Source organism: Cinclus cinclus, chromosome 7 (genome assembly GCF_963662255.1).
Source record: "Cinclus cinclus chromosome 7, bCinCin1.1, whole genome shotgun sequence".
NCBI classification, from domain to species: Eukaryota; Metazoa; Chordata; class Aves; order Passeriformes; family Cinclidae; genus Cinclus; species Cinclus cinclus.
In genome coordinates, this window is record NC_085052.1 from 7,633,167 (window position 1) to 7,705,255 (window position 72,089).

The 72,089-nt window shown below is 41.0% G+C and overlaps 1 protein-coding gene across 2 annotated transcripts; it reads right to left on the minus strand.

Annotated features, from left to right (window-relative positions):
* Window positions 1-947: 947 nt before the first annotated feature.
* FHIP2A (FHF complex subunit HOOK interacting protein 2A) lies at window positions 948-34,608 on the minus strand. Of its 2 annotated transcripts, none has more exons than XM_062496386.1 (17): window positions 34,564-34,608; window positions 26,644-26,722; window positions 24,598-24,767; window positions 22,368-22,472; window positions 21,897-22,019; window positions 17,291-17,575; window positions 16,237-16,433; window positions 14,937-15,051; window positions 14,756-14,832; window positions 14,461-14,653; window positions 13,096-13,265; window positions 12,124-12,267; window positions 10,339-10,429; window positions 8,486-8,629; window positions 5,816-5,956; window positions 4,969-5,072; window positions 948-4,876 (listed from the first exon to the last, which is right to left on the minus strand). In XM_062496386.1, the coding sequence occupies exons 1-17, from the start codon at window positions 34,606-34,608 to the stop codon at window positions 4,771-4,773; spliced, it is 2,289 nt and encodes a 762-aa protein (XP_062352370.1). In that variant the 3' UTR covers window positions 948-4,770. The 2 variants fall into 2 exon arrangements, with proteins under 2 accessions (XP_062352370.1, XP_062352371.1); XM_062496387.1 differs by lacking the exon at window positions 34,564-34,608 and adding an exon at window positions 27,077-27,117.
* Between the last annotated feature and the right edge of the window lie 37,481 nt (window positions 34,609-72,089).

The following is a 72,089-nucleotide window of genomic DNA, read 5'->3' on the forward strand; positions in this document are numbered from 1 at the left end:
GATAAATGATCTGGGGTGGGAGATGACAATCTCTGAGACCCAGGAGGATGGGAGAAAGATGCAGAGAGCTATAATGAAAGTTGTCAAGTGCATCATCTTGCTGTAGCACTATTCTTATTAAAGATGTAAGAGCACTTGCAATGTTAAATACCGAGGAGGAACAGCTTAACATCCAAGTGCAACCCTCAGAAGGGATCCTACAGAGCAAAAAGATTTTTAAAAGGCTGATGAAAAAAGTATATAAAAAAATCTATAAACCCCTGTGTATAAAAGCTTTCCTCAAAAGCCTGAAGGAAGAAATGATGCTCACTCACCCCCGTGACATTTGTCTCCAACAAACCAATGTTGTGACTGACACACTCTGCACTCAAATGCCATAGAAAACTGAGGCCTTGACCAGCTGCAGTCTTCCTGGAAGGATATCAGGGCTCCCAGGAAAGAGAAGATGGTAATCTGTGCCCAGAATGGCTCCATCCTGCCCACTTCCCTAGGCTTCCCATTTTCCTGGGCAGAACATGCAGATTCAGTCTGAGCCCTGCACAGCACAGCACAGGAAGCATGTCTATCCCAGAAACAGGGATGCTATAGTGACACTCAAATGAGGACTTCAGGATCCAAGGCATGATGCAAAAATGTTAAAACATATTCTGTCTCAAGGTCACCCATACAAAAATTATAACGGGTTCTGTAATAATAGAAGCAGTCGCTTCACTGAAATTAATTTATTTTGAGAATATCCCTTTTAATCCTCCATGCATTTTTTAGCACAAAAAGTTGAGTTTTATTACAACCTCCTTCATAAAACTTAATATTGTATGTCTGGTAATGTGGCTGTTTCAACAATTCCTCATTGGAAATTCCCACATCTGTGAAACCTTGGCAACACTGTTAGTAAGTGACCTACACAAAGTTTAATAGAAAATTTTTACTGAATATCCTCTGTTTAATGTAAACAAGGCAGGAGGCAAGTCAAGGAGTATATATTTTATATAATTACACTATTTTACAGGGCACAGAAAGCATTGAGGACATGGTTTGAAAACCCTGTATGATATGCAATATCAAATATAGATTTTCCATGTAGCCCCAGGTCTACTCCAGGACCCTTTAATCTTACCAAGTACTTCAGGTTAGTATTTCTTCTAGCAAGACAAAGAGCACTAATAAAATGTCATCTGTGAGATTGCACAGCAGGTTATGGTAGAAATTACCATGCATTTACAAAGCCATTCCATGATTACTTGTGCCCTGTAAAATGAAGTGTGGCAATCTTTACACTAATCATAGTGTAAGCAAGCTCGGGACTCTGGTCCGTTTTTATATATATATATATGTATATATATACACAGGTGATGTACAACCAGACTCAAGCTGTGCATCAAGTCACAGCTTTTATATTGCACAGACAAATATAGAGTAAGAACATTACACAGAATCTGAATACCAGGAATATTACAGTCATAGGAGAAACTAAGGACAAACTTGTTCTACCAGAGATAGCACATGGCTTATTACAAAATTTTCTAAATCAGAGTCTTAATCAAATACATACTATAAATGAAAAAAACTGAAAACAATTCTTCTATTTACACACGTGTGCATCAGGATTAGAATGTGGTTTGGATCTGCTTTTTGAAATAAAAAAAATTATTCTAGTATCCCATCTCAAGTATTTCAATCTAACACCAGTGGCTCCATTCTCTAAGGTGATGAGCACTTGTCTTTGCCACTGACATCTGGAGGATCTGCACAAGCCATGTACTCTTCAGGCCAAGTATTTTCTTGGGTGGCCCTCTCTGGGTAATAAATAACCACATACAAACATACGCACACAGAAACAGAATGGGCTCCTCAATGACATGCATAGATCAAAAAGGTGAAAACATGGACCTGAACTAACTTCTAATAATTAAAAAAAAGTGCATGAAAAATATCACCACAAAAATAATGAGTTCCATCTCTTAAGAAAGATTAAATCACTTTTACAAAAATAAAGGTAACTGTCATCAGGTATGCTAATTAAGGGTTTGTAGGCAGCACTCACAAAAGCAGTTTAGGTTAAAGCAACTTTAAGGATTGCTTCACTTGTGTGAGGATGGATCCATGTCTTACAAACGTATCAACTAAATAACATCTGGTTTGCAAAAAAACATCACCAATGTCACTGGAGAATGAACAGTCATAGCCTGAATTTAAGACTGATCATAGTTTCATCTACTTCTTTTTCTCAAGGACAAGCTTCAGGGGCTGTTTGCAGCTCTGCAGTGTTTTGCATTAGAACACCAGAGGCCGCAGCCTTTCAGTGCAGTGAGTTTGGGTACCAGTGAAAACAAAAACAAAGGAAGTGATGTTAATGCTTTCATTTGAGATCAGGCAACTCTTGAATGGCTTTATCAATTCTTATATTACTTGGAATGCTCTTACAAGTTTTGTTTAACATTTTGCTCACTTTTATAGTAGTATTATACTTGCAGTTTCCATTGAAACTGGGACATTAGAAGTATTCTGGAGCATATGCTTCAAAAAAATAAATACATGATTTGAGGAAAAAATAATTAAGCTCAAGCAAAACCAACAAAAACCCAAATTCAGTAAAGAATCAGCACTTCTGCTGAACTGCTTAACTTTGTTCATGTAAAAGACTGTGATTTAAGGAAAAATACTTGAAATTAAGCTAAACTGTTTTGCTGAATTGCGACTCATAAATAACAAATGCATGTATTAAACATCACTCTGCATAGACAACAACATTTCTAAACCATGTGTCAGGTATTAAGAAAGCTTCTAATGTGGACTGTCTGCAATGCAGCTCACTAAAAATTACTTGCTACATTCAAGGTATGTTTCTAAAGAAGAAAAATGAAGTAAGTGTAATTTTTTCAAACTCTGTCCTACTATGCTATTTGGATCTGAAAACACTGGAGCTAAATGCAGAAAACAAAGCAAAACAAAACAAAACAAAAAACAAAACAAAACAAAAAAAAACCAAAACCCAAAAAAAAAAAAAAAAAACCAAAACAACAACAACAACAAAAACTGTGAAGAAGTAAAACATGCTTTTGTTTGCCAGAGAAATTCAAGAGTTTTTGCAAATGTGTCCCAGTACAGGAAGCCACTGAACATAGGTTTTACCTGCCAAAATGTTTCCCCAGTTCCAGAACTGCTTTCTCCAGCTGAACCTGTACTGGAAGTTTTTACAGCAGGATGCTCTTCACTGGTGACAAGAATAAATTTAGCCCATTAACTGTGACACTGCTCTAATTAACCTGCTAACTTAAAGGCCCCTTAACATCCAGCTTCCATAAATATAAAAAGCAAGACCTCAAAGGCATGGATAGAGAGCAGAATCTGATTCTAGGTACAGTCATGTAAATCCAGAAGAATTCTAGTGACTGAATAAATTAGTCCATGTTTGTATATGAGCAATGACATCTGAAATGGGCATTAGCTGTGCAAACAGGAGGGCAGGAAAGACAAATGAGGAAAGACAATGTAAACAGAAGGAGTTGAGCTCTACCTGGCCTTGTTCAAAGGAAAGAAGTCCTATCCACGAGTGTGGAGAGCAGGACAAGTCACTGGGTGTGACTGCAAGGTCCAGCACAGCCACCTGTCAGTGCACATGGTGCTGGCACTGAGGACCCTCTGGAGGGCAGAAGCAAAGCAGAGCAGTGGCCCCTGCCTGCAGTGCCAGCACCTGCCCTGGCTGATGGCAGTCACATGGAAAAGGAGTCACTGAAAGGCAGTCCTGCAATCCAGCGCTGTGAAAAGCAGGTACAAATTTTGGTCCTAAATAAGGTATCAATGCTTTAACTGAGTTGGCATCACTGTGATAGTTAGATAAGCAATAAAAATGTCTCTCAAAATAACAGAATGTTTATGCTGCCGATTCTCAAGGCACAAAAGACTCTTAAATGGATTCAGACTAACACCAATTAAAAAGAAATTAAAAATGCTGTTTCAGCAACAACTACTGATGACCTATAATTAAGCTATAATGTAAAGGTGACATGAGTCAAACTAGAGTTCCTACGTAAAAAGCTAAAGCAAATCTAGCTACATGGATGACCTGGAGATCAATCACTTGGAATGACACAGACAAACATGCTACAAACATGTACACTTCAGATATATTTGCTATGGATGTGATGCCGAATCAGGATTAATTTCTTTAGTACTGATTTCAGACTGACAGATTTCTTGGTGTCAACCACTGAGGAATCAAGCTTAGAGTTGTACTTAAGATCTACTAAAAGCAAAATGATCCCTCATTATCCTATCCTATTGTATATGGATTGGTGGATTTTTTAACTTCATTTTTAGCAACATACATTGCAACTACAGGTGCGTTTTTCTTTCATCTATCCAACTGAAAAGGAAAAGAAGACATAAAATGTTATAAAATTAATTTGCTTTCTTAAAAGTAATATGGTCACAAAGAGCAAATTGGTGCATGTGAGCCCCAGGACATACAAGAGCCCAAACTCTTTAAACATTGTCATCAGAATAACCAAAGTCTGATGTCTGTGGTTCTTCACGCAACTTTTGCAGCTCTTCACACTGTGGCTAGAAATGCCCCGTATTGGTTTCTCCCCAAATATCTTCGCTCATATTCCAAGTCCATTTGCACTCTCAACATCTGGCGAAAGGAACTCGTCTCCCAAACACGCCGTGCACTTTGCCGGAGGCAGCACCGCGTCCCCGGGCGCTGTCGGTGCGGTGTCCCTGCGGCTGAGCCCAGCCCGGAGCGGGGGTGGCTCGGCCCGGGGCAGCTCAGGGCGTGGCTGAGGTGTGGTACTTCACGAAGGCGATCGCCGCCAGCTCCTTGCAGAACTCTTCCAGCACAATCACGCCCTCTAGTAACGTCATGTGGTCAATGCTGGGACGGGAAGAAAACAGCAGGGAATCAGGACTGGCACACACAAAGCCAGCCACGCGTCTCGGAGAACGTGCAGTGTGTTTTTTACTCACATGGGCCCCTCCGGCTCCAAGCCCAGCAGGCGTTTTCTGACCAGCAGAAGTTTGGGAGTGAAATCTGGGATGCGCTGGATTCTAACCATGAGGTCCCCGACGACCTGTAAAGCCCAGGCCATCAATACACAAAGCTACCACCTCTGCAGTGCCTGGCAGGTTCAATGGCAGCTTCAGTACCCACTTCAGCACCCTCACAGGCTCACAGAACCTGCAGAGAGGCTGCTCTGCCCAAAAAGAGGGTGAGTGAATGCAGAAAGCACAAAAATACAAGAGCCTTACTTGTTGGTGCCACAAATGGCATTACTTATTTTAATTACATCAATGATTAATTTGTCTTTTTAAATGTTGACACAGACAATCAACCAGTGAATTCCTGGGTCTAGGGAAAGCACAAGGGGAGGGAGCGAAGGCTGTATTTTGTTACAGGGAGGGCTGCTGGGACAAAGGGAGCCAAGCCCTCTGTTACTATTGGACAAGCATCATTAACAGGTTCCTGCCCAGCTTAGTAACAGCTGATGTGTGGGTAAGAGAGGGATTCTGACTGAGGACACTGCAGTGTGACAGGCACCCAGGCAGCACTTCTAGGATGCAAGTCTGCAAGGAAGAGACGGAACTGGAGAAGAAGGGGACTTCTGATAAATCCAGGACTTAATTGTCAAGAACAGCCTTCATCAGAAAAAAAAGACTATAAGCAGAGAAACCCTCCTAGGCCCAATCTTGATGCGAAATCAGCTTTCAGTGACAAATATTTACCAACTACCCATCAACTACTATCACTAACGACAAAGTTATTAAATATATTACTGCTGCACAGTCATGTGTAATTATTGCTGTGTTTACTCACCCTGACAATCACAGAGAAGAGAGACTTGCAGCCAGAGGCGAGGTTGACGTAAGGATCCAAAAGGTATTCATGTATATGAGGATGGGGAAACAGGGACAGTTTGGACAACACTGATGTAACTTGTAAATTTACATCATAGGGCTGCAAAAAGAGGGAAACGCAGTGCTTAGTTATTTTCATGCTGGCTTCTTTTCATCCAGCTCATGTTTATGTAATCACTAGAACTTTATACACAGGTTTATGAATAAATAAAGATAAAAAGTTAGATTAGGAGACAGGCCCAACCTCTGCTTTTCGCAACAGCGGTGCTGTGAATATGTCAGTTGGGCATTAGATGTTATTATCTGTATTGCTGCTACAAGCACTTGAAGCGTTTGCACACTTGTTTATTGCAGGGCAAGTCCTCTTCCCATAAAACATTTCTTCAGCTAAAGAAATAGCATGGAATCAGCCTAGAATAAAGCATCTGCTTGCTTCTCCTGGGAAACTGTAAAGTATATGAGCTCAGGAAATTGCCAGAGAAAAATCCATGTTTACAGCTAATACGGTATTTCTCCCCTATTTTATTTTTTTTCTGGGAAAGAATCACTGCAGAAGGCCTGGCCATCTTGTGGCAGCAACCATGGGAGATGGGAACAGTCCTGGACTGGGAAAGCAGCAGGGAATTCTGAGTTTCTTGCCTACTTCCCCAAATCAACCAAATGAATGAGGCAACACTGTCAGATGCTGGAAAATGCTTAACAGTCATAAGGATGAAATAGTACCTAATTTTCCAGGAAAAAGAAAAGCACCTAGTTTAAAGGATTTGACCATTCTAGTAAGAAACTTCTTTCCATAAAAGCAAACATTTTCATAATGGCTTCTTTGTGATTCAAAATTTTTTTTTCATCTTTGATTTTGACACTCCAGTGAAAACAAGCTGACATTTTAATTCAGCCCAGAATTTACAAACTAGTAGAACCTCCTTCCATTTCTTCAACAGCAGAACAGAAGAGAGGGACAGACATTCCTTTGGTACACCTCTGTGTCAATCAACCTTGTTGATCTAAGTGGATTACAGGGCCCTCATTTAATCTCTGACTGCATATTGGCAGGAATACCTCACTGGCATTATCACACCTAGAAGAGGAGGATTTAATGACCTCAAATTCTCATCTTTATGCTCTCAAGTTAGCATCCTACTAAAGAATAAGAGAACAGCTTCTTCCCCTTTTCAGAGTTGGATGAATTCAGACTCAGATTAAGACAGATACATTTAGCCATGTCTAAGATCTCATTAGCTGACTCAACATGACACTTCATACACCTGCCCACACACAAACATCTCCTGCCATCTCAGACACTCCCAAGTATCTGCTGGTCGCTTGACGGTTCTACAGATGGGGGATCCTGCAAGATCTGTGCTGTAACCACAAATTTCTGGGAGTATCCTGGACACCACTAAAATGGTAACAGATACCTGAGCTCAGGCACCTGAGTGGAGTTTTCAGTCCACAGAGTCGAGGAAGCTGAGCTGGTGATTCACTTTGCACTGAAAGACACACCTACTCGCCTTTCAGTCTAAGAGCCCCAGGGACTACTGGGGCTGCTCTGACAAAATTTCCACTGACTCCATGTGTCCACAATAAGTAATATTTAGGTATCTTGTTCTTGAATTTGTTACCACATACTGTTGCATTACAAAGTTGTCTCATAAATCTTTTGAAATGAAAGCACTTATTTCTTCCAGTCAGTGGCAGTTATTTCTGTACTTGGCACTCCAGCAATAGATTCATCCCAATCTCCTAACAAATGAAACTTTCAGCCCATGGACCACAGATGTTACAGGCAAAAGAGATCACTACATTTTGAGTTATTATAGTAGAGTTACTCTGCAGAGAGAGACAAAAATTCCTTCCACAAATCCATTCACTGCCTACCTAGCTGAACTGTAGGAGAAGGTCTTTAGAGCTGTTTGAGTCAGCCAATTCATTAGGAAGCTTTGAAGGTATGAGCATTATCTGGTGCTCACAAGAGGAGAAGGAAACAAGGAAGTAACACGTGCTGCATTGTTCTGACAGATTGCTGTTGTGATTTCAATTAATTGAGAGCATTAAAGAAAGCTGCTTCTTCACACAGAGCTTTTATTTCTGTCCATATGTCAGCAGACTCAGTAAAATGGCCCCATATCAGATAAATCCTAAAAAAATTCCCTGTAGCTAGAAAGATTAAACCCAGCAAATTTTGAAGTTCAGAAAATAAAAAAAAATAAAAAATTCTTAGGGTACAGTCAGTTCTACAGAAATTTGTAGTGCCAGCAGGAGGAAGGAGGTACTGTCTAGTACATGAAGCATTTGAAACCAGTTACTTTACTTGTTTGCATGAGCTATCTTCTGTCAGAAACGAGGTTAGTGAGAGCTACCACCTCTGCAAAGCTTTCTGGTATCACAGATTCGTATCAGAGTGTTCCCATGAACATTCACAGTGCTGACCTAGAGGCTACTCCTGGCTTCCTGCATGTTCCCTGTGCATTTATATGTGCAAATGGCTCTTGTCAGGCTTATGACCAGGAAATGGCACATTCCACAATAATATGACACTATAACAGAGAGTGATGGGAATCCACGGGACCTGATAGAGATCAGCTCTTTAAAAGTGATGAAAGTATCAGAAATTCTTGGTTTTTCTTACCTGATCAAGAATCCTGCCCATTCTTTCAAACAGGACTTTCAAGAAGTGTCCTTCAAAAAATGACGCTTCTAAATTGCACTTTTCCAAAGATCTGGGAGATCCAGGCCACTCCCACCGTAAGCAAATGACACAATAATCCCGGAACTAAAAAAAAGTAGTGAGGAAAACAGACTTACATCTCCTTGCAAACCACTTCATTTCCTTTGATAGTCCATACCCTTAAAACCATAATCTGTACCTAAATGATACATCTAAGCTCAAAAAGATCAATCATTCTAAAGTAAACACAATCAGTAAACCACTATCAGCAGGCTCCTCGTTTTCCTGGGGATATTCCTGCTACTAGGTAATTTGAGAAGCAGTGAGTGAAGAACAGAGCTCCCAAAAAACAGTTGGGGCCAAAACACAAAGCAACACCAACAATACACGAGCTAATCAGGGTTCTTCTGAAGCAGGAATTGCATTCTTAACCATCTTGTTGAGAGTACATTGCCACACTTCCACTGCATTATGTGTAGCTGATCTTGGTATCCAATCCATTCTGCTCCCTAATTCCCAGGACAGGAAAGGCACGTGTACATGCAGAACATACAAACTAAAAGTATTTCAGGGCTTCCTCTTCCCTCTTTTTGTTTCCTAACACCCCAGGAAATTGTTCTCTACCTTATCCTGTATTTGCTGTGTGCTGCCTAATTACTCACTTGCAAGGAATTATACCTTGAAGTTGAAGCAGAGAAAATAAGGAACACAGGAAGAAACAGAATCAAAAGAGTCAGAAAACCAACTCAAAAATTCTGCATCGATTGTAGCTTACCTACCTGTGTAGGCTTCCAGGAATAGCAATAAGGAAGCAGAACACCTATTTGGATGTAATGACAGGAACAGGCAGGGCTACTCTTAGGGGGGAAATATTTTAACAGTAGCCATATCATCGTCAGGAAGTGACAGAAACCAATTCTGCTCTCTAATATTAAACTCCCAGTACACTCTTTTTCCCAAGGCATGAAAGAAAGACGATGACGATAAGTGGTTTCTGGCATCCAAGAACAGAACATAGGGGGAATTTTACATCAACCTTTGTTTCCTTATTCTCTACTTTCTATTCCCTTTCTTTTCAGGAGAGACTACAGATGAAGCAATATAAATACAGAAGTCCAAACTTTTCATCTTTAGCAGCTGATAACATAATTCCAAGGTTATGGAATTTTTGAATTACCTGCTAAATATAGCTCTCAGTTACTCTGTTCCTTTGCATAATTTTTTCTATTCTATAAGATTCATAGGGTTTTAATAAGAAAGCTGCAAACAAACAGTGACTGTCCTTTGACCAAGGAACGTTTTGTTTGTAAAAGCAAAACTTGCATTTATTTCTAAATAGTAAATCATAAAGCTTTCCCTGCCTACCCAACCTCCCAACTTCAAACCTGAATGCCTTAGGCTGTGCATTCCCTGTGATGAGCATTTATTTGCAAAGTCCCAGATTGCATAACTCCTATGCAGCATTTTAATTTCTCTTTAGTACTTTCAAACAGCTTGGCAGGCAATTCTCCAAGAGAATGCAGATAAATGCAAAAGCAAATTAAGAATCTATCTGCGGTTCAGGTTTTCTCTCACTGTATTTGTTATATGAATATTAATGCATTTAATGTCATCCATTATTCCCACTTGTGCAATACAAGGTGAATTCATCATCTAAAGATCTCCAAAGGTAAGTTTTCATTAAAAATGAAAATTGAATTTTCCCATCTTCCATTACCAAAAGATGCATTTAATAGGACTATTTACAGAACCATTTGTATATTCTCACCAGCATTTCAAATTCTCAAGGACTAAGGAAGAGTTCACTGACTTACTTGTCTGTGGGCATCTCTGAGGTAAGTATCATAACCTGTACCCTCCACATGGTATGATGACTTTGCTTCATCAGGTACAAGACAGAGAAAACTGAAGAGAAAAAAAGTACATTAATGACTATATTCCACACAGCACCAGATCAGTATTTTCTCATCATCTGTAGCAGTGTACACACAATTGGCTAGCCAATTAATCCACAGACTCTACCATAACTTTATATGAAGAACAGAGAACACAAAAATCTATTTAAGCCTATCTATTCCAACTGTTTGTAGTAACAAGATATATACTTGAGCACTTTTGTATCTGGCACTAGAGGTAAAGTCATCAGTGGAAGCGTTTTCTGAGAATCAGCAGACAGAGTGGAGATTAAAGGGAATATTCATAAATAGGTCAAGTATTTGCTAAAGATCACACTCCATCTTACTAGAGCTAAAACAAAATATACTTGGGAATAAATGACCCAAAAAAGAATTACAGTTAAAATTATACTTAACCTACTTCATAGGTAGTTTTATTTACCAGTTTGTTGTGGCAAAAAATGAACATCTAAGACACACAGGAGTATTTGCACATAAATATCCCTGTTATAACTATAATTGCCTTTGCTAGGTATGTAGTCAAATACTCTGTCCTTATTACTTCACCAATATCCGACCTAAAATGCATCAGGAAATTGTGAGTAATATTAGTAACTTAAAAAAAAAAAAAAAAATCCCTTTGAAATTTCTGGACAGCAAAATAAAACCCAGTCTTTGGACCCTGATTCCAAATTTCAGCCTTCACCATACCCCAAGAACTGCTGGACACTCCTGTAGAATTTAGCTGCAGAAATATGTACTAGCTGACTTTTCATGTGGAGTTAATCTTATCTCAAAAAGTACAAATTTGCAGAACACTGCGAATCAGAAAACATTTCTTTTCCCTGATGGAGGTTACGTGAGGTGAATTTAGGAGAGTGTTCTCTGTGTCTTTGCTCCAAACCACGTCCACCATAAGCTAGAAATAGCGATACTGGGGGAAAGAGGGCAAGAAGTGATGATGTCACTCTGTCCTGCCTGTCCCTGGGCTGTTTGCTTCCTTGGGCTAACACCTTTGATTATTTCTGGGCAGGCAGATAGGTCAGCACTGACACACCACTGCTGCTCTGCTACCAAGTCCTGACAGAGCAAACAGCCTTCGTCCTAATATTAGCTCCTAAGAGAATTACCATCACTAAGTTGCTTAGAGCAGAGCTTGTCCTCTTTGTGATATCCAATTTGCAGTGAGTCTAACAGGCACTGAAGTATGTCACAGGTGCCACAGGTGCCCCCTGACTTTCAGGGAACAGAAGGTTGTTTTTACCATGGCAATTATTTCTTTTTACATTTGTGATTAAGGAACTTCGAAGTTCCAAGGAAGTCTGAGAGGTTTTTTTTCCCCTGAAAGGTTTATGGAAAGACTCCTCAGACTTGTCCAGGAAGGTCAAGTCCTGTAGCAGCATTTTAAGAACAAATATTTCTGCAAAAAGCAACTTTTATAATCAATGAGGTTTTCATGGTGAATTGTAAGTATTCAACCATTAGCTGCAAAGTTCTTCTATTTTTCTCATTTATGTTGAATTAATGCAAGCTCTAATCTTGCAGAAGTAGCTTTCTGATAAAATGCCACATAATTTCCTTCTGTGGAGTCATTTTCCCAGCTGGCACAAAATAACATCCATTACAGAGTAGACATTTAATTTGCACAGTGTTTGCAGACACCCACACATTCAGACATTTCCTCAAGTCTTTGTTTCAACTCACCTATTTACAATTTTATGAACTTCAGTCTTCCCATCATTTTTTGGATGTTCTGGACTGACAGGTGGAGAAGCACTGAGCCACTCCTGAGCTGACAATGTGTTATCTGGAGACAGATCAGTAAATAATGGATCTTCCTCCAGATCTCTGTGAAATTACATTAGACAAAAACATAATCATCCACAGAATGTTATGGAAGGCAGGAAAATCTCTGGGTCACAAGGCAAGCTGTTTTTCTTCTCTGAACAATAAGGATGTTTTCCAGAACACAACAATATCCACACTGTATTACCTAATTAATATGCAGAAATACCAACCTTTGCAAATACCCAACAACAGATGAGACATTTTTGACTTGTACAAAATTACTGCATCAAGTCACTTACAACTTCTTAGCCACATTTTTCACATGAGACATTTCTACTCCAGGACATATTTAAATTATTCTAGATGACTAAAATGGTTTGTGTGGCCAGTCCTTACCTCTCCTTCACTAAAGACTGAGTTACAAGAGTAACCTACCGTATATATTTTATGTGGTGCCTCAGTATTTTATTTATTTTATGTAGTACCTCAGAAATGTTCTTCCACCAAAAATGACTAGGAACATAAATGTAAGCAAGACACTGTCGTTGTTGCTTGCAAGAATATTCTCACTGATTGAAATAAAATATGCACAGATTTAAGCTTGGTAGATGCATAAATAAATTGAGACTTGAAGACCTCTGAGTGTCTATTGTTCTGCAAAGAGGCTTGTGGTAATTTTAGATTTTCTGTTTCTGTTCTAAGAGTTTTCATAAGTTGCTGATGTAGGAATTTCTCCATCAGTTAACATATACGGATTAATACACAGAGCACTCAAATGCTCTCCAGGCACACTTTTCTTTCAATTACTGGGAAAAAAACACTGTTTTGTTCTAAAATTAAGGATCCAAATTACTTGTTGTGAAAACTTCTCTTAGAAGTGAAACTTACACTGCTCCAGCAATCTGTCCATTCTCTACTACATCTTTATCTTCTTGACAGGGAGGCTTGTATTCCATGTAGTTTCTTTCTTCCAAATTTCTCAGAACCAAATTATAAAGAATGTGCTCATTGGGTTTTTGCAAAAGGTGCTCAAACATTCGTAAAGTCATTATGCTGATCTGCAACAGAAAGAGTAAAACTCAATAAACTGATGCACTGCTGCCCTGTGCTTTTTGTCTTTTATCCGCTTTATCCATCCTGGAACATTGCAATCACTTACTAACATTATAGAAGGAAACAAAAATCATAAGAAAAAATAGGAAATTATGACTCTATATGCGGTATAAACACGGATTAAGAGTTCACGTACATTTGAAAATCAAGATGGGAATGCATTTTCTTTTCTGTAAAAAAAACTGTTCTGAAATCTGTCAAAAAAGCAATACAAAGCACATACAGAGAACACAAAATTTAGCTTTCTGTTCTACAGTCAGATCCAAGCTGGAAGATGGTTATCATGGTGCAAATGAGATCCACAACAGGACCTGAAGTTAGTAATAAACACCCAGAAAAAAACAATATTGTGACTAGGTTTATAGGCTAAGATTTTTTACATGGAGATGTTATGTAGGCTTTTAAATGAACACTGACTTTAAGCAATACAAAGAAAATTTTTCAAGACTGCTTGAGAGTGCTTAGCTTTGCAAAGACAACTAATTTACAGAGATAACTCATTCTGACAGGATGAGCAGGTAGGCATACTGAAAAAATGGATATGAGAAAGCAAGATTTGTATTTCAGGCAAGACTGGTTTTTATTTGAAGGAGTAGAGGGCTGAGGGTGTTTCATGGAAAAAATGAAGCAGCTTCTGAGGAGTGATTTCACTGAAGTAAATTATTTTAACGATGCTTACTGTATGTAAAGAGCTAAAAGTTATCACATCATCTTTTAATTGGCATTGCATATACTCTCCAACAATGCTTAGTTCATAAAAACCCCAAGTTTTTATCTGTATCTTATGTGGTAATAAGACAGAATTGTCATAATATGAAAAATAACAGCAACAAATTAAAATGCAATTACAAAAACTCAGTTCACTCTATCTTACAGATGAGCAAGACAAACTCAATATGCATACTGGGCATGCAAATTCACCAAAAAAACTTTAGGGGAAAAAAAAAAAAAGCTAGGTGGAGAAAACACCTTGACTTTTATTTTTTTAAAGGAATTTGTAGGGCTGGGAGCCAGAATTCTCTTTCTTGGCAGAAAATGTTAGTTGACACAAATATGAAAAGTCCTCACAACGGTGCCTTTACAGACTCTCCACACTCCAGAACTGGCCAGCAGACATTCCTGTGTCAGATCAGCCCTCACCTCATCAGAAATGTGATCACAGTGCTCGATCAGCCTGTGTCGCAATGGATGCCTGTTGATGTCTGCCAGTGTTTCTGGCTCTCTGTGCTCTCCAAGTATAAAATACACCAGCTCCTGCAGCAGGACATCCGAAGTCACCTGACGAACAATGCGGTGCAATAGCGCAGTTGACGTGAGGATTCCAATCTCTGAACTGAATGAAACATTTTCATATCAGATATGAAGTGGATTTCCACCCCCCAAAACCCAGCCTGATTCAGATTCTGTTCTGCTTGTCTTGTAGGATGCTACTCACGTTTGCATCAGCTGAGGTTCCATAACATCAATGAAGAATCGTTCCCGCACAGCTTTTGCCATAGCAACAGCAGTCATCTGAAACAAAAGTAGAAAATGGTGTGTCTCAAACTCAAAGCTAGGAAACAACTGGAACTACTTATTTTCTGAATGTAATTGTATCATCTGAACACATTTCAAACCTTTTGTGCTTCTTTGATGAGTTGATCACAGTAGTCAAACCAAGAAAGAAACGAAATCAATGCTCTTTTCCCTGGAAAAGCAGATGCATCTTCTTTGTGGCTATAGGAATCCAAGCTAGAGCACAGAGAGAAAAAATACTTATTTAGTCTACAAGTAATTGAAGAATCTTGGACTCCATTCTTACTGAACCTAACAGAACAATTAATGACCTATTTGTAATGAAGGGAACATTTGAAAAGCTTTTCTGCCAGTCTTTATGGATCTGGCAGTGCCGTCACAACACAGGCACTCAGTGCATGCTAAAGGATACACAGAATGTACAGCACAGGAACTCTGGTTAAGTGTTTCTGGAGCCAGAAGGGAAAACTGATCACCAAGTCTCTTCTCCCAGGAAACACAGACCACAGAAAATGAATCAGTAACACCTGTAGTCACAGAACCATAAAATGAAGGCAATTGTTCTTTACTCTAAGCGACCTCAGGCAAGTCAACCAAAACCACACCGTGTATACCTGAACTAACTTGTATCTTTCAGAAAGAAACATCTATCTCAATTTAAGGGCTCTGAGGAATAACAAACACATCACCTTCTTTGGTAAAAAACACCACTGTTTATTTATCCCACAATTTAAAGTTGTGGGTTTTCCCTTTCTAATTTCAAACTCCAATCACCAGAAATTCTGTTAGGCATTTTGCAAATACCTACTTTCAGTACTAACAGATTAGGAGCAATTCATAATAATGAAGGCAGAGTGGGGAAGATAAGTATCTTAAGAATCTAAATTACAAGCAGTTAGGATAACAGGCATGTATCTTTTGCTTCATGATGATGACTTGTTCAGTAACTCTTTCCTTCTTCTTTTTTGCTGCAAAAATTTTGCAACAACATCCTGTTAACAAATAGACCCTTCCTGCCCCTTGCAGCAGCTTACAATGCCCACTGTGTACAGTGAGGAGTTCATGCTTCCTAAATCCTTGACATCTTCTTGAGAGTACAATTTATACCTAATACTACAGTGACACCACTATAAACTGCTGATGCAATCCAGTGGAAAAACTTGACCCCTGAGGAATCTCTGCCAGGGACTGGCAGGCAGACCTGGCCCCATGTCAGAAATCACAGGTACACTCGACACCCTAAGTGCACCACTGTGCTGCAGCTCTATCTCAGCTCTACCCTTGAGGCTTTAGCCTGTCTGTGTGGGGGAGTATTTTATACACATTATCTACCTATCAAATTAGTTTCAGGGAAGGGTGTAAAGTCACTTTGAGTATTAAATACAAAAATAAAATTCTTACCCCCAGTTAATTGCCTCCACTGTTTCAATGTCTAAGGGATCCAGTGACTGAGGCAAGGCTTTGTAGAGGGTGGCCAGCCTGTCTGTCAACAATTCACATAAACAAGTGCTTTGAGTCAGGCACTTGGCAGCTGCTGGCTCTGGCAAACTCACCAAAAGCATGAGACCTTCACAGGCCTTCACTGCTATCCGGCCGTCCTGGCAGAAGGGCATGGAAGAATTAATCAGAGGGTGAATGAAGGTCACTGGAAATCAAGAAGCAAACAGCCCCCAAATAAACCTCTCCATTCCCCCACAGTGACTGAATGCATTTATTTTTGTTGCCTTTTCAGTCATTAACTCTAGTGAATTTGCATGCTACAAAATAAAGATTTTACACACCTGATTTTGTGTGAAACACAAGAATGCCAGCTGCAACCTTCCAGCTGACAGAACTAGAGCTGTAGGACAGCTTGAGACCAAGATACTAAATCCTGTAAACTACTCATGTAACAATAATGAGCTACAGTGGAAGACTTGCTTTCTGCCTCCAGCACTGCTGCAGTAATTATAGGCTTACCCAAACCTCTTCTAAATTTTCTGAAAGAATCTAAGTCTGAATTTGAGGATTGAGCTGAGTAAGACATACAGCAGGCTTTTTAAAAAGAAAACCCACTCCTAGAGATAGCTCAGTGCCATTACAAAGACAGTGGGTTTGGTTAAGTCAGAACAACTGAAGGCAGTTTTAAAAACATTATCTTGTGGCATATTTCACTTTCTGTTTATCCTTATGTTATTCTGTGAAACATACAGCACCCTATACAAGTTTCTTTAAAAAACCACTTATATTACCATCAACAAGCTTAGTATTAATTTTCTAAAACAGTATTTTTACTTTAATCTGAATTTTCAAAGAAAACCACCCATTTACAAAAAAATGCCTGCAAAAACCCTCATTTCACTTTTTATAGCTAAAATGCAGTGTGTTTATTCACTCCCTCTGCCCACTTCACACAGCATCCAACTATTTCATTTTATCACACTGATGGAAAAAAACAAAAAAAACCCCAACTCACAGGACTTTTAGTGAGGTTTAGTAGAGAATTCACTAAATTATAGTCTTGATTTGGACAAGTAGTGGAGGACTCAGGTGATGATGTGACATTGAGTTCATCCAGACTGAAAGAGAGCTCCTCTGCCTGCTGTGGGAACTCATCTTCCTTCTCCATGTGCTCAGCCCCAGCAGCACCAGGCATTTCCTCAGGCTGCCCTGTGTCTGTTGTCATGGACTCCTGGTCCTTCATCATGTCTTCTGTGATTACACTTGCTGATCCTTGGAGAGCCATTGCTTTTAACTTATTCTGCAAAGCATTTTTTGGAATTACACAGCTGAAATTACTGTTCATACTGAAGCAGGAGTTTACTAAAAGCAATTTTTTTTAACAGCAACATTTGAAGTAGTCAAGGCTGGTTACAGTAACCATGCAAAATGTAAAGGGCTGTGGGAGAGTGGGTGTTTTATAAACCTAGGACACTTAAATCTGCTTAAATTTCTCTTAAGCCCTATACGTTTGCTTCAAGGCTGAATATGCCATTTACAAAAGGACAGCAGCATTTTCTTTGACTGAAGGCAAATATTCACCTGATTTGGCCACGATTTGTTTACGTTTATCTTATGGCACCTTTAGAACTTAGCACTCATTATAAAACATTCCTTTCTGTGTCAAGGCCTCACATTCATCTAATGTCTGAAACAGTATTTCCAGTTGGAATCACACAAGTAAAATAATTCTAAATTCCTTGATATTTTGCTTTCAACAGGAAAGGGAAAGAAACCCCTTTTCTGACAGCAGAGTACTCTCAAATTGTGTTTCTCAGGAAGAAAAAATTGAGTAGATTGAATGGACAGAAGATATTAGAAGTTAGCACTGGACACTGGATACTCTAAAAGGTCACTTACTGGAAGCTCCAAACCATCTCTGCTTTGCCTGAAAAAAGGCAACCCACCTGTCTTCACATAAATCTGTCTCCAGTACATAAAAAAGCATTTAAATTTGTGCTCTGTAATACCATGAAGAAACTCACAGAAAGGCAAGAATCCAGTGTTCTTCTGGCATAAGGGCAGGTGAAGAATACCTTATTGGAATCATAAATTAGAATGCAGCACAAGACATTTCCTTCAAGTGAGAACTGTAGTGAGATTATAAATCCAAACAGTTCCCTTCTCTATGATAACACCAGAATTACTATAAATATATCTCAAGCATTAATAATTTAAAAGACTAACCATTTGGGGTTAATGTATTTTAGGACAGACAAACCAGCAGGGACTGAGTACATGTCAGGCAGCAAACTGGAGAGCTGCTGTGAACACTTGCTCAAGTGCCGTGCATTCATTGTGGGGAATTTGCACTGGGCATTCTGATGCACTCACAGAACCAATTCCCCGGAGAAGCAAACCAGTGGTAAAAGTAGCAGACTGCATGCTATAAAACAAGGATGATCTTTGAATGCAGTAGAAAAATTACTGCTTCAATATAGTTTTTGGGGTTTTTTGACAGCATGAAAAGCGCAAGGCTGGCAAAGCAACAAAAAGGTGTCTGTCTGAACCAAGTTTGTCCATCACCAGAGCTTCTGCAGTCCTTCAGTATCGTCCCACCTTCCTCATCAATACACAGAAATATCTGTATCACAACAGTGACCCTTGCACATAAAGGCTGGAACATTTCAATCCTGCACTTTGCACTGTTGCTGGCACCACTCAAGCTGCAGGCAGGGCTGTTAAAGGGAAAAGCTTTGTTTTTTTTGAAAACCGGGCTATATTCTGTAAAATACTTATTTTATCTTAGAGTGTCTTAGTACTTAATGTCTAGATTCTTCTGCCATTTGAAAGGCCACTGTTGATTTAGCTAAGGCAGTGATGAGTGAACTAACATATATAAATGCATGAATACCCCTAGAAATGTGTCCATAGCTCATTACTCTAGCCTTGGCAGGTGACACAAAGCAATTTGTACATTGAACAACACACAGGCAGAATCTTTGTGTGTATTTAAGCTTCCTATTGTTTAATCATGCAGTTCTGCAGCTCAGCTGCTCACCTGCCTCCTGCAAAGGTGCAAAACAGGATCCTGAATGACCTAATAGAAAAGGTTAAATGAAACACATATTCAATGCTTTCTAAACAAACTACTCGTGAATTCAGCATTAACAAAGACCAGGCAATATAAAAACCACACGTTTGTATTTTTGCGATCTGTAAACATCAGTTTTAAAATCTGTGGTGGATGATGCCATGTCTGAATTCTGACAGATTTAAAAAGAGTTCTATGAAAACATCAAGTGATACCACAGTTAATGAGAATCTCTACTTGATTTGTGGTGAGAAATCAAAGGTGGTAATTCATAGTACTGAAAGTAGAAGTGAATAGTAAAACCGTTGTTCATTCTATAAAATGAAGGTACAACTAGTTAGCTACTATATTAGAACATTTTCAAGGTCTCAAGACCAGAAATTAAAGCACACAATTAAGTGTCCCTTTGCCAGAAACAATCAATTGCAAGGAATATCTCACCTAAGATGGGATGAGATGAGGCAAGTTTACTCTATAACGTAACTGCAGTAGATGTGATAAACATTACAATGTATCTTATCTCTGCATAAGAACTAGGAAAACTCAGTTTAAAAAAAAAAGGAATACATTAATACTAAAACAAATAGGTAAATAAATAAATAAATAAATAAATAGTATAGGGACCCTAAAATTTTTAAAAGTAGAACTAAGTTCTTCAAGTCCTTATTTCCACAACAGACATAACTTGCCCAAGTGATACACTTAATGTAGGCTTATTGGTTAAGCAATATAGGTGAAAGATTTCATCTATATTGATTAACCAACATAATATAATAATATATATATATAAAATATACAGAATTTAAAATATAAACCAGCATTCTATCAACAAACTATTTGGTATGGAATCATACAAACGTGAGTTTGCATACACTCACTGTTTATGTGAGTTTATGGTTACGTTTTATGCTTTATGTTATAAAATCCTGTATAAAACGACTGGAAACAGTCAAAGAAGGAAGCAAAAATAACAGATACAAACACTCTGGAAAGATCCACTTGCATTCCATCTTATAAGTGTTGGAGATTGGAGATAAAAATGCCACACAGAATTCTGTAAATCTACCCTTTCATGCATTTGAAAGTGATTAAGTCACAACAGCACCTCTAAGAGGCCAAATGTGAACAACCAGAATATCCTATTCTAATGAAGCACAATTCTGCACCCCATATAACTGATATGGAAACAACCATCAAAAGTTGTGAAGACAAATGCTTTAGGCTACAAAACCTAGAATAATACTGTGAAGTAATTGGAGCTACAAAAAAATGTTTGTCAGCTTGCCCTAAGTCCACAGCCAGCATTTTGTGAAACTAGAGACCCCTTTGAAACTTGAAATCATCTGTTTCTCCATGTCTGTTTTTTAATACTGGAATCTTGCTATTTTGGGAAAGAGCACTATTAAAGCGGGACAAAACACTTGAGGTTCTTGTAACTGGGGATCTCAGGTTTGATTGCAAGGGCACTATTTAAGAGATTTAAACCATACAACTTACACAAATAACACTGAAAGTAAACCTGGTTTAGAATTCCACCATATTTTGCATGTAATATATACAGTAGTTTGCTTCTGAGTGCTTCTAATGTTTAAACATTAACTTCTCAATCCTCATACCATTTCTGCTGCTTGTACAACTACAGTGGATAAAATGGCAATCAGGATAATACTTAATTAAGGTAAAAATAAATACAAGATGGATTCTTTACCACTGACATGTAAATGATAATCACATACTTAATGGAAAATAACATCTTTTTTGCAGTTTAGCAGCCTCTGCTGTCACAGATCTTGTTTGTGGAAAGCTTGTAAAATAGTCCTGAAGGAGTATTTTTCAGCAAAGTATCACATACTTTAATTAGAGACTGTGTCACCATAGGAAACAGCAAAGTGGAAGCAGAAGGCATTTCTAAATGGACTTTTATAAACCAATTTTTTTTAATGCTCCTTCTAAGTAGGAACTGAAAGTCAGTCTAGAAACTGTTTATCCTCCCACTCTGATTTCATAATGCCACATGTTAAAGGAGGCAGTAAAGACACTTACAGGCTGTCATACAGATAGAAGATGGTGTTGTATTGTAGACTGTGGGCTGGCATTGCAGCTCCAACATATCTGCCACTACCAAATAAGGGTCCAATCCTGGAGGACACACAGCAACTTGCAGGGTTTCAGTGCCCCCTGCAATCTGTCCCTTGGTCTTCCTTGGGATGACAAAACAACACTGGAAGGCCAAGGTCTCCCTCACACAGTGTTCTACACTGCAATTCATATCCCTACTCTGAAGGCACTTTCATTGCAAGGAAAAAGGACCTTGGGCAGGTGTATTAGTGAGCCCTGAATGAAATTCTTGTAGAAACCAGACGTATAAAGTATCTGGGAGGGAAAAAAAAAACTCCAAACAACAAGACTTCTAATACCACAGGATAAAAAAATAAGAGATGGAATGAAAACTGAGCTATGAAGCACAGTGTGACACCACCAGTTCTCCACTAAATTTTGTATATGACACAGTAAATACACCTGTAAAATTTTGAATTGATTTACTCACCTCAAGGAAGAAGTTGACCAGGTACGGATCCTGTTTCAGCTTTGCACATACTATACAGAGAAACTGAATTTCTTCATTTTCTGTTGGTGTTGCCAGAACCTCACCACACAGCCTGATTAGTTTCTGTCACATAAAGTGAACAATTTAGACAGAAAGTTATTGCTGTTCCAGGAATAATAGACTGAATTATTTTTATATTTACACACTGCAATTGGGTAAGAGTATTGACTGGAACATTTGCTCTGGATTTAGGCTGCTACGAACAAATCATCTTTATTATTATGACTTGCATTGCAGTGGCAGTCCAAGGCTCTAATCATCAGCACATTAAGAAAAACCAAACCTGATATGGCACCCAAGCAATTTCCTTAATTCACTTGATAGTAGAAGAATTTAAGATAACATTAGCTACAGCAGAATAAAAGAAACTTGTCATGCAAAAATATAGTTTACTTAAAATCTGAACAGTACCTGCACTGGCCTATGTACATTTATGTGGGGAAGAAGAGGTTGCTGTATTCTTCCAAGAAGTTTGGTATAAAAAGCGAGAACTTGCTGTTTCATTCCTGGAGGACACTGAAACAAAAAAAGATGAACAACAACAAAAATACAATAAATGTGGACCAATTCCAGATGTAAATTTTTCACTCAGAATGGCTAATTAAACAGCAATAATTTAACCAAAAGTGTTTTTTACAAAATCATAATCTGTTAACATATTATTTTTATCAATATTAACAGAGATCAATTAAAAGTGTTGCATCTCATTACTGTTTTCTTTCAAATTATTCATACTTTCAGTTAATTGCTCTAGGGCAAACTTCCACCAATCTTACCAGAAAATATTCCGTATCATTACAGTGATAAGGGGAAATTAACTTGAAATTAATTTGCTACAGGTCAGATGTCTTTTAAGGTACTGTGCCATAAAATCCAGCAACTCAGTGATACATACAAATGCAGAATGATAAACTATAAAAATCTTAATACCTACAGAAGGTTTCTTAAAGTCATTAGCAATTAACCTTAGCAGCTAAAGCGTTTATAAATGCACAGATGGCCCAGGACAAGAGAAAGGTGTTGCTTTCCCTGAACAGAATATAAATCACAAATATCTGTGGAACATGCAGACCCTTGTTCTGCCGTCCCTAATGCACCACATCACATGAAAGAACTTCCCTATCTCCAGGAGATCTGGTGGCCTGTGGGCCTTTATTTCCCCAAACTAATGTGTTCTACATGCTAATAAATGCTGTTAATTTTAATACACATAATTTCCCTCATCAGGTTTCTGCATGTCTGAATGCAGCTGAGGTGGCAACAGCCTAACCAGGCCCTTCTTTCTAAGTAATTATCTCTAGATTTTTAATCCCTATTCATTGTTGCGTTGTCAAGGAATCCTTTGAACAGAGTGGCAAAATATGTACCATCAGGGCACATCCACAGTAATGTGGTAAGTGTAACAGTGCTGGGAAAGGGAACTATTCAGATTGCACCAGATCTTTGCAACATCTTGCAGGCACTGAACTGTGTATTTACTTCAGATGTATCAACTCACAAGTGGCAAAGTGTAAAACAGGCTGTACAAGAATTGCCTGTACAGACATATTTGTATGAGTACAGAGTGACTTCTCTCAACTCTAAGAAACACACTACTAATTACCCGCTTCACATATGTCACCATTTCATCTTGGTTTCTTGACAACATTCAGGGATTACTGAATGAGCCATATTTCCGAGCCAGTATCTTTAATACAGCAGTGTTGTGGTTTTAAACCCAGCTGGAGCAGGTACTTTAGCCTGACTGTAGGACAGCTGGTACAGTAACAGGTACTGCAGATCTCTGACTCTTCCAGAGCAGGGAGCATCTCAGGCTCAGACAGCCACGGTCCTGTGCTGCCTGTTTATGTAAAATCGATCAAAAACTCATGACCATGTGTAAAAGACTGACTGAGAAGGAAACCCTGGAGAGCTCCATTAACCCTTGGAACAGAATAAACCATGCCTCCCTAACTGCATCTGCACTGTGATACAAAATGTTCTACCGCAAGGGCTGCCAAGCTAATTCACCTCATGATTCACCCAACCCCACACATTTTAGCTCAGAAGTCTGCCAAGAAACACAAGGATGGACCAAGACCACAAAGGTAACTTCATGTGCTCCACAAAGCAGACATGAAGAACCAGACAACACTGCCAAAGTACAAAAGCTGTCTGGGGATCAACTCAAATTAATGCTTTCTGATACCTAAAGTCTTTCAGAGCAATAGCTCAACACACTCAGAAAAACTGATTGAAAATTTGTATTTAACACAGCACTTTTCACCCAAGAATCCCCCAACATTTACGAAGGACAGAGAGGGATAATACTGTCTTGTATTGCAGCCAGAAAAAACTCTAGACAGAAGAAAAATGTTTCTCCTGCTTCTAGTTTCACCATCAGCATTATCAGAATGGTGAGGCTCAGGGTTCTGTCTCAGCCAGCACCTCAGGGGTTGTCTCACCCTGATCACACCTGTAAAAGGTTGTTATTTGTAATATGCTGGTAATATGTTAATATACAGTGGTATATTTGTAATATAAGCAAGCAGCTCTTTGCTAGAGTTCAGCGTCCCACACTACCACCTACTGTAGAACTTCAGTCTTTATCACAACTAGGAGCTCACACTAGAGATCATCTGTTCTGCTGAGAGATACATACATCAGCTTTTCCTAGTGTGTAGAGTGTCTCCAAAATCTTGTGATGTAGCAAGTATTCCATACATGGTCCTGTTTCGCCTGATTCCCTCTCATTTTCTTCTTGAACTAGAATATCCAACATCTGCTCCAGGTGAGAGGGAATGTTGGTATCAGTCACAGGAGCTTTGTCATCTAAATAAAATAAACAGGCAATTAAGAATGATTTTAAAATTGCTCTCATATTTAAGTTCAGTTCCAAATTTAAGACCTATAAACATGACATCCATTTAAATAACTCTATATACAGCACAAATTTTTAACTTGTCTTAACAAAAACTTTCAGAACTTTATCTGAACATGTACACTGGAATATGTATTGGGCAGATATCTGACCTGCAAAAGGTAAAGTGTCAAATTCAAAATGTGCATTAATTACATGGTCAAAAAAGGAAAATTTCTACTGCAAGAAAGCAAGCCAGGGAAAGAAAGGTACAACTCTCAAACTTCTGTTTAGTATGCACTAGGTCTTGATAACTACCTCTTTGACCCTACATACAGTGTTCTCAAATCTGTGAATGGCCTCTAAGATCAGCTTAATTTACAGCTGATCAGTTCCTTTATAAACTAGGTAACTAAATGAATGGCTTTTCAGCTGATAACAACAAAGAAAATTCAAACCCTATGCTGTTTATTCTCCAAAAGCTTTTAAATTTCTCTTTTGTACTTTCAGCATTGAAATAGAATATTGTCAATCTTTATGAAGGAAAGGGTAGGATGTTGATTTTATTATATTAAAGTCATGAAACTGCAGTGGATTTATGCCACTGGCAGTAGGAACTGGTATTCACATATTCTAGAACATATCCACCCAGGAAGATTTTCCCCTTATTTTTTCAACTGAATTCTACTTGAACAACTATCCTAGGGAAATGGTTACTACTGTTTACACAATTTTCTAAAAATAACTTGTCACTTGCATGCAGCTGGCAACAAGGATCACACAGGAAAACTGCCACGTCAGAGTGATTTTGGTCTCTGCCACAACCTCCAGTTAGCCTGGAGTGTTCTGCCTGAATTTCCTATACATAATTCTGCTCCTACTGCAGAGGACAGAAATACATCCACCAAGTGGAAGATTGTTTTTCAACAGACTTCTGAAACTCTGGAAGAGAGGTCAGCTTTTATTCTGCTCCACGTCACTGCAGGTGTCAGTTTTCCCTGCCACCCTGTCATTTCCACCTTTGGAAACATCACACAGTGTTCCAAAAGATGGGTATTTGGAACTAAGGGTCATGTTGCAGTTTTATGAGTAAATATTGATATAAACAAGATCATCAGACACAAACACAGATTCAACAGCTCTTCCAGCAGAAGGTGAGAACCAATATGCTTGAGGAAAGCATGGCAACATTCAATTTTAAAACATAATTGTTTCATAACTAGGTCCAAAATTAAAAATTTACAAGCTGCATAATTATTGAAAAAAAACCCAACAAACCAGGGAAGAGTTTAAAAACAAAGCAACTACAACCATATTTCATCATAATATCCATTTTTAAGAAGAGCAGTTTAACATCTGAGTAAGGTTTGACAAAACTAGTTGTCTGTGCTATCAAAATACCCTGAGACAAGACACTAAAGCAAAAAATAATACTTAGCACATGGAATCCATCTGTGTCTGGTAAAATCTATGACCACAAAATTATTTTTGTTAAAATCTTGCAAAGAAAAAGAAAATCCCCAGTGCAAAGCAACAGAAATGCTAACAGCAGGGACTGCATTTCTGCAGCTGTCTGTTTAGATTAAACAGAGTATGTGAAGGCAGAAACTGGGTCAGATGTAAAAAAGGTGCAGTTCTCTCCATGGTACTCAGGAAAGACTTCAACCATTTTTCATGCCTACTTTTACAGGTGGAAGTACATTATATTTTTAATTACTAGCTATTATTGTTGGTATTTTGATTAAAGACATGGCTCATTTTAGTATTTCTTAATATATAAAAACACTGAAATTGTGAATTCTAGTTTCCACAATAAAAAGACAAACCCAGAGTGCTTTCTTCTTTTACCTGAGGTCTCTATGTAGTAATGTGTGATTGCTTTCCAGTGGTAAACAAAATCTTCTTGTAATGGAAGGGAAGGTGCGAGCTATGGGGGGAAAAAAAACAAAAACCAGTTAGAAATGGAATTAACATACTTGCTCAGAGCTTCAATTCAATTTTATCTTATACTTGGAAGTAAAGTGCTGCAGACAGTGCTACAATTGCTACTCTCTGCTCTATTACCTTTAACAAGGACTAAATTCATTATTCATGGCTGAGCCCCATGCCACAACGCCTGCCTTGTAAACATCAGTAATAATCTCTGTGATGTCTCTATCACCAGACAATCTATTTGAAGCAACAAAAGCAATTGCTCCTACAGCAAAGCAACACTAGAAATGTACGTTTGTATTGTTCAGACCACGGTTTTGTCCTGTAGGAAAAAATAAAGCTCTTTTACATCTGGTCTTGATGCCTTCTTCCTTTTCTGTATACGCTGTTCTCTTCTCTCCGTCTGCTCCCTTAAAAATACCAATTAGTTGCTTCATCCAGTTTTTTGCCATGCCTTTTTTCCTGTTAGCCACAACTTCTTTTAAAAGATCTTTGTTCAGTTTTAAGGTTGGGTCTGAGGTTTTTTTTAGGCCCATACCCAAAGCTTGACTGGTTGTTTTTTTTTCTTTTTTTTTTTCTTTTTAAACAAATATGTTTCTCATTTCATTTCTGCAGGAAAAAGATGTTTCTTCTTTACTGGAGGAGTTTGGTATGACTGGCTGGGTGTGAGCAGCATCCAGGAATAACATCATGCAAGAAGGAAACACAGCCCCCCACGAAGTCGCCATCAGCACTGCTCCTTCCTCACTGAGACACAGGTGGCCTGTGGCCCATTACACCACAGGCAGCCTGTGGAAAAACAAAAGGACCAGAATAATTTCACCACTCTGCTCTCCAAAGTGAGAGCTGAGACAAGCACTGAATTTGTGCCCTTGCATGTTCTGAGCTGGTAAAATCAGGAACCCTATAGGGAAAACCCCAATCATTCAGTAAGTCACATGAGGCCTAATCCTACTTGCTTGAGGCTTTTTTTTTTTTGGACCAAAATAGGGGATTATCACTTGACAGGATGGCAGCAATGAGCCCTGTGGGCAAACAGAAAGAATCCCAAGTATAAACTGGTGTGTCTGTTTTGGAAGGATAAGGAATTGAACCATCCTGACAGGATATGGAGACCAGTCCTTCACAAAATCTCAGAGAGGCTGAAGTTGGAAGGGGCCTCTGGAGACCATCCAGTTTAGTCCCCCTGCTACAGCACAGTCACCCAGAGCTGGCTGCTCAGAAGCATGTCCAGATGGCTTTTGAATATATCAAAAGGATGGAGACTCCACAGCCTCTCCAGGAACCTGTGCCAGGGTCAGTTAACCTCACAGGGAAAGGTTAACTAAAGGAAGTTTTCTTCCCAGGAGCTACAGATACCACATTTGAGACAAATAACTCTGAACTCCTCTAGTCTGCCCACAGTGTCTAAAATGTGCTGGGCTGTCTCAGTTCTTGGGCAAACAAGGGCTCAGGGCTCATACGGTCTTTACTGGATGGCATTGGTCTCTTTGAAAAAGCCCTGGATGTTTGCAACCTCAGTCTTTTCTTTGCCTTGAATTTAATGACACTTAAATTTATCTTGGTAAAGTTGTAAAGCCATAGTATAAGACAAGCATGCCATGCCAAGATCAGTGTAATGTTAATTGTTAATGGCCCTTTGCACACAGGACTTTGAAACGCAAGACTCTGGAAAAGTAGTGGTGCTTGGCAACTATCTCTGCCTGCATCCCGGGTGGAAATGTGCCCTTGGAAATGGCAACCAGGAAATCAAACTGACAGTGCTTATCCTCTCCCTGATAGGCTGTGCACTCACTGAGTCTTCCTGGCTGGGCACTCAGAGCAGCACATTAGCACAACAGCTACTACAAAGTATCTGAACCCTGCACAAAACCAGTTTATTTTACTGTGACATTTACTAGGTTATTGAAATTCAGAAGAACTGAGCACATGATATTGTGTATCATGCTCTGTATGTCACACTAGCTGCACTAGATGTGTATTTCAAGCAATGCAATGATTATTTCTGTAAAAAAAAAAAGCTGTATCAAAACCTCAACACCAGCTGATGAATAATCCAGAGACAACTTTTGAGGAACACAGGCCTCTCAGAACACTCTATTTCCAAAGTAACATATGATAGATAACATTAAAGATTTATCCTTGGCTGATGTGATTTTCCTCTCCACTTCTTCTCATCTCATCTGCCTCAAGATTAATTTAGTGCCTCTGAGCAGTGCCAGGAAAAGGATTTCAGTTCTCAGCACTGTCAATAATTTATACACCATGAGAGAGAACTGTGGATATAGACATTCTCCATCCCAACAAATGCCTCTAGGGACTCTTCTCAGAGGTGAAAAAATAATTCAGGGGTAGGTCCTGCCCTTTCCAATTAAAATGCCCAGTGATTTCAGAGTCTTCTCTGATCAGGACTGCAAGCCAGGCTTCGGAAACAGAGATAACATTAGCATATGTGTGCACCTGGGCAGTGCAGCCTATTGGGAACACACCGCCAGCACTGCCACCAACCCGAGATGTAAACCCAGGCAAGATTGAGGCGTTTCCTGATCAAAAAATCCAACAAAAATGCACAAGAAAACAAACAAACAAACAAAATAAAGCAAAGAAAAAAACAAAAAACAAATAAACAAAAAACCCTCAAGCAATCCTCTTAACTTAGTTATTCAGACATGAAATCAAGATAAAGAGCAAGACCAAGATACCAGCTTATAGGTATACAATGCCAAGCATTAAGAAACTGTAACACTTGGCTTGACATGCTTTAACCCTACTAGGACAGGTAGCACTAAGTGAGGTTATAGTTTCTATTTTAGGATGCTATCAGCTAAGATGGAATACATGTTACAGCAGTCAGCCTGAAAAACCACTTTATTATGTAAATACTCCTACTTGTATGGAGATTCTGAAGCAAACCAGAATTCCTTGTGAAGGCCATTAATTCCTGCTACTTGTTTAATTTGAAGAATACCTTAAAAATGCAGTTATTTCTCATTATTGCAGCAGCTGGTTAGGGCACAGTGCTAATAACACCAAGGTTGTGGGTCTGATCCCTGTATGACCCATTCATTTAAGAACTGGACTCGATGGTCTCTGTGGGTCCCTTCCAACACAGAATATTCTGTGGCTCTGTAATTAATCTTGATGTACTTAAATATGTTCTTAGTGATTCTTAATCTCAAAGTGAAGTTCTCCTCCTCTGGGGAAAAAACTGCCCATGATTTTCAAGCCTGCAGTGTAGGTGTTGGTATACGAAATAACTAAAATTCACTCAACACCACTGAACTGCAGCCCACTGGAGCACCCATTGACCAGCAAGATCTTCCATCTGGTGCCCAGCTCCAGCAGCTGGGTTTCCTGGGAGAGAGCTGAATCTAACATATGCTGCCTTACCCTTCTGGTGACAATATGTAACAAATAATCACAGCCCACTCCTTTCAGGAAAAGTGCTGTTCTCAGGAGAGCAACAGATCTTTGACCAGAACTACAGTCTGCTCATGACAAAACCTGTTCAAAATACAATTCCACGTGGTTTTCCAAAGCACACAGAATTCATGTTTAGGTGGAAAAAAATAACATAAAGAGCAAAAAAACTTATATATATGCATTATTTAACAGCAATTCTTTTGTGCATGTAAAAATCATTGTCATATTTTTATTGCGTGCTTTTCAAAAGTGCAATTCAATACTGGAAAGGATGGAAACATCAGAAGCTGGTGATATGCCTCAATATCTTTATGGCAAATTCACAAAGGAAAGAGAACACTGTATAAAAAAATAACAGGTCCTGCTGTCTGGTCAGATGCCAGAGTAAAAAAAAAAAAAAAAAAAAAAAAGAGAGAGAGAGAGAGCGAGAGAGAGAGAGCACAGAAACTGGGTCAAAGAGAAAGGAAAGGGAAGTGCATGCACACTCCCCAGACTGACATAGTTACTTGATGTTTTTCTTCAGTCTTACTTCTGTACCAGTGTGAATTATCTGAGAGTAAAAAAGGATTAATGCTTGAAGGTTTACTTGATCTGCAGTTGATGAATGCACAGAATTTATAATGGCCATTGCTCTCACATATAAAATTAAGACTGCACATGCTTGCAAGTCATGCACTAAATTTTTTAATCTAATTTGTTAATACCAGCACAACATTAAAACAATGAGTAATGTAAGGTCACTACATCAAATAAAGTGGGTTAAAGAGGAATAAATTCCGCTCTTATCTGTTACACAGTTCATGATTTTGGAGCACTGCATGTACCAAGTGACTTGGTTTCTTTCAAAACTGAGTTTTGCTTCAAAATATGAACAGAAGCTACCAGTATCAGAGATACAGTGGAGTAACGGGCTGGTAGAGAGGGGATCTCAAGAATGTGCAGCAGGCACCAAAATCTTCATTCAATTGCATGGTACAAATATTCCTGTTTGACAGCAAACTGAAACATTCAAGCCAACCAAAATTCTATTTTTCCTTCTAGGTACACAGCTCAAAAACATCCTTTGAATTGAGTATTAAGGTGAAACATCCAAAAGCCCAAATCAAACACAAATGAAAGCCCTCTGAACCCTGAGTGGCCACTTCACAGACAAGCTATTTTGTCTAGGGAAACATGAGTGAAAAGCACAAGATGAGAGAAAAATAAGTCTAACCTGCTGCTTTGTTATTGTACACTACATTTTGTTGTTGCTGACAATGTAGTGCTCATGGATAGCCCTTTGGGATGAAAGTATATCAGAAATGCATAGCAAAGAGAAAACATCTTGAGGACAAGCTATATATAAACTGTCACAGATTTAATATGAAACCCATGAAGCGACAGCATTTATATTCTGCCCTGAAGTAACAGAACCAAGACAGCAGTCCTATCCTCCAACACATCCAACTCAATTTAAGGATGCTCTGTTGGCAGGGTAACACAGTGGTGCTTGCTCATCTGGATGCAGCAGAGAAATCCAAAAATTGAAAAGTATCTAAAATATTGGCAGGACTGACGTAAGGTCAGAGGTGACAAAAAACCAGAATTCAATGGTAATGAAAATCAGAAATATGGTTTCAAACACTTGGGCAATTCAGTCAGAAAAGACTGAAAGTTTTGAATTATTCAGGCAGAATTACAGGATCACAGACAGATCTGGGTTGGAAGGGACCTTCCAAGTTCCAATCCCACTGCCATGGGCAGGACATTTTCTACTAGGCCATGTTGTTTTAAGCCCCATCAAGGCTAGTCCTGAACACCACCACAACCTCTCTGGGAAAAAAAAATCTTGGTAAGAAAAAACCTTAGTATGTTATGTTTGTCTCAAGCACAGTCCTGTCACAAGGGCAGTCATCTCAAGAGTGACACACTGACAACAAGTAAAAGGCAAATACTGCCATGTCTATCAGACTGTCAACCTTTGGAACTCCTCGTCAGAGTTCAGAGGGATGGCATATGGAGGGTAAGATAACAACGATTATCTAATAGCATGGGAACCCTTACTGTTTAAAAGCATCTCTCTAAAGTGGGCCCTGAGGCAGGCCAGGAGCATTATATAAGTGATGCGCAGGAAAAAGGACAGGGCAGAAAGGCTACCCAAACCATTTGGATTTAAGGAACTCCCACCTGTGAAACCTAAACCCAGGCTCTTCAAGTGTATTTAAGTGTCCAGCTCAGACAAAAACTGTACAGCTGCAACTCTACCTACTCTGGGGTAGGCACCCAAAACTTTGGAGAACTGATACCTTAATTACTAGTTCCATGGCTGATATTCAGGGTTAAGAATCCAGTTGAGGTTGCCCACATTATACTTACCCCCCAGCAAAAACAGCACAAAAAATGATGTTCCAAATTCTTTTGGTGCTGAAAACAGCAGGCAGCATTAAAGTGGACTGAGTTAATATTTAGTACTTCGAACAGTTTTCATTTTCCCATAGCAAAGCTATGCCGACCACATCTTTTTATTACAGGGAGAATGAAACAAAACCACATACAACCCCCAAACTGGATAAAAATTTATATTTCTCAGTTCTGTCTTTGTATTAGTGGGTCAAACTTAAAAAGTAAGAAACATTCTTAGTATCTTTCTGCTTTTGCAATTCCATGTTTCATTCCTAGTATGTGGTGCTTGGTATTTGTCACAATCCTGTCAACGCAATAGTGCAGTATTTATCAGGAGATCCACCACGATGGTGGTAGCAGGATGAGGCAATTCTAAACGGGACACCAGAATTGAGCAACGACAAACAGCATGTTGTTGGATAGCACACACTTGCAAAATGATGGTAACAATATGTTTCTGTACTTTTGTTTGGGTTTTTTAAATGAAAAAAGAGCGTCTAGTCCCTATCTCTACTTTTCTCCTGTTCCATTCAGCTAATTTGTTTTTCCTGTTTTTTACTGGATCTCAAATAAATGAAGTTATTTTTGTTTGGCTTTTTTTTCACACATCAATAATATAAATACTCTCCTAATAGTAATTTCTATTAGATCTCTTAAACTGGTAGGCCTGAAAGACCTTCTCCTCCACTCCTGTATCTCTCATTTCTTTTCCTTTTCTCTCAACTCTTATTCTGTTATTCAAAATGTGGCACAGTTTACCACAACAAACTTTCTTCAGGCATAGAATTAGGCAGCACTAACTTCTGCTTCCTCTCCAATGAAAGCACTGTCTATTGAAGGCATTCACATGTGGTCAGAATGTTTTCAAATAAAATATTTCATCATTATTTAAAACATTTATTTCCAAATGCCACTACACCATTAAAAAAGCAAACTACGAACCCACAATTAATGAATACACGCTTAACTTTTAAACCTGAATACTCCTGCAGCTACAGGCTCACACAGACAGGTATATATGCTCAAGTGCAGCATCGAAGCATACATTAATGCACAAAGGCTGCTCCTCAGATAAGGCAGGATTTGGCATGCAGCCTCTTATTTAAATCATTTGGACTTGGCACGCACGCTCTTTTTGCTACTATTTGAGCATTTTTAATTCAACACTTTCCACATTCACTTTTTTTCACTGCCGATTTTTATCACCTCCTTACACTCATGTCTCCTGGATGTGCTGGCTTACTGGGAGAGGCGCTGAAAGGCAGGGAATTACTACCAAGACCCCGCCTAAATGAAAAGCAAAAATTAAATGGAGTGGGCAGGCAGTGCCGAACGCGGCCTGCAGCAATGGCAGCTCGCGAACAGGCCCCGCTTCCCCTGCCCATCACAGCTGGGCGAGTCCCCGTCAGGGAACCTCGCTGCACACACAGCCCAGCGCCCTCGGCCAACCTGACCCCCACACACAATCATAAAATAAACCAGGGATGGAAAGCGTCGCTTTGAAATTGGCAACATCCCGCAGAAACACCGGTGACGGCGACTATAGTCTGCTGGTCAGGACGAGATGGAAATCCTGGGGAGTTTCCTGATTCTTCTCCTTTATTGTTTGTCTCGCTGAAACAGCCAGGCAACGGCCGGGTGAGGGCCGGGCCAGGGCTGCCCTCAGGCCCGGCGCGGGGCACCGGGGCCGGCAGTGTCCGGCGGTGACAGCCGGAGGCTGTGCGGGGCCCCCCGGGCTGCAGCCGCTCCCCCCTCTCTCGGCACCCCCGGCTCTCCAGGGCCGCGCTGGAGCGATTCGTTCCCTTCCCGAGCTCCCTCTGGGGCCCGCCCGGGCAGCTCGGCCTCCACCTCTCCGGCCGGCGGCGCGGCCGAGCCGGGAGCGGATGCGCGCCCTGCGGGGCCCCGCCGGCAGCAACGCCGGGGGCAGCGGGGAAGGGGCGCCGGGCCCGGTTCGAATCCCCTCCCCGCGCTCGGCGCCAGGCCCGGATCGCATCCCCGGCGCGGAGTGGTCGGGCCCACCGGCGGCCTTACCGCCTCCACGGCGTGCTGCAGGATGGAGGTGAACTTGGAGAACATCCTGTCCCGCGACTGCAGCAGCCGCTGCCGGGAGGACCTCGAGAGCTCCTCGATCCGCCGCCGCCGCCGCTCCAGGGTGAGGGCTGCATGCGGGGGCCTGGCCGCGGGGATCGGACGGGCGGGCGCCGGCGCTGCCTCTCGCTCCCCGGCGGACACCGTGGCACTGACACCGCCGGCTGCGCGGCGGCGGCTGCCGAGGCTCCGGGTGTCCTGCAGGGGCCGCCACCCCGCGCACGGCGCTCGGCCCCGCTGTACCCGGCCCGGCTGTGCCCGCCCCGCCCCGCTCCGCTCCGCCCGGCCCCGGGCGCTGCCCGCCGGGAGCGCTGCGTTCCCGCCCGGCCGGGCCGCTTGTGCCGGCCCCGGGGTGCGGGCGGGGCGGGACGCCGGTAGTGAGCGACGCTGCCGGGCTGCGAGCGCGCCGCTGGTGCCCCGAGGCAGCCTCCGCTTCTGCGGGCAGCTCCCGGGCAAGGAAGTGAATCACGGCCACAGAATGACTTAACGTTGAGATCATCGAGTCCAAGTTACGACCGAACACCACCGTGTCAACCAGACCGTGGCACTGAGTGCCGTGTCCAGTTTTTCCTTAAACACCTCCAGGATGCTGACTCCACCACCTCTCTGGGCAGACCATCCCAATGTCTAATCACTCTCTGTGTGAAGAAATTCTTCCTTATGGCCAACCCAAACCTCCCCCGGCACAGCTTAAAACTGTGTCCTCTTGTGCCACTGGTTGCCTGGGAGCAGAGCCTGACCCCCACCTGGCTACAACCTTCTGCCAGGACTTACAGAGAATTATAAGGTCTTCCATGAGCCTCCTTTTCTCCAGGCTAAACAGCCCCCATGCCCCTCAGCCACTCCTCGTAGGACTCATGCTCCAGACCCTTCCCCAGTTTCTTTGCCCTTCCCTGGACTAATTCCAGCACCTCAATATCCTTCCTGAATTGAGGGGCCCAGAACTGGACACGGTACTGGAGGTGTAGCCTCAGTAGTGATCAGGGCAGAAGGACAACCACTTCCCTGGTCCTGCTGGCCACACTAGTCCTGAGATAGGCCAGGATGCCGTTGGCCTTCTCGCCTACCTGGGCACACACTGTCTCAGGTGAGGGGAATGGGTGCCCACTTCTGCAGTCCCTGTGCCCGGTGACTGCCGTCAGGCTTCCTCAAAGGTCTCTGGGGTCCCTCAGAATTGTGAGGGTGGGCAGGTGGCTGCCTCCACCCTCCTGCTGGCATGGCATGGATATGGAGCCGCCCTGGCATGTGTGGCAAAAGGCTCAAGGAGCTAACTCTTCACAGAGCAGTGTAAGGGTGATGAACTCAGAAAGCCAGTGACAAGTTGTGGAATCAACATTGCTGAAAGTGTTAAAAAAAATGAGTGGACGTGGCACTTTGCAATATGGTTTTGTAAGCATAAGCATATTGGGTCAAAGCTTGGACAAATCTGGGAGGCCTTTTCCAAATGTAAATGATCCTGTCTTGCTGCTGGGTGAGGGGCTGGTGGCATGGGGGGTATGGTCCTTGCAAGGTACTACAGTTAAGAGGGCTGTGGCAATGTGCATATTGCCCATTTAACTGTTTCTTTGTTGGTTTTTTTCCCACACAGAGATAAGGAGACAAAAGAGAGCTTTATTTCACCTCCAAATCAAATACTTTAGAGAAAAAGATCATCCCTCCGTTTTGCAGTGCCACAGGAAAAGCAGAGGTAAAGTGGGGTGAGCAGAAGTTATACATGTAGCTGGAAAGCAGTATGATGTTTTGGGAAAGTGTTTGGACATTGGGAAAATTGATGTAGAACAGGATTGTTTTGGCACTGGGTAGCAGAGTGAAATGTTGGGAAGGTGATAGACCGGTATGGGAAAGAGAGGAGACCCTGTAGTACCAAATGAAGGAAAGCTCCCACATTAATTTTTGGAGAGGAATGAACACCAGCTTCCTCATATGCTAGGAGCATGCTGAGAGAGATGAACCAAAAGACATGACAAAACTACTATTTAACTGCTGTTCTTTAAATTGTGTCATCTGGGAAGTCCATGACGATGCTGTGATGAAATCTTACTAATGATTTTTCTGCACTGATTGTTGTTTGTGCTATACCCCTGTGCTTTGCAGGCATGGAGACCTACAGCCCAAATACTCCATGGAAGTAACTACTAGTTGTATGTGGACACCTTTATTGCAGTTGTTAAAGAGCAGAGCTATTTTCTTCTCAAAATACAGAAGTCCAATATGTCAATATCAATTTGAAAGGTATTTATGCTGGGTTTTTTAAATTCTGATTGTTCTCTATTTGCCAACTTATATTCTATAGATGTTCGTAGGAAATGTAAATTTTCCATGTGGGTAGCCATGTGATGAAACATGTCTGTGTTTAGGTGACTATTAACTGGACAGGATGCTGCATTTGGAAGGTGCCTGTATATCTGTGTCTAAGACAAAGTGGTCATTTAAGATGCTTTTGGAATCTGTTTTTTCCAGCAAAAATGTCTTTTAAATGTGCTTGGGCTTTCCCATCTTTGCGCAGCAGGATGAATAAAGAAACAGTAAGATATCATGAAGACATAAAAGGAGACATTTTTATAACTGTGACAGTATTCCTAATCATACTTAAGAATTTATGAAATCATAAATCACAGAATCACAGATGGTGAAGTATAGCTTTTGTAATGCTTGAGGGCCTCTTATTATTCTAAGAGTGACTGATATATATATAAACGCATTATTATTTAAACAGAACAGTTCATTGTGGTTGAAATTAAGATTTTGGTTGTAGATGTGACTTCTTATTAAGACTCTCAATGTGAAATGCCTTGCAGTAAAGGAAAAAAAGAAAATATTACACGTAAATTGTTTTTCCTAAGCTTATTAAATTGAATTTCTGCATATAACCCTGCATTTACCAACCAATAGATTGGGCTGGAATTTGTAGCCATTGTACAGACTATGGCCTTTGATGCTTATATGTCCTGCAAATTGTAGATATATTTTTTTCTATGATCTTTTAAAGTAGTTTCTAATTTCTCAACCATATCTATGTATTTTTCACTGCTGGGAATATTGGACAAATACTGACAAACCAGTAGTAAAGCAAATCTCTGGAAACTAATGGGAAAATTATTTCATCAGTGTCTATGCAGAAGAACTCAGCTGAGATTACATTTTGTTTGGATTCTTCTTGTTCTCATTAGGGATGATTCAACTGGAGATGATGCAGTTATGGATGGGCTACCAATGTCATGTCATGTCATGTCATGTCATGTCATGTCATGTCATGTCATGTCATGTCATGTGCAACAATACACATTCACCTGCTCATGCTTGAGGTTGTTCCCACTTAAATAAACACAAGTATTACTACCTATTTTAGTACCCTCGAAAACACAGTTCTGCTGGCTTGGGGTTTGGGGTTTTTGTTTTGTTGTTTTTTTGGGTTTTTTTGGCAAGGTAGTTCTTTTTTTGAAAAAGTACTTGCAGTGAGTTAGTGTTTTGCTTGAATGTGAGAAGTGGAAGTGTGAAAGTGAGGCTGTTCTAATTGATAGAGCTTTTGGGAACTTTCTTCTTTCTTACAAATTAATGAAATTGTCTCGATTAAATCAATTTAGATGGTGTGTGACAGTGAGATAATGTGCTGGCCTTTCTATCTGAAAATCTCTCTGCTCTTTGGATTGATGGCATCCGGCCAGTGTTTAATAGATGCATTTGTCTGCATTACAGAGGAAGCTCCTGCAGTCTGGACTTTTTCTTCAGAGAGCCTGAAGATTTGGTGAATTTTTTTACTCTAGATGAAAATTTTCCTGTTAGCACTATGCCGAATATCTGTTGATAGTGTGTGCAGGATTTTATTGTGTTTGTAATAATCAGATTGACATCTATGTTTTCATTGACTACTTGGATGAAATAATGAAATTTAGTGATTCAGCATGATCTCTGCTTTTGAGGAGGGATAAGGAAATATTTAACATCATTTCCAGACCTTTCTGATGCTGGGCTTTGCTACAGAATGCAAACATACTGTGCATAGCACACTGAAGAGCATGCAGTGGAATTGAAGTAATTTTCTGTCATGAATTTTCTGGTTCTGTGCTCTCAGCCATGTGTATCACCTCCCTCCTTGCTGATTGGTTAGCAGGTCCATGTAATCATCTCATGCAGTATTTCATAAATCCCATTTTCAAGCATTTCCTGGCCTGTGAATTCTGTTCCACATCTGCACATCTGCTCTTTCTGTGGAGACATTCATTTGTCTTCTGCTGAGTTACAAACTTCCCAGATGTGCATCTATTGTCTGAGCACTTACCTGTCACATCTGCAAGAGTCTTCTGACACCAGATTGCAACTGTGGAGGACACAATATTGGGCAAATATTGCCTGCCCAGCAGCTATTCCCTGTTTGTGCTTCAGTTAAACTCTCTGTACCACCCTGCTTTACCTTATGTAATGGCTTGTAAAGGAGACCACAAGGAGGTCAGAAGTACATGTCAGTAAAATAAGACATTTCTTTTTCAATCACATCATGTTTTCCTCAAATATTTCTGTTCCACTGGAAACATTAAAATCCAGGGTTTCCTCTGTAAGTAAATACATGGATGTTCTGCCATACAGTATCTGCAAATGCTAGCATATAATAAATTATTGAAAGCAGATAAAATACACTCAGATGTGATCAGTTAGAGCTTAGCCAATTTCACTGCAGCCTGCAGGCTGCCAAGAGCACAAGGATACTTTTTCTTGTGGTAGTGGAAGCTGAAGAAAGGAGATTAAAGATAAACTACTGGGTTTAAGCTATATTGCAACTGTAATGAATGCAAGGGTCTGAATGTGGTATAAATAAACATAAAACTGAATTTTGCCCTAAAATATGGTGGAAAAAAAATTGAGTGGTCTACCTGATAATAAATTGCTTCCCTCAATCTTTCATCTGAGTACTTGCAGAGAGGGAAGTCTGGAAACCAGAATCTGTGTGTGTTTCTGGGGAGAATTTAAGTGCTTAGCTTTGACCCTGCTAAAAGATTTCTGAATCATTTTCAGATCATCTCTGACTGCATTGTTTGTTTCCTAATGCATAATAAGATTTCATTGTTACTTACATTTTTGGATTAAGGACTATAATCTGTTGATCCCTAAAATGTCATCAGATAATCTGATTAATCATAAGCAAAAGCTGATCTTGATAGTCCATATGAGTTATGCAAATTAAATCAGGCACATTACTGCCATGCCAGCATAGAAGCTTTCAGCAGAGCTCTTTCTCATTAGTCCACAATTTAAAGTAGGTTTTTGTCTGACTTTAAATTCACAAACCTTTGTCTTGAAGTGAAATTGAAATCTCTCGTGGAGCCTGACATTAAATTTTGGCATTGTAAAACTTCTTAATTTTGAAGCTATTAAAATAAATATATAAATAAAATATTTACGAAGCAAGGCACTCGGTAGCGGCTTCGTGATTAATTTTAAATTATCGATAGCACAATTATCTAGGCAGGCCAAAACTCTAGTGCCACAACGCTCTCCAGCGTTCACTATCCATGGAGTTTCGGGAGAATTCCAGCGATGCTCCCCAGGTGTTCCACCGGGAAGAGGCCACTGCCTCCCGCCAGTTCCAGCTCTCGACAGCAGAGGGCGCAGCTGACCCGGCTTCACCTCTGCGTTTCAGCGCGAATCCCTCGAAGTCATTTTTTAGGGAAGATAATATCCCTGTATATCCCATATAGAAGGAATTGGTATGCCAGCTAGTAATGCTACCTCTGGGCTTAACTGCTGCGTATTACTTGGCTTGTAAAAGCTTTGGTTGCTACACCTGGCAGCCCATCATGTCAGCAGTTCATTTGTCCTGCCTGGCTCTCAGATGATGTTATTTGAAGCTACAGGACTGGTTTGAATTTACAAAGACATTGACTAGCGCCTGTGGCTTTCGCATCCCAAGTGATATTTGTTTAATTTTTATTACAACTGAACTTCAATGAATTTAAGAAGGGTTCTGTATTTAAAGACTGGCCCTTCTTGACAACTAGCTGAATTCTCCTGTGGTTCCCACACAGGGGAGAGTGACCATGAATATCACCATTGCATTATTTTACCTATGGGTGGGGGTGGAGGGAGAACCTGAACACTTGCTGTTAGAATTTCATGTTCAGAAGCTATACTCTGTGCCAAACTCCATTTCCAGAAAAAGTCTGTACAGCTCAATACTTTTTAATTTCTTTCTGAGTCATCAGCCCTGTAGGAACGAGTGTCTGTACTTGGATGAAGCCTTTAAGGAGCTGAGCTGGAGGCACTACTGACAATGAGGAAAGAAAATGAAATCTGTAGTAGACCCAGCATATCATGTAGGAATATTTCTGTTGCTCATCCCTGTTCTCTTGCCTCAGGGTGCTTTGGACTAGTTTGACATTCAGGCCTCAATGTTGTGAAATGCTGAAGTAAGCAGACCTGTGTCTGTAATAGAGCTAATATAAAGGAACCTGTTCCTGATTAGATCTCGGAGTGGTGCTGTAATATGCTGTACCTGATTCCTTCCTGGCAGCTCATGTGCCATGTGAAGCATTTCCAGGCATTTAGTTTCTCTGCTTTTACGTTCAGAAGCTGTTATGTTCAGGAGCTCTGGGTCTCCCAGGAATTCCCAAGGTGGTGTAGATTGAGCTGTTATTTGTACCTGGAGTGCTTGACTGCTGCATCAGGCACCTGCAGTCTGCATTTCCTTCTTCCTCCCCAGCAGCAGGAACCAGGCAGCAGAGAGCCAATTGCTTTGTTGGCATTATGTGTACATCATAAATCAAAATTCTGTGTTCAGATGTAGAAATCCTGTACTCACAATAATCAGTTTCTGTGTGGTGTTGCAAAACAATTTGTCCCAGATACAGATCGCAGCCCGACCCTGTGTTTTACTCCAGTGATGTGCTTAACTTGGGAATTCAGTCATTTGCTGGCATCTCTATCAGCATGACTTGCTGTGGAATAAACAACTGAGTGTTGTGGAGAATTGGCATCAGCTTTAAGCTCAAACAGATTCAAAAGTGAACTAAAAAAGAAAAAAGCGTGACTGAATTAAACCTTCTGGTTTAGGTTGTTTTTTTCTTTTAACACATTGAAAGAAAAGTACTGCATGGGAAAACTAATGTAGGTCTGAGATTTAGATACATTACATGTATAACAGATAGGTTTGTTGGTGTATATCAACAGGCAAGAGAAAAAAAATACCCAGAACCTGTGTACATGATCAAATTGGGAAGGACTAACAGAAAAAGTGTGTTTCTTTTTTCCCCAATATTTCCAGGAATCTTTCAGGATTTGAGTTTATTGTTGCCATGACTCTAGGACTGTGCTTTTGGCTGGTTGGCCCATATTCATTCCCAAGTGTGTCCTGAGTCCTTGTGAAGCAGCCATCACAATTTCCAGGAGATTTTTTGACTGGGAGGGCGTGTCTGCATGCAGGCATTTTCCTTGGCTGTAGAACTGATCAGTGCCAGGTCAGGTACCAGGGGCTGATATCTTGACTTAGTATGACAAGGAACAAGGCGTTCAGTTCCTGAAAAAGAGCCAGTACTTTGTGCTCTCAAATCAAATTGCATCCACCAGCTAATTAAGGAATGATCTTCATACGCTCTGAAGGGAGGTCTGTCCAATTCTATACTTCTCAGCCAGAGGGCCCTGCAATACAGAGTTCAGGATAGAAAATACGTACAAAGAAAATAGCATGTAAGAAATTAAGACAGTGATGTATGAATTCCAGGAATACAGAGAGAAACCTAAGTATCTCTTATGATCAGACATTAAATTACATGCTGAGGTACTTTCATGATGATTTATATAATTATTTTCATTGGCCCAGACTTTCCACCCCACACAAACCTGGCTGTTCACAGCAGAATGCAATGCATACATTTGTTAGAGTTTGCCTCATTGTAATCACAACCACAGGTGCATTTTCCCTTCTGATTCACCAAACTTTCACTGTGTACAGCAGTGCTGAGAGATTTTGACTCTAACTTACTCAGAATATTCTTTGCCATTCTTGCCATGTTATTGATAAACATATTTGCTAAAGTGAGGGAAATGCCTGCCATGTTTTACATGATGTAAAAATTACTCTATGGAAAAACACACATTTAACCAATTCTAACTGCGTAATTTAATTCGATTTGGTCACAGCAAATTCTTTAGGGGAAAGGGTAAAGCAGGGCACACAGTGAGATAATACCCTTACTTGATGCAGCTCTGGAAAATATATAAACAGCAACAAAGGCAGTTTTTGGGATTGTCTCTGTCTCTCCTGCAGGCACCCACTGATGCAGGTGCTCTGTCGTAGAAGGTCACTTGGTCAGGCAGGACCTGCCCCTGGTGAAGCCATGTTGTCTCTCTGAAATCTCCTCCCTGTTCTCCCTGTGCCTTAGCAGAGCTGCTGGGAGGATCTGTTCCCAGGCACAGAGGTGAGGCTGATGGCTCAGTGGTTCCCAGACTCCTCATCTCTAGCCTTTTTAAAAATAGGAGTGATGTTGCCTTTTTCCCAATCACCAGGGACTTCACTTGACTTCCATGACTTTTCAAATATCATGGAGGGTGGCCTGGCAACTACATCAGCCAATTCCCTCAGGACTCCGGGATGCACCTCATCATCTCCCATAGACCTGTGTTCATAGCTCTTATTCCCAGTACATACTTCATACGTGACCTTGGGAGAACCTGGTGTAAAACCTGGTGAAGTTTCTGACTCTGAGCTCTTTGTTGGCATCCTCCTGATAGGGTTCACATACAGGGGTTATGCTGAAGTTCTTCAGCAGTAAATGCTGCCCAATATTTAGATGACATTTGCAAAGCTGACTCTCAGGAAACAATTTGTCCTTTTGGCCTTTCTGTCCTATGTTCCCACAGGTACAGCAGTCATTTTGATGGAAGAGCAATATAGAGTAGGCATTAACAGGCTTGTCTGAGGGCTTTTCCTTAGTTTTCCAGGATTGCCAATGATTCTGGCTTATATAAAACCTATAGTATTTATGTGATGGCATGGTCTTACATCATCTGTGTAAAACTTTCTGGGTTATTCTGCTGGTCAGGACTGACTCAAGATAACGTAAGTTCAATATTGTAACTTTTGCTGTATAAGTGCATATTCCACAGAACAATATGGAGGGTTGAATGACATGCAGAAGAAAGGAGTTTTTTAAGAAAACCAGAAAAAAACAGAATAAGAAGAAACCAGGAAGATGACAAGATAACTCTGGGATTTGTCTCACTCAGGAGAACTTCCTATCTTTTTGATTTTTTTTTAATGGTTAAGTCTCTTTATATATATATATATATATATATATATATATATATATATATATATATACACACACACACGTGTGTGGGGGAGGGGGGATATTTGGAAAAAAAAAACTTAAGGAAAGATTTCTATTAATATTTGGTGTGAGTAATTTGGAGCTTAGTTCTCCTTTTAAATATATAAAGGGGAACTTTTCTCCAAAAAGATTAGTGGGAACTGCCCTGGAAGCTCAATGTAATCAGTGAAAGGCCATGTATTTATTTGAATATCTTGTCCATTACTGACTAATTGCAAATTCTAGTAAGAGTCTTATATTTAAAGTAAGAGAGCTGTCTTGCTTTCTTGTCATTCATGTCACAAAAAACCTTCTTATGATGAGCTTATTAAAATTCTGATTAAATTATCAGGCTTAGTAATGCTCTAGATTTTGTTCCTCTCTAGTATAACTGCTGATTTCCCTGAAAAAGAACCCAGTGGAATTATGGTGGAACATATGGGAAAAAACTTTAGAAAAATCAAATAGTTTTTCTTATTATTCAGATCAATCCATTTGCCTTGCCCACATAATTTGCTCTTGAAACCTACTTCTATAAAAATTTGTCTGTTGTTCCAAAAAAAAAAAAAAATCAAATTTTTCTCACAATTATTTTCAAGAGGAAAGATCATTGTGCAAAAATAGGTATATTCTGACTGATGAGTTATCTGCATCGAACAAAGTTGCAATTGCTGACTTTTACCTGTTTTTTTAATCCCTATGTCATTCTCTACTGATTTTCATGGGAAAAAATAGATGTACATATGACTGATGGGATCTTAGGTACTTTTAAAACTACTATCCTACTTTATATGAGACAAATTGGTTCAGAAGAGCTTTCTGTTTTATGTTCACACAATGGCTAAGTGATAGCAAGGTATGCTGCACAGAGAACACAGTCCAGTATTTGGGATACTTTTCTTTGAAGATGCAAGTTTTGTGCTTTGCTCTGACAGATTTTCTCTGTCACCTTGGACAACACACTTAGATCCTCAAGGGCATTGAGACAGGACTTGGAAGCACCTATTGTTTGGTAAAATATATTAATGTTTGGGCATCTCTAAAAAATCACAAGGTGCCTGTTTGGATCTCTTGAAGCCTGAATACCTTAAAAAAATTACCTTAATGGATCTTTTTACTCTATGAGTTAGAAGCTTAGTCTGTACAGTCAATAGCAAAATGCAGGAGATAGGATCCTACTTCCCAGCTGACTAATTCAGAAGCCTCAGGTAGATGCCTGAAATAAAACAATGTCAATCACTGCTCCTTAATGGACTTTTAAAGTAGTCAGGAAATGGCTTAATCAAACAGCTCGACAGTTGCTGCTGCTAAAAAGGATCATCTCTGCTGCCTCTAATGGTTCCTCACCCTTCCTGGCTGTGCAGTTCTGCGCTCGCCTTCAGTCATGTTCCAGTGTTTATCTGAGCCTTTGGTTCCGACAGCAAATGTAGGGAATTTGGATACAGAAAGTGAGCAACTCTTCGTTAATTAATGAACTAAAGTAGCTCCAAGAGGATCAAGCCAGTGCTCCAGTGAGGGAAGCAGGAGCATAGGGGTGGGACTAAAAGAAGAGGGAGTGCCTAGGAAAGTGAGCAAGGCTTGGATTGGCTTGTCCATCTTCTCTGACTCATCTTCACCAGTAAAATAATGATAAATGGTGTCTCACTTCTCTGTACCTTCTTTTCCCACCCTCTTCAGCTTCCTTCCATGTTCCCTAGATACTGACAGGATCTCAGAGAGCAGCTACAGGACCTGATTTAGCTGCCCACATGCAGGTTGCCTGACTGGTACTCATGGCTAATGAAGACATGGCCTCCAGAACTGGTAACTGTCTCCAGTGCAGTTTTTCTCCTTTATTTTAATTTTTCTTCTTAAGTGCTAATTACAACAAAACTTGTAGGAATGCAGAACTTGTTCTTAGTTATACCTTTTAGTCAACCTGAATTGAAATTATCCATATCCAAATCTGAAAATTCTTGAAGGCGACTTGATGGAGGGGATAGACAGGAAAATAAAACTCCATCAGCCTCAGGTCCTCAAGAAACCCAGCTTAAAAGCTCACTTTAATAAATGAGTGCTGCATCTGACCCATTTTAGTATTCTGTGGCCAATATGTTCAACCTCTCTGCCACAGAGAGTTTACACAATGAATGGAATAAACTCTTTGTGTTCTATAGAATCCCAAGGTACAAATGCCTTTCCCTTCCTACTTCCTAGCAGTATAAAGAAAGGAAGTTCTTAATTAAAAAGCTAATTTCTGCATGTTCCTGAACCTTCTTTTAAAAGCCATCTATTAAGTACCACATGGGAGAGCCTGTGATAGTGCTAGTCAGAAACTCACAGAGGAAGTGCATAGGAAATGACTTAAATAAAAATACAAAATTCTGTCATACTACATTGACTGACCATACTACACCAATTAACGATAATGATATAGGAGTTTAGAGAGAGAAGAAAAACTTAAGATTTAATTTTTTTGCAAGGGGGATGGAAACAGAATGACATAAGGAATATAATTGAATTGAAGTGTAGGGAATGCTGGGTTAATCTATGGCAAACAGAGCTGGATGTGACTAAAAGTCTTTGCAGTGTGTGAGCATGAGCGCAAATTCAGACAAACAGATGTGCCAATTCATTTTTCGTGCCTCTCCCCTGATGAGGGGGCATGAGTGCTGCCCATCCTGCTGCTGCTTCCATGCTTCCCTACACAAATGCCCTCCCTACTCAGCTGGCATGAGAGGGAAGGTGAGCAGTGCCAGAGGCTGGATTTGACAGAGCAGAGGAACTGCTGGGCTGCACTTGCAGACAGCAGGGAGAATCCATGCTGTATGTCTTATGAGCATCCATTCCTGACCTGCGGCCACATGATAAATGCAATCTTTACCACCTCTCTTAGATAAGATTCTGGTAATTATGGGGGCTTTTTGATAGAAAAATTGTGTAGGCTTCTTGCTAGTACGAAGATACATAGTGCATGGTAGATCAGAGTGGAGGAGTGTGATTCAGTCTCTCCTGTCATTCACTTTGCGTGTTGGCTCCTTGCTGAACATCACAGATTGGGCTTTCTGTTTTTTAGTTCATAGTTGCCCATTCTGAAATTTATGAAAGTCTGCTCTAATGTTTTAACTGCACTAATCTGATGTGGTCTTTTAACCTGACATTCTTGACAAACTAGATTTGTTGATTTGCTTAACTCTTGCCACCACCTAATAATCTGGTGGCGTGGGGGTTTTCTTTTTAGTGTGTCATGGGAATATTTATCTTCACTAGGTTGGAGGCTGGGCTGCCATGGGTAAAGGTGTCCACCAGATACTGATCTTGTTTTTCTGGCGCGTCACATTTGGTCTCTGGGTACTTTTATTAGGGTGCCAGGAGGAAGTTGAGTGCTCTTTTCTGTGTGTTAATGCCAAGATCGCTTTGCAGACAACATTGCTAGAAATTCTGTGTTTATATACAATTTACATAGAGTTACGCAGGTACATCTTTGCTGTTCGGTGCGTGAATTTCAAGTTGTGCCACAGACTTCACCGCCAAGTCCCGAACGAGCTGATCTGCTGTCGCACGGGCTGTCAGTGACTCCGGGAGCAGACACGCCTATCCAGCACTCCAAGGAGCTGGAGCTCTGCCGCGCTGCTCTCCTTGCCGTTCGTGGCATTTGCCGGCGGCGCGGCTTTCCCGACTGTTGCGGCTTTCCCGACTGTCGCCTTCTGCGGCACCGCTGCCCTCGCCCCGCCGCACCCGAGCAGTCACCGCGCCCGGGAGCGGCTGCGGCCGCGGTGGCTCCGCCGGAGCTGCCCCGCCCCGCAGCCGCTCCTCGCCGGCACAGGCACACCCAGACCCGCGCACACACGCACACACACACACAGCCCGCACACACCGCGCAGACGGCCCCTCTCTCGCCCCGCAGAGCCGCCCCCGGCGCCGCCCCGCACCGCGGCGGGCAGAGCAGGGCAGGGCAGAGCGGGGAAGGGAAGGGCAGGGAAGGGAAGGGCAGGGAGGGAGCGCGGCGGTGGCGCGGAGCCGCCCGCCCCGGCCCGGCCCGGCCCAGCCTCGGCCGCCGCCCCCCGCATCGGCCGCCGCGGCGCGGAGGGCGCAGGGCGGTGCGGGCCGTGCGCTGCCGCCGCAGCAGCAGCAGCAGCAGCAGCAGCAGCAGCAGCAGCAGCAGCAGCAGCAGCAGCAGCAGCAACAGCAGGACCAGCAGCAGCAGCAGTTCCGCAGCTGCCGAGCCCGAGCCTGAGCCATGTCTGCCAGAGGTGGGTTCTCCGCCGCGCTGACCTTGCTGCCCGGGCGCGCTGCGGTGCCCCGCAGCCCGGGGCTGCGCCGGCGATGTCGGGGCACGGGGAGGCCGGGGGGTGACCCTCGCAGTGCGGCTGGGCCGTGCTGGGAGCTCCGCCGCAGAGCATCCTCCGGGGCCGGGCACCCGCCGCACCTGCCGGGGATGAGGGGGATCCCGTTCCACCTTCCCCGGCGCCCGTGGGGTGGCTGTAGGGGCACGGGGAGGTGCGGAGGCTCGGTACGCGTTAAGTGACGGTGGGAATATATGGGTGTATGCAGCGAAAGGAACGTGGTGGTGAGAGTGGGCGTAGGGTCAGACCTCGGCGGGTGCTGCTGCTCAGGGAATCGTAACGGATTGGAACTGGGTGTCTGATGAGCGCAGTGAGACATCGGCTTGATCTGTCACCGGTAACGCAAGTGCTCCTGGTAGGGTGTGGTGGTAAATCAGTCTTCGGTTTGTACCTCAGACGGACGTTTGCGTCTGGCTTGGAATTAACGTTTTGAGTTTTACTTTAGATTTGCGGTTTTTTAAAATTATGGCCTAAACTTGAATAGCCTTTGTCTTTTGCATGCGTTTGTCTGTAAACTGTGTGTGTTTGCCCATTCTGGGCTGGAGATGAACTGATCAGCCTCATTGATTGCAGGTCTCGTCTTGTCCCAAAGTTCTGGTTCCAATATGAGAAACTGGCACAGGAGTGGCACAAAGACTGATGATCTAGGGGTTTTTATTATAGTTAGTGCAAATTAAAGGACTGGAGACATAAAGTTAAGCATTTTCTGAATGTTTTCTTAACAAAGCAGAAATACTTGTAAGCATCTCCTGAAGACAGACAATAATCTGCACAGTACTGACGGGTAAAACAAATCCCTGGCTATCTCCGACTTGAAAAAAATACTTTATAAAAATTATATATTACAAATTGACAAATCCCCGAATGTAAAGATGCATCTTATTTGTTCATCCTTTGATCTCTCTGCATCTTCATGTATTGAATACTGCTCAGCATGAACCAGCTCTTTCATCTGCTTGGATTCCCGTTGACATCCAGAGGAGCTTCATGCACATTGAAGACATCATGTAACTCCTAAAAGGTTGTTGGCATTTTGTGGCTATGACCATACTCCTAAAGCATCACACCCATTTTAGATATAAATAATAAATGGTGTTAGAGTGGCATAATTCTTCATGGAACAGGAGATTTCTTGCTTTAGGGAGAAATGGACTATATTGGTCTCCAAAGAATCCATTTCTGGAAGAACACTAAGTATATGAGCATCAGTGCTGTGCTAAGGCTGCATTAGTACTTGTGGGGAGCACCCAGCAAAGCTTTATAACCTGGAGCAGATTTGTTATTGAAGGGGTACCTGGATTTGGAAAAGTGACATAAAAACTTAGCAATTTCAGCTTTGCAGATGACTCACAAAAACGGAACCGTGCAGAATGGGAAGGCAGGGAACATTTCCTCTGGCCATATTTCCCTTTCCTCCCCCCACTGTCCCTCTTTCCCATTCATCTTCACAGCACATGATGTTTGATGCCTGCTTAATTCTGCTGGAGAGCTGCCTGGAAAAGGAAAGTGAATTCTTTCTCAGTCCCTCTCGTGCCATCTAGTTTTTTCGGTTTTAATTAATTGGAGAGAGAGAGAGAGAGAGAAAGACAGTCCATAGGACTGTAGAGAAGTAGTGAATAAGATTCATGAAACAGATGAATTCTGTCAATACATTGACAATTCTGTCAATTCCTTTTAAAGTTTAACAGTACAGAAACTTACTTTTGCACATTTAAGTGATATGACAGACGTTCGTAAGGTTTCTCATGAAAATGTAGCACAAGAAGTGAGTCTTCAAGGGGTTAGGGCTTTGTCTGAGTGCTAGATAGGGACCCTGTACTTCATGAAGGCAGATTACCTCATGCATATGCAGTCTCATTAAAACCACTGTATCATTATGGTCTGCAAGCTCAGCGAATATTGATTGTTAATATTTTATGTGGTGTTAGATGTCGAAAGGTGATCATTATTATTCTGAATGCATCAAGCAGTTGGAGCTGTCTGCTTGTTAATTATAAACCAAGCATAACTAGCATAGCAAAAGGGGTAAACATTCACCTGTGACATTTTTTGTACTAAACTGCAGAGGGTATTCAAGGGATAGTAAAAACATCACAGTATTATTGGTGTTCAATCTGTACAGCTCTCTATTCATCTCTTTTGCTCCAGGAGGCAGCATGGTGTAGTGAACTGACTGCAACAGATGACAAGAAACTCCTGAAATCCAGCAGTACCACTCAACTTTTGGACCATTCCTTTTAACTCTCCTGCTCTAGTTCCCTGTTGTTATTTAACCAAAACTACCCATGTAGTCACTGAAATTAAGACAGATTGTAAAGCTGAATACATTATAACTACTAACACAAATTCACATAATTTTGCCTTAAATAAAACTCTGGATTAAAAAGTTTTATGCTTCCCTACTTGTACAATGGAAATAATGGTAGCTGAGTTTTTCAGAGGGGCTGCTGTGAGGACTAGTGTCTCACCTGTGCCTTAAGATGAATTTTCTGAAATATCTCTTTTTTTTCCTTCCACTCTTCACAGACCTTGTTGTTGCAGTCCTTCACACCTGTCTTTCACCTCCTGTTGTTATGTAAATGGAGGGCCTCTAACATTCTTCCACCACTTTCCTTGTAGTATGGCTTTAGCAGATGTGTTGTCCAAATGCCAAATGAAGCAGCACAGACGAGTATTCCCAGAAGCTTGAACAAATAATAATATTGGAAATCTTGTGACTGAACTAGGAGCTGAAACAAACTTTGAAAAATCACTTCTCTCTTCCCTGTCAAGTTGGAGTCCTTCCCAGGGTACTTTCATGTCCTGCTCTACAGCCTGTTGGGATCAGTGGAGAGCTGCCATTGACGTCAGGCAGGCATTTTAGTTTTGCAGTTTGCAAAAGGCTTAATTTTCCACTTTCAGTTGTTGTTAAGTAGTTGCTGTTAGGACTCATACATGAGTGAATTTGGGTGTTGGAGTAAGCCTTATAGATTGTTGCTTACCTAAGGGCTTGCTTGCAAAGAGCTGTAAATTCCCTGGATGAAAGACATTTTTCTAAAGCCAAGTATAACCGTGACCTACTTGTGCATGTTATCTCACACTGCTTAAAAACTGTCAAAACTACTTGTTATCATGGACAGACGTCTAAGTTAATGGAAAAATGGCTATTTTTAACTATTATAATCTTCAGTTATGCTAGAACAAACAGGCACAAATGGGAGTGTTTGGTGTGATCAAATACAAAGATACTTGCTAATTTTTCTCCTAAATGTTGAAAGAATTAGCTTGAGCTGTATTTAGTCCAGTAGCAACTACTTCAGGAAAACAAAGACTTGTGAAATAGGAGGTTTATCAAGACTGGTGTGGGTTTTGTGAAAAAGTCACTGAATTTTGACAGAAGTTAGTGTTGAAGAAATACTATTGCTGTCCAGTATTAACAAGCTGTAGTGGGCCACCCTGATGGTGCTAATGTGGGTATTGTAGAGAAGGCAGGTGCAGTTTTTAGCCTGCTCAATAGTCAAAGTAGTAGAGTTGTTCAGCTTAGGAGATTTTTTCATGCTACAATCCTTGAATTTTCCTGTATGATTTTTTTTTAACAAATGTAGATCAAACACTTCTCATTTCAGACAAATAAATCACCATGACAGTAGTGAGAGAGAGGCTTTGTCCTCATTTTACAGGTGAGACAAGTCCTGGACTTTTTTTTTTTCCTAAGTCTGAGGGTCAGGTCAAAACAGGGGAATTTCTGCCTTCTAGACCTCTTCTCAGGCTCCTCATTTGTTCTTGCACAGGTTAATAATAGATTACTAACAGCAGATGATAAACTTCAGCTCATTATGTTGTGCTCTGGTAGCAATTCTTTCTTCCTGGACACTGCTAATTTCTTGGTTGATCTGTCTCACAGCTGAGAACTTTTGTGTGAAAAAACTATCACTTTTTCAATGAGAAATTTACATACTAAATCTTCAGTTCCTACCATTAACAGTCTTTATTTTTCTTTTCCAAATCTAATTCTCCTCAGGTAGCTGTAGACATGGCTGCTGTTGCTGGCAGCGATGGTTTTGACTGAAGTCTGTGCTGAGTGATTTAAAAACTTGCTGCTGGGAGGTTCTGGTCAGTATTTTATTATCGTTTGTGATTTTCAAGGTAATACTGCTCTTATCTAAAGGGACTAGCCACTTAAGAGGTGGCTGCTGTATCCTTTTCTGAAATCTGGTGCTGTGTTTTTCTACTTGTTGTCAGAGGTACTTCTTTCAGGCATGTCATGATGTCCCTAATTCATGATGTGACAATTTCAGGGTTGTTACCAAACACTCTCAGGCTGAGTGACTTGGAGAGTGGGGCAGTGTGAGCTGGCAGGATATTTCCTTCATTTTGGAAGTTGAGAATTTTAGCATGTTTATGGTAGTTAAGTATCGTAGTTTCAATGCTTCCAGTCCTAGTGATTTTCCCCATTTTCCTTGCTGCAAGGCTCCATAGCCTGAAGGAGCACGTTCTTGGCAGGCTCTGGGGCTCTGCAGCACTACCTGAGGCAGGCTGTGTGTGCAGTCATGCCAGCACAGCTGCTTCCCTCTCGCAGTACCTATGCAGGGCAGGATTTGGAACTGGCCCTGAGAGCTTTTCTCTCCTCAGCTTTTGCCCTGGATTTCTTCGTACTGCCATTTAATCCTGTCTGTGCTTCCTGTTTATTGCTTCCAAATACATGCAATGATTTATGCTTTTTTTTATTTCACTGCTCATTTTAGGGTTTGAACCTCAATTTAATGGCTTAAGTAGCTCAGAATCAGCACCTGAGCCATCAAATCACTGAAAGCAGTACGTGTCTGTACATGAGAATCAGTGGCTGCACCTGAATCTTTAGGCCTGGTGGAGCTTTTGTTTCAGTCAGAAAGAAGAATATTTTACAGAGGTATCTGGTTTAAACAGTGGTATCTCTTTTAAGATGGTTCTTTTTAAGGTTTGATGCCTTGTTCAATCTTTTTCCCCCTCAACAAAGCTTACATTGCTGAAAATTAGTCCTGAATGCATGGAAAAAGTTGCATAGACTAATGGCAACAACAGGAGGAAACTGGGACAATGAGGTAGAGTCTATTTTAGATGCATGGTTTTGAAAAGAATTGCAAAGAAGGAAAATAAGCATCAGCTTATGGAAGGAAAAGCAGCAAAATTGCTTTTAGTGAAGAACACCAGAACCTCATGTGTTCCACAGACTGAAAACAATCTTTTGAGGATTTCTATTTTTCCTTTTGATAGAACTGAATTGAATATTTGAAATTATTTTTTAATCTAATGTGTTCATAATTGAAGATGAAAACCACACATGGTTAGTTCATATGACTGGTGTAGTATTTCTTAGTTTTGCAGTGCTAAGGTAGAATCACACTGTGGAAAGCAGACTTTTGCATGTGAACTCTAATACCAGCAAGTAGCCTTAAATATTTTTACCACGTACTATTTAGGCAAAAGTATTTTTTATAATTAGGTGTTGTTCTTCATTAAAACCTAAAGAAAACTCCTAAACATAGAGCAATAGCAGAGAAAAACTATGAGACATGCATTTTATTTAATGCTCAGCTTTTATTATGTCATGTTTTCAGAAAGAAATAAATTTTCAAAAGCTCACACCCAAATAAGAGTTTCCATATGTTGTGTAGAGAAATCCTTACTTTGTAAACAAGGTTGGGCCAGAAAGGCTTCAAAAAGGTACCCCGATGCAATGGTGTTATTTTGTATCCTTCTTTTTCTAATTGAAATCCAGAATTTAACCCAGAATTAGGGCTTTGGCGAATCATTTTGCTCCATGTAACTGTTGAAATGCAGCCACATCCACAGTGCAGTGCCTGCTGTTCACGGGCACATATTTATGAGTTAAAGTGCAGGGTTTTGTGAGAGCTGAATGGGAGCAACCTCTGACTACCTGCCCAAGTTTTTGTGTGGGTTCTGCAGCCTGTGTTGGCTTCGGTGCTGCTGCTAAGTTTGTCATGGCCAATTTACATATCCTTGGAGTTATTTCTTCATGGATAGAAAAGATCATATGCACTTCATGTTTGTGGAAAACTATTGCTCTGCTGCTTTGACTGCCACATTTTGGAGTGGAAGGAGCATCTGGTCTCATCATTGTAAAGAAGACTGGTGTGTGTAAAAGTGTGATGAGCCAGAGTGTTGTGTGGCACCAGTATGCCCTCTGCCTCAGAGAAGAGGTTGCTGGCATTTTCCTGCTGTGCTGGTAGGATTGCAGGGAGAAGTCCATGGGAGAGATGCCTGCTCTGTACAGCTGTGACTGAGGGCGCTCTGAACAGAAGCGTGAAGTAGGAAACATCGAGAAGATGGTGTCTTTAAAGATGAGGCAAAAGGTACTTTTATCCCCTGTGGTGTATTTGCAGTTTCATCTGAGAGGGTGGTACAAGAAAACCAGTCCAAGCCAGCCAGCAAATGGTGAGGTTCAGACTCCCTGAAGCCTTTAGACCTGTGCTTGTTTCTCTTTGGAGCCTGCTGAAGACTGCAGTATGTGTTACTGTTCATTGAGTAAGCCAACAACGTTTTTTTCTATTCCTTACAGGATTTTTTTCTGGTAACTTAGTGCCATGGCACTAAGAAATTATTCTTTTGGACCACCCCCGTCAGGGGGTAGGTCTTAGCACAGAAGGTTCTACAGGAAGGGCCTGATAAGATGTTCTGGTTTACTGCTTCCTTACTAATAAATTTATTTTCTTCTGTTCTTGGAATGACAAAACAGGTCATGAATTGTCATAGAGATAGACACATTTTAATAAAAAGTGTTTAATAAAAAGCAGTTTTTACAACATTCTTTTAGTACTTGTCATTCCCTTTGCTGTAACTGGTACCTCAATAAATGGGCTCTCGTTTTATCTATTCCTCCAGTATAAGTCTTATACAAGTAAGGACTGTGAGATTTCACTCAGTGAAAGGATTCTGCTTTAATTACTGTTATTTTAAATCTGATTTTGTTTCTATTACATCAGGCTCATATGAGGCATCTTTGATCAACAGAGAAGTCAGCAAAACTGCTATTCAAATTACAGTTTCCTTTTAACTCATGATGAAAGCTTTCAGTTTATTTTTGGCATTAGAAAGTCTGGGAGAGAACCAGGTTATGTAAGAGCTGGAATCTAGTTAATGATAAAGAAACATAGCTAAGAGCCTGTAGTAACAACAAGTCTGAAAAAGATGCTCCAGCTCTAACTCTTGGCCCTTACAGAACATGTAAAACAGTTTATGCCAAAGTAATGGCTTTCTCTGGTGTCCTGGGATGCCACTTCTCTTAATCAACATTTGTGGGAGAGCTGACTTCCAGGAACACTGAAAGATAATGAATTTCTTAGAATTAGGGTGTAAAAGATGAGATTAATTTAGGACTTGCTGTGTCACTGAAGATAACAGTAAACACCTTTCTCAGGGGAACCAGAACACATTTGAGCCTGTCGTCAACAGACAGTGTGGAGATCAATGGTTTTCTCAGAATGGAAACCAAAAGGAGAAAAATACTATTTTTCTTGACTGAAAGCACACCTGAGTGAAACTCAAATATAAGCACTTTTATAATTAATTTTAGCTGCAAAAAGAATTGTGCTGAGTATTATCCACTTGGCAGTATTTTATGCCTGCTAGTGAAAGCCAGCACAATGTGATTATCCTGATTATCTCTACCTAGGATATTCCTTATCCCAGTAGGAAGGGTGTGTACAGGTATGGATGGGCTGTGCCAAGGTGTGGGTGAATGCATCTGTCCCACAAGAGGAGATCTCCAGATGTCTTGAGTGGTTTATAATGAGCAGAGATGTAAAACCTATTTCCTCTCATTGGAAGTATGCCCAGTCTTACTTCCCTAATCTTGATTTCACCTTTTCTCATGAATGTCCTCTGCATTTGAATGTAGATGCACAAGACACTGTTTGAGTGTTTCTATGGCCTTCTGCTGCTGCTGTATAAATTTCTCTTTTATTGTCCTCATAAGACAATAAAATAATTAATAATCCAATCCATTAAAAACTTGTGGCATATGTAAATAAGAGCAAAATTTATTGCAGGAAGATTGTATTGTTATATAATAATCTGGTTATCCAAAACTGTTTATTCCACTTTATGAGCTGGAGATAATCCCAAAATTATTCAGTCCAGTCTTTGATCTGAGGAAGAATAATAAAACTTTGATCATTGTTGAATTGGCAACTGCTATAAAAAGCCTATGTTATATTTCTCTCTTAGTAACACCAGCTAAATCCAAAATCACTGATAAAAGATTTTGATGATTGCAGCTTAAGGATGCTTTCTGACTTGACCTGAAGTAATCTCTGTCCAAAAAAAGTCTATAAATACTTTTTTCTATTTTCTGTTGCCAGATGTTTTGATATTTGGGATGAATGACAAAAATGTTTTGTGGACTTAGATGTGCAGTGCACATTTGGAGTCTTGTGCTTCAAAGAAAAAGGTTCTGGTTAACCAATTATGTTCATGTATAGTTTGATTAATTTGCAACAAAATTCTGGTACCATTGTCTTTCCATTTCTGAAAATGTAATTTATTTTTTTTTAATTGCCAGTGTCTGTGACTGTTTTATAGTGCCATAATGATACCATATTTGTTTTCATACTTGCAACACAATAAATATCTTCCTACCTGTTTATGCAGGAAACAGCATTTGTGATGCCCTTGCTTTACAGCTGCAGCTGGACAGTGGAAAATTTTCTACTTTTATTAGTATAAAACTTAGAGGAGAATGTAAAAAAGCCCAAAAAGCCTTCAAGGAATTTTATCATATGTTGGGATTTTGGAATATTTGGCTTTATAGGTGTCAACAAAGCTTGAAGACTACTGGACTTTCTTTGGAACTTTTTAATTTCTACCCCGATAGAAAAAATGGCTGGAAACTTAAACCCAAATGGCAGCTGATTTTAGGTTCTTTAACATATGTTTTATTTCCAGATTCAGCATGACCTCAGTCCTTAGGTAGCGCAGGGGCTTTTCAAATCTGTGTGGCAGGGGTGTAGAGAGGTTCATGTAGCGTTTGCCTGACTGTTTCAAGAGTCAAGTGACATGAAAGGGCTGTAGCTTGCTCTTCCTCCTGCCAGGCTGGCCTGGCACTGTGCATTTGGCTTGTTCTGTACAGCTTGTGGTGGTACATAAGTTCAGCAGGGCAAGAGCCAACCTTTCCCTTCTTTTGAGTTTTCCTGCTGACTGGCTCCCTGCTTGACGCAGGTACCCTGCAGATCTAAGGTTTTCTTTTGGAACACTGGTCTCGTGGTTTGGCCAGTAAATCCTATTGAGTTTAAAATGTTCAAAATTTAGGTTTTGGAGACTTTTTATGACTTCTTGCAATAGCAATATTCTCCTCTTCCACGTGTCCTCTGCTGACAGCGTTTGTGGATACTGGGAGTCCTCATTTTCCCTTTCTGCAAGGCACAGGCCAAGCAGACCAGTACTATAAGATGCATTTTATTCTCTGTCCATTGTTGCCACTCTGTATTTATCAAAAGCAAAAAGACTACGTGCCTGAAGGGGGATTAAGAATCCTACCATCTTGCTATTTATGATGCTCAGGAGGTATTTTTAGTAAAGGTTGTTGGTGCTGCTGCCCAAGGGAATGGCTGGGAGAGGGTAGGTCAGGAGCAGCCAGCCAGAGCTAACGGGTGCAGTGGCTGGAGTGCAGGGAAGGGGTAACCCCAGCTGAAATCCTGTTGGTGGCTGTGTGCATGCACAGGGATGTGGATGTGGACACACAGACACATTGGGAGTCAGTGTGGGAAACGGCTAAAATAATTGGAACCACCTGTGCAGCCATTTGAAGGAGGGGAGGAGATTAGTTCATGCTCTGTTCCACACAATTTCTCTTCCTGAAGGATTAGTGGAGTTACATGAAATACTTTTTTTTGGTGATACTCAGCTTCCATAGCTGAACCTTTCCTCCAAATTTACAGATCCAGTGAGATCTCTGTGTTGCTATTAGGCTATGACTCAGTTTTCCAAGGAGGCAGGTCAAGATTGAGCCTTCTACCCTTACTAAATTTGCTTCCTACCCTTTCCTCTGGAGACTGGGAAGCCATGAGAGCAGTGGATGAAGGAGATCTCATGAGCTGTGGAGAGTGGAAGAGTTCACCTTAGAATGGTGAGCAAAATAAACACATTTAAAGCAAGAGAGTGTATGTGGAAATACTTTTTCAGGATGGTACAGAAGGAACTGACACAGACAGAATGGCACTGAATCTAAAAATGATTAAAAGAAATGGGAATAGAGAACATTTAGAGTTACAGAAGGGACTTGTAAGTGCTCTGATGTCAAAAAGCTTTTTGTTTTTATTTCTTTTATTTTTGGGCCCCCCAAGTAGCCTAGCAGTCTGTCAAGGGAAGCGTGTGCTGGAGCAACTGTCCTTGGAATTGCTGCAAATATTTTAGTGATTTTTTGAAGGGAGTGGAGGGAAGTATTGGAATGTAATAGCCTGAGGAAAAAACTCTTTGCTGCCTAAAACCTCTGAATGCTTCACAGACTGATCTAGGAGCTGGTGCTCTGCCAGATCCTATTTTTAAGCAATTAGGTTTATGAAGTTAGCTTCTCTGGCAGTATCACACAAGCATAGGGCCTGGAAAGGGAGTGGGGAACACGTGTGTAAGCATACGACTTTGGGGGGAAAAATAGAAACCTGAGTTAGGTGCCATGTTTTCATGTTTCCTAGTAAAGGGCTAATCTTAAGTGGGACTCAACAGCTCCTGAATTACACGGTCTACTTAACAGTAGGATCTGCTGCTTTTCTTGAATACATAATTAATTTTTTTTTTTTCTACTAATGCTTTCATTGCACTGCAAGTGACTGTTCCAGACACATGTATTAGGAGTTTTCCTAGGGCAATGAGGAAACACCATCAGCTGGAGCATGTAAAGAAAGTAGAAAATATGCCAACAGGAGTCCTGTGTTAACTCACTGGGAGTGGGTTAATTACCATGTACTTTTGATTTCTGACTTCTCTAAAGGCACCCACATGTGCAGGCAAAACTGATCAAAAGTGTTTCCATGAATGTAACAGTAGTTTTTCTGTTTACAAAATACACTTCATGTAAAAGAAACTGGGGAGGCAGAAAAAATAGCGGGAAGATAAAGTCCACATGAATCACTGCTGCTGCCTAAACACCAGTAATGCTATTAACAGTTCCAAATTTAACAGCTGTAGACAGAATCTGTCTTCCTTTATGCTGGCTGGAAAGTTCAGTTTACTTACTGTGTTCTCATTTTCTGATTTCAGCAACAAAAGTTGTTTGTCTGAGATTTTTCCAAATTCTAGGATAAAAAATAATGTTTTGACACCACGATGGGAGAGCACTGCTGCATTTATAGTTCATATTACTGTGCCTACTCAGAATTTCTTTTGAGTGTGGAGTCCTTAGTAAAGCATAAATTGTTGTTTCTTTCCAAGATTGAATTCTAGAAACAATACTCACCATGGACTGAAATAGTTTTTGGACTCTATTAAGTTTAATTTTCTGCCCCACCCTCCTTAATTTCTGTAATTCAAAATAACCCAGTAGGAAATCTTTAATTCATCTTCTCATTCTGTTCAACATTATTTTCCACCAGTATTTATGAGTCTTGTAACATTCTATTCTTAAAGAGTTGGTGTCGGGATCACAAATGTTTAGTATCAAATTCATTTTCCACTAGGAACTGGAAGTTAAAAACCTTTCTAAAATTGTTATTTTCCCATTCTGAAAACGTCCAGTAGTACTGTGCTTACACTTGAGCATGTTCTGCAGTATCAGAGGGTGAGGCAGACACAGCAATTTGATCTTTCCTGAGTGTTACAAAAATGGTCAGCATGTCTTTTATTTATTTTCTTTTTCTTGCCTGAATGACTGCTTAGAAACTGCAATGCTTATTTTATGGGCAAAGAATATACTGTCAGGAAGTAATTTTTGGTATTGGAGCTTTTGGAAGACAGGCTGTATTCTCTTTGATTGTGTAAATGTGGAATAACTGTGGAGGCCATCAGAATAATTTCAGATATGTGCCAGTCAGAGAGAGGAATTGGTCAGATTTTTGGTGTGGTATGAAGCAGAGGAAGATACTGAGCATAGGACTGGTTGTAGGAACAGTTGCCTGGAGGCAGGATGAGGCACACAGCCTTTTTAAGGCCATTTCACCATTAGCAGTTTGTAATTGCAGTGGTTTAACCCCAGCTAGCACCTCATCCCCACTCAGCCACTCACTCACTGCCTTCAGGTGGGATGGGGAGAGAGTCGGAAGAGTGAAAGTGAGAAAACCCGTGGGCTCAGATAAAGACAGTTTAATAGGGAAAGCAAAAACCACACACACAAGGGAGACAAATCAAGGAATTATTCAGTGCTTCCCCTGGGCAGGCAGGTGTTCAGCCATCCCCAGGGAAGCAGAGATCTATCCAATGGTGACTTGGGAGGGCATCCCACCACCACTCCAAACATCTGCCCTTCCCTTCTTGCCTTCAGATTTCTGTACTGAGCATACTGCTGCATGGGCTGGCCTGTCCCTGTGCTGGGGTCAGCTGTCCTGGCTGTGTGTCCTCCCAGCTCCCCAGGCTGCTCACTGGTGGGGTGGGGTGAGGGGCACAAAAGCCCTTGACTCTCTGTTGGTGCTGCTGAGAAATAATGAAAACATCTCTCTGTTCCACACTGCTTCCAGACCAAATCCAAAGTGCAGTACAAGCTACCATGAAGAAATGAACTTTACCCCAGCCAAACCCAGCACCCTGTTACTACACAGGGTTCTGTGCTAAGGGATATACATTTTTGTGTTTAGTCTGAACTCCTGTTTTGGAGACTTTGAAACAAGGAGGTTCTACACATTCGTTATATATATGAGCAGCACAGAAAGCCTCAAGAATATATAGTTGTTACAAAAATTCAGCTGTTAAGGAAGGTAGTTATACTTTGGCATGTTTAAAATAATGTTAATTGTATACAGTGATTCATAAGCTACATGAAGCTGAATAAGCCTTCCACTGTTTGAAAGAATGACAGTGGGCATTATGATCTTTGGGGAATCATTCATCCTGGCAGTTACAGGAGTCTAGGTAAAATCTGTATTTCACATAGAATCTGCTTTATCTGATCTAGGACATGATGTCCTAGAGTGAAGGTGTGAAAATTACTTCAAGCTGTTTCTGGAGTGTTGTGACTGATGTCAGATTTAGGTTAGTGCAGAGAAGAGAAGTCGTATAAAACTTGGAAATTGATCCTACTCTTAATGAGTTCCATTTCTGTATATTAATGAGAATATTGCTGTCCCTTCCTCCCTCTCTCCTTTCTTGTCTTCAGGCTAAACGCCGCACTGAACTGAGTAGCACCAATGAATTCTCTTGCCATCCTGGCATACTGTAAAACTGCCAAAACCAGGAGGAACGCCCTAAATTGTGTAGAGATGCTTTTATCCAGTTGTCTAAACCATGGACAACCCCTTTTTTGTGTAGTGCATAGTTTGCTTTGTAGTCATGCCTTATCGTCTTTAAAGAACATGGAGTATCTGAATATAGTTGTTATTTAGGTTTAATACTTCTTTGGAATTGCTTGTGTGCCAGTTGGGGCATGGAGGTCTTACCCCTAATCTAGAGCAGGGTGGCTTTTTGTCTTGGAGATCATAAACACTGTCAGCAGGGTGAAGAGGGCTGAGATGCTGTTCAGTAGCCAGGAACAGGGATTTATTTCAGGTTTTTATGACCTTTGCATCTTTTCATTACCTTCTACAAGGTAAATACCTTGAGCTACAAAACAGAGGACAGCACGTTGCAATATGTTTTCTGATGCTGAATTCATGATCCCTCTTTGATTTCTTCTGTATATATATATATGTATATATATTTTTTTTCCAGCAGAGATTTGGCAATCACTGTTTTTCAATTTCTTTGACGTTTGGCCATCTGGAGCTGAGCAGAGCTTTAGTCACACACGTTAGCTGTGTGAAGTGGAGCAATGTACCATCTAGGGGACAGATTCAGCTCTAAAGTCAGCACAGTGGAATTAGCAAAGTTACATTAGGGTTGCACTGGGTCAGTCAGGTAGCTGCTTGCTATGCAGGTTACTGAGAAATGCCTTGGTGTTTTCTCAGCACTGAGGGATCTTGGTGTGAAGATGCCTGGGTTAAATTGATGCACACCAGTCAAATAATTTCCAGTTTTGTTTCTGTCCTGGTTAAACCAAATTATTTCTCTTTTGGTAATGCTCTGTAGGGCACTTGGGACCTGGAAACAGCCCAGAGCTAGTGCTGACAGAGCCTATACTTTCAGGCTGCATTTAGGGTGCGTGTTATTCCCTGGATATCTCCCCAAGCGCTTTGTTTCTGTAGCTCTCTGCCCCAGCTTTTCCAGAAGAGATGACTTCAAAATCAGATGTGAGTGGATACAGTGGTATTAGGTGGTTGATTGAATCAGTGTTGGCTTGGGAGTTGACTTTGTGTCCTGGGTACAGGGATTGGCATTAGATACAGTGGACAAGTTTCCTTGTGTGACAGTACTTCTTTTCCCTTGAAAATGAGGCTGCCAACACACTTCTGGAAAAAAGTGTATATTCCATAACATTATTGGTGAGATTTCCTCTTTCCATGACTGTGACATCCAGCTTTTCTCTGGGTCACATGAACAGCCCATAAGTGCTTTTTGTACCTTCTGGAGCAAGGCAGCAATGGGCAGCTTGCAATCTGCTGACTCTAGAGATTCTTGTATTCTTCTCCATTTTGAGTTGGGCTGAACGCTTTGAGCTCAATGCTGGGTTTCAGTTGTATCTCCATGTAAGGCAGAACATTACTTTCACAGTGCTTTACCTCTATTAAGTTGTTCCCATGAGTGTTTTGATAGAACCAGAAAGAGACTGTCGGGGCTTCTTGAAGACAGAGTCTAATTAGGAGTCTGCGAATGGTGCTATTTACAGGAGTGTGAACTGCATTTCTGTTGCTGGAGTCCAGGTATGCAGGAATCAAAGCCCTCTGTTGCTGCTGTCTACACATCAGGGGTGTGATTATAACTTGCCGTATGTCACATGACATAACATCTTTAATTGGGATAGTTTGGGGAACAGTACAAGGAAAGTCACAGTGGCTCGACTGCCAGCAAAGAACCTGTGTGTTTTGGTGAATAGACTGAGCTGAAATCCTGACCACCATGACTGAATTGCTGTTTCCCAGGCTCCATAGGAGCTTGGGTATGCCTACTGCTGCCATAGTTATGCCTTTGATGGGTTTTAGACAAGCCCATGAGATTAATTTCAGAATTTCTCTATCCTTCTTGGTTGCTTTCTTGCAAATTGCTGCCCAGTGTGCTGTCCAGCCTGTCATTGAACGTTTTCTCCATGTGTGGCATGGCTGTACAGAATGAAAACCAGCAGGATTATAAATGTATGTAGCATCAGATGTTACCTCAATTTTGTTAACATGTAGTTTAGGTAATACCTGGTGACTTTCTTTCCTCTTGGCCTTTTGGTTTCCCTGCTGAAGACAGCTGCTCACAAACAGCTGTGTTGGTCCATTTTACAGAGCTTTGAGGATTAATGATTTTAATGCACAATACAGTAAAGGAACTTCGTGAAATCAGTGTTCACTCATTTGGCGACCAGGCTCTTTAATAATTAAAATAATTGCCCATAGTGGTTTTCTGCCTTTCCTGATGTCCAAAAGAGACACTCTTGACTTGACACAGGTGCTTCTATTACTGTGCAGATGATCTGAGGGCTGAATTTAACCACTGCCTTATGGTGGGGTCAGAAGGTGCAGAACAACTTCCCTTTTCAACTGCTCTGAGAAATCTTCAGTTGTTCTGCAGAGCAGCAGAAGCTGCTCTGCAAAATCACCTCCCTGGTATTTCCAAGATTTTCAAATTTGCTGTAGGAGTAATGTTAAGAAGTGCAAGTTATGGGAGGTGAAGAATCCCAGAGGGAATCCATGTACAAAATCAGTGAGAAAACATGGTGACACTTGTGCTACGGTTAGATAAATCCATTGTGAAGTATCTGGTCAGCAGGCATTTCCTAAGACTTAGGTGTACCATCACAAATGGTATTGTCAGACAAATGGCAAATGCCTTGAAATCAGTAAGTTGGGGAACGAAAATAATTTGAGGCAGCAGTCATGGAACACATTTTGAGTGTGGCCTCTCCTCATCATGACCATCTGTTGTCACCTGTAAGTTGGCCTTCTCCTTTGAATGTGAAGCATCAAGCCCGTCCAGTGAACAGAACTGCCTGCTGAGGATGTGACACAAATGAGGTGGCCCAAGGCCTTGTCTGCCAACAATTACTCTCATGGTTTAAATTCATACTGGAGTTTGCTGTGTGAAGTGGCTTGCATCACTAGATTTTTGGGATAAACGAGCCTGAATTTCTGTTTCACTAAGCAAGTAATTTGTATTATATTATTTTGTATTATAAAAATGTAATTTAAAGTAGTTAGGTCTTCATAGCAAGTCACTGAGGGTGTGTTTAATGGGATTCAGAGCACCACAATTAGGAAGTTTTGTCTGTGTTGCCACTGATACCAGTCAGAGCTGACCCTAGTTCTGTGATGCTCCACTGCTAAGTACAGGCCAGCTCAGCCTTTCCTCAATGCTACAGCTTCTCTCCTGCTCTGGGGTTCAGCATTCCAGATCCAAATGGTTAGCATGATCTAAGAGGGCAGGTGCAGGCTGTGATATGGGAGAGGTTATATAAGAAGAAGCTGGTGTATCCGGGGGGGGGGGGGGGGAGGGGGGGGTAGAAAGCACAGGTGATAGCATAACCTAGTAATGCTATTTTGTTCCTTCTCTGTCCTTTAGTCCAGCACACTAAGCATGACTCCCGTTACCTAATCCAGGGTAGTGTTGTCTTATTTGTTTAAGAAGAATGCTAATGATATTTTGAACAGGCTTAAGTGGGATTGAAGTATCATACAGGTGTGGGTTGGTCCTTTGCATGGGACTGTAATCATTTTTTTGTCCAAACACCTTTTTGCCCAAATGTAGATAGGTATAAAAACCTACACTTCTGAATTAGAAATACAAATTCTTTTAAGTCCACTTAGAAGCTTAGGGAATGTCACAGTATCTCTAACACACTTTCCTGAAAAGACACAACAGATATTTAAGCACAACATTTCATTATGTAAGTCTATTTATATCAAAGTGTCATGTGGTTATAGGGAAAAAGAGATTTCATTTTTTCTTTGAACATCGTAAGTCAAAAGATGAAATTGAGTTTTCCACATTGACTGCTTCAAATGTAGACATAATTAGGAAAATCTCTGTGAAGGTATTTTTGCTCTTATCCACCCAGTCACAAATTGATATAACAGATGATCAGCTTGGAGGAAAACAACCTACTAAGGATAACTTACAGCCAGAGATCTGTATGAGGCTACGTTAGGGAGCAAAATAGAGCAGGTTTAAAGCTCTGTTTGGATGACCTTCAAATCCCATCTGCAGCTTCAAGTTTCAAATGTCAGCTGCAAGTAGATCATTGCACCAGAAACACTTAGGCAATAAAAGATCAAGGATGTCCTCTCTTTGCATTTGTTTCAGAGGAGAGGGTACTGTGTTGCCTCATTAGGAGCTGCTGTCTGTGGGTAGACTGATGTCTCTGGGAGGAATTGGGAAATCTTGCACACTGGGTCAATGCATCAAGGGTGGAAATGGGAATATCTCCACTAGATAAGACAAAAATATTAAAATTCACTATGTTAATGTAACTGCTTCTGTCTGGTGCTTGGGTCTTATGCCATGAGGTGTGAATATCCACAGCTCAGAGCCATGATGTTTTGGAGACAGGGAGAAGAAAGCCAAAACTCCGCTGGGGTAAAGCTAAATGTAATCAAGCAGCTTTATGGCTTCTTGCCTCCTGAACTGCAGAATTCACCAGCAAGTTCAGAAGGCAGGCTGAAGGCAGACATCTGTCCCAATTCCTCTCTCAGTTGTGCACTTTCCTCTTGTGCTTTCATTGCTTACTTTAAGGAAATGGGGATAAAGGGGACGTATAATCAAGACACTGTTACTTTAGAAGCAAGACCTTAGGTCAGAGGTTTCTGCTGGCTAGAATGATCCTGGAGTCAAGTGAAAACAAACTGAGCCTTAGCTGCCTCCAAGAGGTATTTGGCAGAACTGAAGGGTTGCTCAGAGAAGAAGCTGCTCTGAAGTGCCATAAAAGGTTCAGCTTTTAATTGTTACCACTGATGTCATTCAAGCCTGATTCCCACTGGAACTTCCTCTGTGTTAATTATGGTCCTGAGGATGATAACTTGGCAAATGCAGCTGCAGCGTTGCTGTTGCATCAGTTAATTAATCATCCAGGCTGGATTGGAAAGATGTGTTCCTTTTCTCTCATTATAAACAGCTGTAGAGAAAGGTTGTGGGGACTGAAAAGTCCTTTCCAGCTGTTTCACAGTGTGAGGGCTGCTGGATCCTCAGACTAATGTGCAGGTCTTATGTGTCCATGTTTTCAAAGGCATCATGGTGCTTGTTCCCAAAAAAGAAACATGAAACACATCAAACTCCACAAAAGCAGGTCATCTTTGTCTCATCAGTAAAGCTATAGGAAAAGGCCATATGAATTAAATTAATACAGCTTTAATAACCTTTTAAAATAACTTGCACAGGTGAAGCAGACAGATTCTGTTAGGAAAAAATTGAAGATACCCGGAGTGACTTTCTTAGACAAATGTAGAGGGATTATTACTGGGTTGGTTTTGGGACTAGTTTGCACACTCTTGTGATGCTGATTTCACTGTAGCTTATTAGTCTTTCCTTAGTGCCTCTTGCTGACCTGCTGCTTGAAGCCATGCAGACATCTGAAATGCAGCTCATAGGATTCCCTAGCAAAACCGGAGCTATAAGAACGTGGCCTTTGGAGTGACCTCTGACAGTTCATCCCTGCAGTGATCTGACTGTCAGAACTCTACCCCAGCCCAAACCAACACAGTGTCTCTTTATCTAGTCCTGTTAATCATGGGGAATATTTATGGACTTTGCTGTCTGAAGTGCAGGCTGAATGTTACTTCAGCTACACTTTGAAAGCCAGTGAGGTGACATGTATTTACATTGCCGAACTGGGTCACTCTTTGACTTTGTGTAATTTGCTTCTGAACATGCCTGGGAGCAGAAAAGACATTTTTTAACACTATTATTTGGTGGTTGTTTAGGCAGATAAAAGCCTCAAGCTGTTATGTTTAATGTACCTCATAGACCCACATGGTGAAGTTTTAAGGCAAAAATAACTTATAGAAATGTCAATAGAGGTGAGAAATTACTATTTTTGAACTTGTAAATTAAACTAACTGCACTAAAGACATGTTCTTTGTATGGGGTGACAGGAAACAGTGATAAATATGCTGATATATTTGTCAGGATAAGGATAACCTACAATCTTAAAATTGCATTCTTCCTCATTTGTTAATTAACTGATTACCGTAGAATTCTTGTGGAGAGCGGAGAGCTGTGTTTTATTAGTAGGGCACTGCAGAATTTGGTTTGTGTCCAGTGATTTTTCATGACAGGCTTGTGGCTAAAATAGCTGTCTGCATTGTCTGGGAGCACACCTGAATCTGGAATGACCTTTCTGATCTGATCTGGGAAAAGATCTTGCAGTGCCCTGTGCTTGGAATATTCTCCAAGATGTACTTAATCAGGTTGCAGATGACCTGCATTTGAAGTGAAAAATAAAAATAAAAAGTGACCTGGCCTCCTGCCTTGTAGGATGCTGTGGTATCTGCTAGAAGGGCCTTGGTGTCTGTTGTTACAAATCCAGTAATATTTATAGCTCTTATTAAGTCCGGACTTCCAAAAAGATACTGGAGAAAACTGGTGTTGCTTTTCTTGAGCCTCTCATAACCCAGAGCTATCTTCATTTTCAGCTGTATTGCTTTAGATATGTCTTTCCTTCTATATAGTAATTCCACTTCCTTAATATGAACATGATCAAGGTCAAGAGATTAAAAAAAAAAAAAAAAAGATTCCTAACCATTGTCCCTTCTTTGACACTAATCTGGTCCATGAAGGCAGTGATTTTCTCAGTACTGTTTGGTTGCATCCAGTTTAGGCCCCATGCAGTGAAATTGTACTTTATTCCTGAAGGAAACCTGACTCATAAGGTTGTGAGGATTCTGGCAGTGATACGTGAGAGAGCACTTGCCCAGCAGGTGAAGACACTGAAGATTCACACTGTGTGAAAATGCTGCCCAGATACTTCCTTTGCAGGCAGACCACCTCAGGAGCCAATGTCTGGCTGTGCTCCATGGTTGTGCTTTGTGTGAGCGGAGCGCGGGACTACTGGCCATGGCCAAAAATATGATGCCAGCCTTGCCTTGATTCCTACAATTGTTTTTGGTTTTTTTTTTCCTCACTTGCTGTAGTGTGGTAGTGAGAATTAAACATAAAATGCTTTTCTCTTTGCTCCTTGTTTTATTCTTTTACTGTAGTCTGGTTTTTGGTATGTTCTTATTCCCTGCATTGAAGTTTGAAAATGTCAGTTGCTGAAGGTTTTAGTTTTAGTCATGAAACTAATAATGTCAGGCTTTGTTAAAGATCTGGATTTTGATTATCAGAAATACACTTAACATGAAACGTTTGCCACGTGAATTTAAGAACTCATTACAGACAATTGGGGAAGAGTAATACCTTTTTGGTAATGTCACAGGATTGCATTTTTGAGGAAGAAAAATTATGATAGAAAGTTTCATTTATCCTGCGAGGCTGATAAATTGTCTGTGGGTAGCTTTTAATGTTAATTGGAGGGAAAGCTTTGATGATTTAGTGTGGAGGAGATACTTATCTTTTGTGCAACTACTGATAGATAAAGTGAATCTTGCTCTAAAAAAAGCCTTTATAGTATTAGATTTGCAGTGGGAAACCCATCAAGGCTGGGGTGAATGATGAGCATTGTACCAAGCACCATTTACACGCTGGAGGATCAGTGCCTGCAGCCTTGCTAACCTAAATAGACAGCAGAAACAGAGAAACAGTTTATAGCCTTTATTTCTTTACTTATTTATTAATAAAGAAAGCTATATAAAGCCTTTTTGCTAATTTGGGCTCCAAGAGGTTGTTGTGAAGGATGTGTACTGGCAGGCAAATTGCCAAGAGTTCATCAGAGAAGCAGAAAACACAGTCCATCAAATGGATTAACCATGACGTATATTATAGGTACATGTAAGATGTTGGAAAGTGAGTGACAGACTCTGAATCAAGTTAATAAAATTCACTTTGCATGGCAGAGTAGTTGGCTCTTTGTTGCAGCTGAATGGATCTGTGCATATTTCAGGGAGTGCTTTTAATCAGAGGTTGGTGTGCTGCACTTGGAGGCTTGTGAGATACACCCTAATATGTATGTCACATTTTTAATTTTGGCTACTGCAGCCTGATACACAGAGAATCCATGTAAAACCAGCATTTAAAATAAATTTATTTGGTTTATTTCACAATGTTGAAATAAAATTGCGCTTTGCCTGCTTGTAGATCTAATGTTCCTGCTGATACTTAGTGAAACAGCCAGAATCACTTAGACCATCGGTATCTATCAATCTATTGATCTGCCTATATTTTCCTCAAAAACTCAAGTAGAAGCTGATGTGTGGAGGCCATTTGCCATCCTCAGATGGTGGCCGCTGATTTAGGTCAATTCTGATGGCGAGTTCTACGTCTGTCAGACCTTAGATATGACTTAGCTGATGGCTGAACAGGTCGAGGCATAGGGTACCACAAACCAGCTCCCCTCGTGCTCAGGCACAACTGCTGATGGGCCTGGGGCAGAAGTCACTCTGGCATTCATAGAACCATGGAATGCGGGGCTGGGAATTGCCTCTAAGATCATCAACCTGGCACTGCCAAGCCCGTCACTAAGCTGTGTCCTCAAGTGCCACTTCCACACGGATTTTAAACCCCTCCAGGGATGGCGACTGCACCACTGCCCTGGGCAGCCTGTTCAAGTGCTTGACAGCTCTTTCTGTGAGGAAATTGTGCCTAATATCCAATCTAAACCTCCACTGCTGCCATTTGAGGCCATTCCCTCTCCATCCTGTGGTCTTGTGAGTTGTTTCTGGGTACAAGAGCCCGACCCCCATCTGGCTGCATCCTCTTGTCAGGGAGTTGTAGAGAGCGATCAGGATCCTCCTGAGCCTCGTTGTCTCCATGCTCAGCACCTCCAGCTCCCTGACCACTCCTCCTCAGACTCCAGCCCCTCTCACAGCCCCGTTCCGGTCTCTGCAGGCTCCGTGTCCTTCTGGCAGGGGTGTCCTTCTAGCACAGCCCGGGGCAGTGTCCGCGGCTGGTGGGTCCCGTGTCCGGCCGGGGGCGCTCGGCCATCCTGGGCCGGGATGCTCCCCCAAGGACTCCGCTCCCCTGCATCGCTCCTTGCGTTCTCCGCTGCCAAAATTGCTGCCGGAAGGGTCGCAGCTTTTTCTTGCCGTTCATCTCACACATCCGTCTTTGGTGGAACCTCTTGTTCCTCCCTGCGATTCCTTATACACCTGTAATTTTCCCACTGTCTCCAAATGCACTCATGGTTTTGTTTGTGGCATCATATAAAATGTTATTCATAAACAACATGTACTGAATTTTCCTCGCCTGTAATTATCCAAAAGGATGCAAAAGATGTAGCCCCAAAAGGGCTACAGTCTGTTTTTCATAAACTTTCTACAAAAAGATTCTGCATTTAGATCTGAAGCCCAGGTTTAGAATTGTTTGGATCTGTTTTCTGCTAAGAATTAGCACAGTTGTTTTTTCTTGCACATTCTTATGATATGCCTCTTCCTGAATAGATTATTAACGTGTTTCCTTTCTTTGGTACTTTGTGACTTTTAATACTTCATTGTTCTAAGATCATCTGGTTCTACTGGTTTGAGTGCATGCACTGAATGTAATGTGCCCTTATTTAGTGGGAATTTCCCATTTTATAGCTGTATTCTTCTCAATTTTTTCCCTGCGTTGCCTGTATATTCAGACTAGGTATCAGTGACAATTGAGGTGAGGGGATTATGTGGATATGAGACTGCACACACTGACCTCTCAGAATGTTGTGCCAAACTTTCTGAGCTCTCTTTGCTGCTTCTCTCTGGTTACTCTGAACAATTATTTGAGGCAAGTGTTTACCTGGGTAAATAGGAGGCCTGTCCACATCACTGCAGAAAGCTTTTGCATTGAATCTCAGCCTCCTCTGTGCCAATCTGCAAGGCTTTTGGGACTCTGGACATCTGTGAGTAGTAGTTCACCAGATTTGAACTTGTGTCACTAAATAGTTGCAGCCCTATGGTTATATTTCCACTCAGTTTAATCACCCTGCTTATATGCTGCTCTTGTGTGTAGTCAGTGCATCCCTTGGTAAGAATGAGTGTGTTTTCTGGCGTGTGTGTAGGTACTGATTTGATTGGCAGTAGCCATCTCCAGACTCCTGCTAGTTTTGCATTCCTAGCTATAAAATAGATTTGAATGACAGAAAGGTGAAATAACTTATGGCCGCTGTCAGACATTCTTGTGTCCAGAGGAGCTTGCTGCCTGTGATTCAGTTTCTGAAGTCTTTTGGAGCAGTACCTATGAGTAGTCTAGCCCTGGAGCAGGTGAGTTTTGGTCTTTTCTGACTCCAGACATCAGGAGATTTTAATTGTACTGTGTGAGCTCCTTTGAGCACCTCTGTTCTTCCAGCTGATGATTCTGGAATTACAGGCTTCACCTGTAAAGAAAACAGGCAAATCAGTTCTAGCAATAGGCTGATTTTATTTCACAGTGTACTAAATATAAGCAAGAACTTTAGGCTTTACAGATCTCTGCACAGTTTTTCACTTTTCAAATTCAGTTCAGTCTTGGAGTGGGGAGTCCACATCCCAGCTAATTTTTTTCAGCATTGTGTTTTTCTTTGACTCTCCCAACTCATTTAAGCCCTTTTCCT

Bases quoted from the DNA above. Each gene is read 5' to 3' on its own strand.
- FHIP2A (XM_062496386.1), bottom strand. From the start codon at position 34,608: ATGTTCTCCAAGTTCACCTCCATCCTGCAGCACGCCGTGGAGGCG. The intron at 14,654-14,755 runs GTGAGTAGCATC...TGTTTCATTCAG, and splicing joins GAACCTCAGCTGATGCAAAC to TTCAGAGATTGGAATCCTCA. The intron at 12,268-13,095 runs GTAAGTTTCACT...GTAATTTCACAG, and splicing joins GGACAGATTGCTGGAGCAGT to AGATCTGGAGGAAGATCCAT.